The 72089-nt window shown below is 35.7% G+C and overlaps 1 protein-coding gene, 1 long non-coding RNA gene and 3 pseudogenes across 3 annotated transcripts; 3 read left to right on the forward strand and 2 right to left on the reverse strand.

Moving 5' to 3' along the window:
- Positions 1 to 6730: 6730 nt before the first annotated feature.
- On the reverse strand, positions 6731 to 7860 carry LOC132609871 (dehydration-responsive element-binding protein 1D-like). Its single transcript, XM_060324056.1, has one exon. It carries the CDS (start codon positions 7720 to 7722, stop codon positions 6967 to 6969), a length of 756 nt encoding a protein of 251 aa, XP_060180039.1. The 5' UTR covers positions 7723 to 7860; the 3' UTR covers positions 6731 to 6966.
- A 7817-nt stretch (positions 7861 to 15677) lies between these two features.
- Positions 15678 to 17701, forward strand: LOC132612319 (dehydration-responsive element-binding protein 1G-like; annotated as a pseudogene).
- A 4658-nt stretch (positions 17702 to 22359) lies between these two features.
- LOC132608756 (dehydration-responsive element-binding protein 1D-like) lies at positions 22360 to 24162 on the reverse strand (annotated as a pseudogene).
- An 18016-nt stretch (positions 24163 to 42178) lies between these two features.
- On the forward strand, positions 42179 to 46349 carry LOC132608757 (uncharacterized). Of its 2 annotated transcripts, none has more exons than XR_009570516.1 (4): positions 42179 to 42766; positions 43710 to 43760; positions 44765 to 45250; positions 45886 to 46349. It is a non-coding gene; the product is annotated as an uncharacterized LOC132608757 (long non-coding RNA). The 2 variants fall into 2 exon arrangements; XR_009570517.1 differs by having other exon boundaries at positions 42181 to 42766; positions 44765 to 44919.
- Positions 46350 to 48366: 2017 nt separating this feature from the next.
- LOC132612320 (inositol transporter 4-like) lies at positions 48367 to 52403 on the forward strand (annotated as a pseudogene).
- The last annotated feature ends 19686 nt before the right edge of the window (positions 52404 to 72089 follow it).

Raw genomic sequence — 72089 nt, forward strand, 5'->3', positions numbered from 1 at the left:
TGGTCGGTATGATATCCGAAGCCGTGGCTTGAATTTAGCCGGAGATGCGGGCTCGGCCCCCGGGGATAACTCCAGTGGAGCATCATGGGAAGTGGTTTCAGACATCCTGGAAATATGAAAGAAAGAGGATTCGAGAGGGGAATTTAAGAAGAACGAAGGAACTGGTGGCCCGAGGAGTGGCAAAGTATGAAGCAGCAACACTCGAGCAAGAATATTTGACAGAAATGGTGACAACGCTGGTTCTTTTGCACGTAGTATGAAGCAATGAATCAATAAGCAGATCAAATGTGGAGTTAATTGTGTGTGGTCACTACTAAAAAATCAGCGTTTAGTGACGGAATATTAGCGACAGACCATATTCTGTCGCTAATAAACGACGGATTAGCTACGAATTTCTCATTTTGTCGCGAGAAAAACAACTAAAATTTTATCTCATTATATAGTGACGGATTAGTAACGAAAACTGAGTTTCGTCACTAATAATTAGCGCGAATTTTTGGCGCCTTAAATTTCACTACAGATTTAGCAACAGAAGAGGCGCGACAAATTTTATTTTTCATTAGCGACGGATTCAGCAACGAAAAATCCGTCGCTAGGCCTTTAATTTTTCTCGAAAAAAATATATATTTGCAGCAACGGAAAAATTTGTCGCAATATTAATTATTAAAAGAAATCAATATATTATTCAGCGACGGATTTTAGTCTGTCATTAAATGTAAAAAAAAGATATCTCCTAGCTAGGGCACACATTATTTCATTTCAGTTCAAACACAATAGCCAACACAGATAGAGAGAGAGTGTGTGGGAAATTGCTAACATAGAGAGAGAGAGAGAGAGCACAACATAGATCAAAATAATGTGAATCTAGGGTTTCTATTGTGTTTTTCTCTTCTTCTACTGTAACTTTTATCTAAAGGAAAGGTATGTTTTGATTTTTCTATGTTTTATGGGCAGTTTCTTTATTCTTTATCTCCTTCTTTGTGTTTTCTGACATTAAATCTAAAACGAAATTAAGATATATGTGTTTTCTTGCTTATTATCTAAAGGACAGAGTGTCTTTAAGTTTTTTTTTTTGGCTAAAATCAAAGTTGGGTGTCTTGAAAACTGTTGGGTTTATAATTTATTTGAAGGTTAAGTGTTGGGAATCTCTATTTCGGCCAAAATCTGATGAAAATGGAAATTCGACCTTTGTTTGTGCTAAATCTTGTAGGATAATATTATTTGGTGGTTAAAGTTTGTTTTAATTTGTTGCATGTCGAGAAAAAGCTTGAAGAACTCAACATTCTTTATATTCTGTGATTTGAAATCAGTGTTAGTGAACTGGGTTTCTTACTCAATTTTTTTTGTTTCAGTTTCAGTTTGTCATTTTTTTTAACTAAAAGGTGAATGATATTTTCTGTTTCACTAAGTTATTTCAGCTTGTTCTCCCATTTAGAGGTCATTCAGTTGTATTAATGATATGAAGACAGAACTTCTGGCTGCGTTGCCTTTTGCTGCTGCTCTGAGTGTTTCAATGATGCCTTTCTGATCATTCTGTTGCTGTGTTATGTTGGCTGAAACTTGAGTAAGTTTGGTGTTGTTCTTGCACTGAAATGACTGCATTTTGTTAAAACACAGAAGATGATATACTTTTTTTAAATGACATTTATTGAGACTGCAAGATCTGCGTAGTTCCTAGATCTCCTTCCGTCATTTTGTTATTAAAATGTTCATGCTGTATTGTGGAGAACTAGTACGATTACTTGAGATAAGACGATTACTCATGTCAAAATTCAATTATTATTGACAAAACGGTGAGAATGATTTCTGCTGAGTCTATTTGGGGCGTTTCGGCAGTTCTTGCTTTTTTTTTATTGTAGCTATGTGTGCAGGCATAGATTGACATCATGCCAAGTTTATGTTTCTGTGCTTTACTGATTCTACTTGCGGAGTATAATATGCCCTTTGCTATTTGGTGATTTGTAACACTATGAAGTTGTAGTTGCAAGACTATAGCAGCCAACCGATAATTAATGATTCTAGCACTTTCTTGTTGGACAGGTGGTGTGGAGTATTATTTGCTCCCTTGGAATATGGAAACTGAAGCTTCTTTTGGTATTTGTAATTTCTTAAGGCAATTCAGCAGTTCCACTGCTGCTAGAAAAGTTGATTTTACAGACCTTACATAAGAATTGTATCTCATTTCTTGTTTACTGCATGAAAGTATATAGGAACCTTTTTGTTTGTACATATTAAAACATAAAAAAAGTATATCATCTACTGTTGTACTATGATTTTTCTACTGTAATCGATTTCAAATTGCAGTCATCCGCATAAATGGTATCCGCAAATTGCAGTCATATTTATGCATTGGAGGTGATTTTATTTAGCATCACTGTGGTTAGTCTTTGTGTATCTTTTATTATATGGATACTTCCATATTAATGGACTAATTTTTTCGTCCTGTTTCTAATGTCCGTAAGAATATTTTGACCCGATGAATGTTGAAGGAGTTACAAGAGCGAATGTGGCAAGCCATCTCCAGGTATATTTATATATATATTTTCATATGTTTCCTTTAATCTGCTTTATATTTTTACAAATGGTATATATGTATGCTTTTTGTTACTGCTCAGATATATGTATGCTCAGATATATGTATGCTTTTGTTACAAATGGGATATAAAGCTGCATTGCTGTTGATGTTCTATGTTGTTATTGGTGTGCTTTTAGTACAGTATTTTTAGCATTTTTGTACTGCTAATGCTAATGAAATGCAGTGCAAAAATGCTAGTTTTTCAGCATTTCTACACTGCGTTTTCAGGATTTCTGCACAACGTTTCAGCATTTCTGCAATGCGTTTCAGCATTTCTGCACAGTTTTTCAGCATCTCTGCACTGCGTTTCAGCATTTCTGCATAGTTTTTCAGCATTTCTACACTGCGTTTCAGCATTTCTGCACAACGTTTCAGCATTTCTGCACAGTTTTTCAGCATTTTTGCACTGCGTTTTCAGCATTTCTGCACTACGTTTCAGCATTTCTGAAATGCAGTGCAAAAATGCTAAAAATACTGTACTAAAATGCTGAAACTTAGTAGAGAAATGCTGAAAAACCTATGCAGAAATGCGAAAAATGCAGTGCAAAAATACAAATACGCAGTGCAGAAAAAAATCACTGCTGAAGCACAACACTAAAAAAATACTGAAACGTAGTTTAGAAAATCGTGCAGAAATGCTGAAACGCAGTGCAGAAATGCTGAAACGCTGAAACATTGTGCAGAAATGCTGAAACGCTGTGCAGAAATGCTGAAAAATTGTGCAGAAATGCTGAAAAAGCTGTGCAAAAAATGCAGTGCAAAAATACTGAAACTGCAATACAGTGCAGAATAGTTGATGTTGGGCTGGAGATAAAATTGTTATACTTGAGCAAGTTCAAAGGTCAAAAACTACTAGTCTAAGGTTGTTGGAAAGAGCTGCCTCATGTTGATACTCGGATGCTTACTTTAAATATTTTTCTTATTTTGAACATGATATTACATTTGTTGTTTAGGAACTCTAATTGTCTTTGTTTTCATGTTGTGTTACTTGACTATGAGACAGTGTATATGATCATTTAAATCCAAGTTGTATGAAACTCTTTTTCGTTGGTCATCGTGAGACTTCAATTCCAACGAAAAATGGATAAATATCTGCTCCCTTATCTTTGGAATTCATTTCTCTTTTTATTTGGTAGAAATTGAATGATTAGTATTCTTGATGTTTTAATTTCACTACTTATTACAGGAAAGATATCAAGAAGTATTACGGGAAAAATCACAGTCTCACTACTATTGCTAACGTTGATGATGTTGATCCTTTAGTTTCTTATAATGATCGCAGTCCTTCACCCATGCATTAGTTTTTTATGTTATTTGCTTTTTGTTGGAAAGAACAAAATTATGCACTAACAATATTTGATGGATGTGTGGGTTCTTTTGGTAGTTGATAGCTTGGTGTTGTCAGTGTTTTGGACTTAGCGATTAGGATTCCGCTATCTATTTTGAATCTTTTTTATAAATATTATTTTATGTGAATGTCAGTTATTTTTAAGGGTATTTATTACTTTGTATTTAGTATGTTTCAACAGGTGTATTTAAAAAAAAATCGGAAGAAAAATATTTGTGACAGATTTATGACGGATTTTGGTCGTTGCTAGAGGGAAAACAGTAGGCTACAGATTGTCGCTAAATGCAGGCACAAATAATTCAAATATTTTGCGACGGATTAGCAACAATGGTTTTCATCGCTAATTTACTAAAACGACGAAATGAAATATGAAATTAGTCACGGAATTCATAACAATAGCAACAAAATAATCCGTTGTTATAATATGGAACGGATCTCATACGTCGCTACTCTGTCGCTAAGTTTTCTACGGATTTCATTTTTCCGTCGCTAATAGGTTAGCAACGCGCAAAATCGCAACAGACGACATTCCGTCGCTAATCCGTCGCAACACATGTTTAGCAACAGATATATGCTGATTAGTGACGGAATACGTCCGTCACCAAACGCTGTTTTTTTAGTAGTGGGTGCAAGTGGAAAAAACGCAGAAATGGGGTTGGAGTTGAAGAAAAGCAAAACGTGAAAATGGTAAAGTGAAGGGGTAAAAGGCCTTATATAGGCATGGAAGAGGAACGGTCACTGAGGACGACCAATCAGACGGCGCCACATGCCCCCATCATTAATGCGAAGAGGCTCAAAACGACGTGCAAAGGACGGTTGGCAGAAGCAGACCACCCGGGGAGGGACACGTGGCCGATAAAAGGGGAGGCGTTACGTAACCGTTCCCGCCAAAATAAGAAGATAACGATGAGCTGAAAGAGCCACTGATTTTCAAAGGTTATCCACTCCCCGTTACTCCGATAGATCGGAGATCCGGGAAGTGTGGGGCTATCTGTATACGGTAAAAACCGAATACGAGGAAAACCGGTGGAACAAGGAACCGGAGGAAGGAATGAGAATGTGCCGGATACTATTCGCCCTTGACTGGGGTAACGCTTGGGCCGGAGCTAAGCGAGGGCACCGACTGGTCTGCCTTCTGCGTGATTGAAACGGCCAAGCCCGGTGACCCGAGCATTCGTGGCCATTGGTCCGTATAGCTATTGGTCCGAGTAGCCGTTGGACCGTGTGGCCGTTGCAAGCGAGCCACGCGCCAGTAGCGTCGTGTCATGGTCAACTACCCACCATGCGTGTGTCAGATGGCGCCGTCAGTCTAATCCCACCAAATCCGTGGAGAGCTGTCCTTATTACTATTATTTTATTAGTTCACATTGTATGAAACCCATGGAGGTTACACTATAAATAGAGGACCTCCCCCTCCTTTGTAAGGGTTGACTCCTTTACTTACCAAGAACATTCATAATAAAAGAATCGGAAAAGGCTCATAAATATCCTTAACCTATTGAAAAAGGCTCATAAATACCCTATTTCCACCTTTTGGTCTAAAAGTACCCTTAAGGTTTGTTTTTGGCTCAAATATACCCCTTAAACTAACAAAGTTAAAGTTAACTCTTTTAAAAAGCCAAATGGCATTTTGTGATTGGACACATATATTATTTAATTTAAAAACGGATTTAAAAATTAAAAAATATGAACAAAACTGATTTTTTTTGCATTTCGTGAATTAATCAACGAAATATGTTTTTTGTTTTTGCATTTCGTGAATAAAAAAACGAAATAGGAAATTATAATTTTTTTTTGCATTTCGTGTATTAAAAAACGAAATAGGATAAAAAAAATTAATTTTGTTCATATAAAAACGAAAATATTTTTTTTTCCTATTTCGTTTTTTAATACACGAAATGCAAAAAAAAAATTATAATTTCCTATTTCGTTTTTTTATTCACGAAATGGAAAAAAAAACATATTTCGTTGATTAATTCACGAAATTAAAAAAAAAAAACAATTTCGTTCATATTTTTTAATTTTTTAATTTTTAATTCGTTAAAAATTTTTAATTTTTAATTTTTAATTTTTAAGTTTCCACACAATTTGTTTTTTAAAAAATATGTAAATTACGGAATTTTATTATTGGCAATTGTTTTTTAAATCTGGAATTTTAAATTACTGAAAATTTATTATTGGCATTTTTTTTTAAATCTGGATTTTTTTTTAAATTACGGAATTTTATTATTGACCAATTACAAAATGCCATTTGGCTTTTTAAAAGAGTTAATTTGAACTTGTTAGTTTGAGGGGTATATTTGAGCCAAAAACAAACCTTAAGGGTATTTTTAGACCTAAAAGGTGAATGGAAGGGTATTTTTAGACCAAAAGGTGGAAGGAGGGTATTTATGAGCCTTTTTCAATAGGTTAGGGGTATTTATGAGCCTTTTTCATATATACAATCGCTCTCTCAGTATCTGATTCGGCCAAGGCCATTTGTTTCCATTTATATTGTGTTTATTCTATCAAATATTAAGCAAATTATCATTATTAGCCGTTTTCTTACTACATATTCACACACTTATTTTACACTATCAAATATACATCAAGACCCAAGCACATATTCCATACCCGCGTACAAATTCAATTGGTTTCCCAAATTCGGGGTAAACAATACTGTGGTGAAGAAATAAAATAAGAATTGGGAAATTTCATACATGCATTATTATGTGTAGGCTGAAGGATCACCATGAAGGTGTACCAAAGATGCTTATGCTGGATGCATGTACTACAATACAAATGAATTTGAAATGCGTCGAAAAGAACAAAAGAAATTCGAGGAGGTATGTCCTTATTGAATGGTTTTAAAAATAATAACATGAATCTATTTGCAATAAAAAAATAGTTTTATTGTGGACACTTTAACATCAATCTTGTTGAGTATTTCCCCCTTCTTTTTTCCCTTTAACTTTTTTTTTTTCATATAAAAATATAAAGATGCTACTCCTAGCTTGTAACTAACTAGCTAGTGAATCAAAATCCAATTATTCCTATATTAGTATCAAAAACTATAACTCCACAATGACACTTCAACTTCACTTTCCACATCATCCCAACTGAAACAACTGCCTAAACGCGGAGTTGGAGAAAACAAAAGCCCCTCCGACATCTTTTCTCGCCATCCTTCCATCTCCAACATCTCATTATTTTCACCCCAATTACAACATAAAATGTTCTCCATATCTATATTCAATTCCTTAGCCACAAAATCACTACTACGTCCATTAGCCCCGCCAACAACAACCTCTTGGTACTTTACTTCTTCAGTACTGGAATTAACTTTCTCATTCATATAGTCGACTTCAACTAGTTCAGGATCTTGAGAAAAAGCTTGTGCAGCTTTAACTGCCGCCTGGCGTAAGTCTTTGGGGTCCTTTGATACTATCACTGGCAACCGCCAACGAGAGTCAGCGAAATTCAAAGTGGCTAGATTACCTCTAAGTGCTAATGCGGCAACATCATGAGCTCGAGCTGCCATTTCTGGAGTAGGGTATGTTCCTAGCCATATTCTTTTTTGTTGACTAGGCTCACGTACCTCGCAAACCCACTTGTTATTGTTCCTTCTCCTCACTCCCCTATAAATCGGGTGACGAGTTTCCTTGAACTTCTTCCTTCCTGCACGTTTCTTGGGTCGGCTTGAAGCTAATAGGAATGCTCCTTCATCTTGACCTGATGATGATGATGTTTCTTGCAAGTGATCTCTCTCCACATTAGCCACGTTGGAATCTGAAGAGCACGAAATTGAGTTATTGTTCATCACCAAGAAACTACTGATTTTCTTGCGATAGTCGTTACTTTTGTAATAGTCGATAATATTCGATATTTGTAGTGAGCAAAGTGCAAGGACTAAGAGTAAGTTGTTGTATTGGTTACGTTTAGGCTTTTAAGAATTTGGTGAAAGTTTGAAAGTGGCTTTTATAGATTTAGATACAAATGGATTATGAATTAAGTAAGAAGAAAAAGGAGGAGCGCATGGCTACGACATTGACGCGAACACGCAATTTGTTTGTCTGCTAAAGGTCAAATGAACTGGTGAGTTTTCAGTTTTCTTATTCTTTGTGGGGTCTGCTATTATTATTATTATATTATATACTATATATATAAACACATATTTGTTTGTTTGTGAATAGAGAAATGGAGAAAGACACTGGGGATTGTGGGGGTTTCGCAGCACGTGGTTGAAGTAAAGAGCTGGAACAGCTTAAGATACGATGTTTTTATTCTTTTCAAAGTGGAGTATGTTTTTTCTTGTGTTTTTCTTTTCTTTTTCAGTTTGGGTCAAGGGGCCAGAAATTTTGTCTGACTTTGATGAGATATATTGAAGTTGCTGCACACGGGTGCTACACACTTTTAGCCAGTTTCTGGGTGTTCCTAACTCCTAAGTGAGAAATTTGTCCATGGGACATTATCTCATATTTTTAATTAATTAATATTTGTTTGTTTAATTTTTTTTTTCTTCAGGCACATGAAGTGTTTTTCATAGTACGGGAGAGAGAATTTTACGTCGAACTTGTGTCTGCTTTTGTATTAAGTTAAATTGTGTAATCATTTTAACTAAAAGTTTAAACGGATAGTAATAGTTAAAGAGCCAATTTTTCACAAAGAAATAAAACACACATATATGATTTCAATTACACCACTTTCCACATCATCCCAACAAAAACAACTACCCAAATGTGGAGTTGGTGAAAATCAGTGGCAAACCTATATTGAGGTCACTGGGCTAAGCATTCATTATATTTTGGAGCAATTAGCAGAATTGCCTTTCTTTTGGGGTGGTCTTTAAATTTAGGTCCTCATATTTGAAATCTTTAAATTTTACCCTTCGGCGAAATTTTATGGATTTCAGGGTCGAACCCCCACACAGTTAAAATTTAAAAAAAAAAAATCGCAAGGCAGAGTTTAAATTCGCTATGCCCCTACCGGCATACACTTGTTAAGGAATTACCAAAGTTATGCTGGACCCGGCATACTTATGCCTTATGGGAAGACTTGGCATAAGTATGTCGGGTCCGATATAACTTTGGTAATTCCTTCACAAGTTTATTTGAAAAAAATGTAAAACTGATTTTTTTAAAATAAAAAATATGGAAAAATGAATTATTTATTTTAAAAAAAAAAAAACTAAAAACCTATAGTTTTAATTTAAATATCTGTAAAAAATGTAGTTTTTCAGAATAATCCCGGAAAATCCATTTTTTAAATAATCCCGAAAAATTATATAAGTTTTTAAATCTAGAAAAAAAATATCAGTTCTTCACTTTATTCTTAAAAAAATCAGTATCCCGGATTTTAAAAAATTCCAGGTTTTTAATGAAGAATTCAAATTTTCAGATTCTTTTTTAGAAAAATGGGTTTATTTAGTTTTCCAGATTTTTAAAAAGTCCAAGTTTTTTATTAAAAAAATCAATTTACCAGATTTTTTAAAAAAAATAACGGGTTTCTTAGTTTTCAACATTTAAAAAAAATCTGATTTAAAAAAAATATACTCACTTTTTAATGAATTTTCCAAAATTGATTTTTCTTTTTAAAAAAAAAAACTGACGTGGCACCTGTCACGCGCCTGTTGGCGTGTGACTACACTTATTGCGCCATGTGGCAGCTCGGGGATGAATTGAAACCCATTTTACCAAGTTTGGGGGTGTCTTGAAGTGCAGCAATAGTTTGGGGACTAAAGTTGCAATTCGTGCCGAGTTTGGGGGCATTTTAGTCACTTAAGCCAAGTTAAAATTTTTAGATTAAGGATGCACACAACTCAAACAAACTAAGATCTGCGTAGACTTTACCCTCTCCAGACCCCACATTGTGGGATTTCACTGGGTATGTTATTGTTGTTGTAAATTATTTGTTAAGTTCAAAAGGGTTTTCAAATCGAAAGTAACGAATTTTGTGTTTCAAAAAGGGATTTTATTTAGAGAAAAAGAGTCGCCACCTGGCATTGAGTTTTGGTGTGCCAAGTCATCGTAAAATCAATATCCCTTTCAAAACAAGTTTGACTCTAAAAACTGATCAGCGACAGAGATCCCGGTTAAGGAATTCGGTTTTCCGAGGGGAAGGTGTGAGGCATCCTTCGAATCCCGTGGTTTTAGCACGGTCATTTTAATTAACTCGCGTATCGACTTAAATAGAAACTCAATCAAGTAAACTCACATAAAACAAACACACACACGAGAAAAGCTCAAAAATAAAGTCTAAATTATTACAACTCGAAATTAAAAAAAATGCGAGAAAATAAACCTATACTATCTTATGCTAACCTTCTAAGCTAGCCCCGACATCCCAGGGTCTTCTCCACGAACGGCCACTATTTTTTACATTAAATTTTCTTTCGAGACATCCCACCCGAAAAATGAATACATAAAATTTGAAAGTGAGTAAAAGCAAACAAACAATTAAACCGGCCTATTAATTTGCTTACCAACTTGGACCTATATATGACTCTAATGCCTCAAGAGTATCAAACTAAAAACAGTGCAATTACTTAAAGCCAATTTTAGAAAACTCTATGGCCCAATTAATAATTGATTAAGCAAAGTAACATGAGCTAATCACTGTAATCTTAGGGACATGGAACATGGAGCCTGTTTGGATGGGCATAAAATAAACAGCTTATAAATAAATAAAAAATTAGAGTAGGCTAACTTATATTTTTTTTTTTGGCTCATAAGCTGTTTTCAACTTATAAGCTGCTTTAGATAAGCTAAGCCAAAAGGGCCCAATTATTTTTTTGGGCTTATTTTATGCACAAAATGACTTTAAGCTGGTCAGTCAAACAATCAAAAAAGCTAAAAACAGCTTATAGGCAACATATAAGTCAATCCAAACGGGCTCATAAGCAATGGTGAGATGATTCAAGACATTTTAATCATGGTATATGACGGCATTCAATTCAATTATCATGACCCGACAAATTGATCCAGATATGAGTCAATTCCTCAAATGGTCATTGAACTTATAGTTAAGTCCCACTAAAGTAACTTTTAATTTTTTTTTGGACAATAAGGCCATCAAACTATGCTCATGTTTCCAAAAAGATAAAGCAATCCACTTTTGGACATAAGACCTCTTAACTCATTTTTAAATTATAAAATTCATTTGAATATTTCTAATTTATTTTCTAAATAAAATATTAATTTGAAGAAAAATTTCAGAATATTGCAAAATTATATCTAGGTAAACAATAAAAGGATACAGTTGAATGGTGATACAACGAGCATGGAACTATAGATTTTTTAATTGGTTGTAAATCATTTTCTCTGACATATAAAATTTTCAATTATAAAAAAAAAATATCTACTATTTTTATTTTATTGGAGATGAAATTGTAATATTTTGATTTTATTTAAGTTTTTATAAATGATGAATTACAATAATATAAACATTATATATTTTTAGAAATCATATATACAACTAATTATAAAAATGTTTTCATTTTTACAAAGTAGTTATCCAACACGATTTTTTTTATGAGAAAACTTATCCAAATATTCTACCAATAAAGTAAGCTTATTCTAATTCTTGCACACACACACACATATGAACCAAAAATAATAATTACACGCATCATGAATTTATATAACGTCTAATGCGATTCAGTTATGTCTAAACACTTTGATTCAGTAAATTTTTTAACTTAAGATATTGAGCAATAGAGAAATATCAAATTTTTTCAAAAGAAATTGACATGACAAGGAATACCTTATAGCATACTAATGATTATATCATTTTATTCTTATAGCTTTAAATATTAATTATATTTTATTAATAAAATATGAAACATATTAATTTGAACAAGAATTTCGGAGTATCTAAAAATTATGCCTAAATAATGAATTTTATAATTGTATATGGGTTAGGGTGTTTTATATTTAAAAATGAATTGATTTAGTTTGACGATCTTATCGTCCAAAAAAATTCAACAATTATCTTAGTGGGACTTTTTTAAATGTTCAGTGACCATTTGAGGAATTGACTTGCCAAATATTCATCAAAACTGAGATAAAGAAAGAAATGGACCTCAAAAGCAACTTCTCTTAAGTCTTCTTGATCAGAACGCCTCAGACCAAAAAAACTCACCAAGGGTGGTTTGGGGGTGAGGGAGATGGTGGTTTAATGGTGATTAAAAAAAAAAACAATGAAGAAGATGATGATATTTTCCTTTTTCTTTTTCCTCACTGTCTATATCTCTCCCTATATTTTCTTTTTTCGTATCTGTCTCTATCTCTATTCTAAAAATGGAATCCTATGTATATCTAGCCCTAATCAATGAGAGGAGAGGGCCTCACCTATTAAAATATTCTTCCAAAAAAACATGACCCCCTTCCCATTTTGTGATAAAATTTATTATGAAAGCTTGTCATTTTATGATGAGGTAGTATAATTTCATTTGTTCCTTTTTCCCTTCTTGTCATGTTTGTTTTTTAATTACCTTTTATTTAAGTATAAAATGAGAAATACTTAATAACTATTTCTTGATAGAGAAAAATATACTATTTAATAGAAAATAACTAGTTAAACCAAATTAAATCCAAAAACAAAATTATATTTTTATAATTTTTCATTCTTTTGAAACACCCAACTTGCTCTAGAAATAGCAAATAATTTTGTCCTTTTTGATGTATACAAATAAAAACCTACTCAAAACAATATAAAAGTCGAAATATCAAGATTAAACCTAAAAAAAATATTTAACTCTAAAACGGCGTAAAACCTAAGGAAGGGTCAAAAATCACGTGTCTATTGTAATTTTCCCCACACTGTACAAGTGGTTAATGAGAAAGCCCATTTCCAGAATACAATACCTATCCTCGAAATCAAACTCTTTGATTTCTTCTATCACAAAACCTTAACCCAATTGGAATATAGAAATTTGCCGGAGGATGAATATTCATGAAGGAATTGCACTGTTAAGGAGTGAATATCTTTGTGAAGAATAATTTCATTGTCTCTTGTACTCCTCTGTACGTGAAGTAAAGATCATTATATAAAGATAGTTGACAGCAATGTATTACACCTATTCAAAGTGTTAAGTTAATATTTTAAAGGGACACATCCCTTGTGAAGAGACACTTCAAAATGTTCTCTTTTTAAAACTCTGTCAACGGGTATACAAAATTGAAATTAGTTTTTTTTTTCATTATTTAAAAAGTACTAATATTATATTATTATATATAACAATCCCCCACAGACTCGAAAACGCATGAAGAATATTATTGGATATTCGTGTAACACATAACTAAAGGTAGCTAATCAGCCTTGAACCTTTAGAATGAATATGAATATAAAATCAAAATTTGTATTATACATGAGTTCTTGTTCTGCAATGGTGGCGCCGATTAACATGGATCTGGCGCTCAATCCTGTTCAGCAGGTACTCTAGGATTCACCATTAAAATCCCCCGAACGCGATCTCTAATTTTCTTACTTGCATAGGCAATCTCATCAAGGGTGTCCACAACCGCTCTATCACCCCTTCTTAAGCTATGAGACTATCAAGAACAAATTAAAGTTCATCCTTCTCGTTGTGGAAAATCATTGCATATAGTCAAACATGGGCTTTTAAAGGAATATAACTTCATTTGTTTATATTATCACCCCCACTATGCCTTGAGTATATTTATGCACCGGAAATGTAACCTCAACGTTAACATTTCTTGGATAATTCTTTGTAACTTATCCTTGAACTCTTAAATATGAATTTCCAGTTATGACTGACATTCACATGAACGAGTAGACGCCATTTAAGATTATCTCTATTAAAATGGTAATAGGCCAATATTTGCACGATTACACTATCTTCTCACATCATAAAAGTTTAATGAGAAGATTTGTCAATATTTGAAAAGAAAAAAAATGAATAGTAGTAGAAACTATTTTTTAGAAATTGCAAATAGTAGCTTTTTGAAGAAACAAAATTAGATGTTTTTTTTTTCATTTTCCTCTTAACAAATTACTGCTCTAATATTAACAAAAGTGTTTTGTAAATTTGATTAGCCAAATATAAGTACTTGTTTAGTGTGGGTGCAATTAATTAATCACCAGATACGCCCATGGGGTGATGGGTCATGTGAAACTTACTTTGCGGGGGAGATTGTTGCGTACGAAGCGAACAAAGTCTCACAATAATAGCTGAAACGAAATAATTATAAGGCAAGGATATTCTTAATGTTGTATGATTTTTTGGGAAAAACCGTGTAACCTTAGCCTAGAGCTGATGATATTGCAACACGTGAAGAGTAACTTCGAGTTGTTTAGCCCAATAATTTATAGCAGAGACAATGATTCGACAAGACGAGTATGAAAATGACGAAGCGAGAACGTGGAGCTCGAGTTTGTGCTTTTCCCATCTATGAGCCGGTTTGCTACCTTTACATGTAGTTTAATTTTAAAGGTGCATACATAAAAAATAAAAAAATAAAAAAAAAAAAGGAAGCTAGTGAGCTTTGGTGACCATAAATACTTGGTTGATGTGAATGACTAGAGTTAACAAAATGGTTAAAACAAACAAACCATCCAATCCGATCAATTAGACATGAGTTGGATAATTGAGTTTTTAAAAATGGATCAAATGTGGGTATTATTCAATAAAAATGGATATTCATATTATCAATATCCATTTGCCTGCTTGTTATTTTTCATGAGTTCTTTCTTTCTCTGAGTCAACTTATTTTGAATTTTAGCTTGTGTCTTCACATGACTATTGAGCGAAAACCGTGGATATATACATTCATATTATCCGTGATATTCATATTATTCGTCAATTTATCAATTTTTTATGCTTGTTAAATATGAGCGGGGCAATTTTTTATTCATCTTAGTTTAACCTATTTTCGACCCGGCCCGCCCGTTTGGCACTCCTATGAATGACACACAATTTATCTTCAAATTAGCCCATGAATGGTGATAGGTTATGTGATACTTAGTTCAAGGAGGTGATTGTTGGGTGTGTGCGAATAAATTTTCGTATGGAAAGTAGAAAAGAAAAAAAAAGTTACTTAAGATGTTGGATAATCTCAGTGAGTGAGATTTTTTGGAGAAAACCGTGCAGGATTGACTTAAAACAGATAATATCTTATCCTATTAAAATTATATTTGGCTATTTTAGCCCAACAAATACAATTGCTACTCCTTAGAAATATTATTTCACAATAAAATAAAAAAAATACTTTCAAAATGAGTAAAGTTTAAAAGCTTGACAACTATTAATTCGATCAACAAATTCCTCCTTGGAATATTCGTCCTTTGAAGTTTGAAGTGGCACAAGTGCGTAGCACCCGTGTGTGTTAACTATAAAGTTTCTTTCCTCATTGACCAAAATTGGAAAGTGTAATAACCCAATAAAGTTGTGGTCCGTTGACCCAAATAGGAAACTAGAAGAATAATATAACTATTCTATTTTTTTAATTTTTCAATCATATCCTAAACTTTGCCAACTCACTACTTCAACACACGTGGTACGAAACCCCCTTTATTAGTCTTTTTCTCCATTTTTTCTACTGACAAAGTACAATTGTTTTATTTGTCTATATTTATAGAAGTACACCCCCACAAAGAAGTGAGCTGATAATGAATAACTGAATTTCCGTGTTCGTGTCAATATCGTAGCCATGTGTTCCTTCTTTTTCTTCGTACTTAATTCGTAATTCAAATTTATCCAAAATCTGTAAAATCACCTCCACAACTAAAAGTTCAACAACAATGTACTCTAGCAATATTACTTCCTTCACTATAAATATAGGAAGTATCACTACTACTATTCTAGTTAAGTTTCTTTTTTACTAAGTTTGAATCTTGTTGACTCTTACTAACAGTCAAGACTATTTCAAAAAAATCAGTAATTTCCTCTTGTCCGTATGCCGATGAATAATAATTCGATGTTTTGCTCGTCAAATTCCAATCTGGCAAATCTGGAGAGTGATCACTCGCTTGAAATATCATTACCTTCGCGAAGAGCTGCTAATTCCGATGAGGAATTTGTATTATTAGCTTCGAGCTGACCGAAAAGACGTGACGGGAGAAAGAAGTTCAAGGAAACTCGCCACCCAATTTATAAGGGGTAGACACTATATAATCTTGACTTGTTTCATTCATTCACCGAGAGAGAATATATATATGATATAATTTTGAACCCTAATAAAACAAGGAAACTAAGATTCTAGTGAAACAAGGAAACTAACTAATGTATGGTAATTATCTCCCTAAAAATATGCTACCAAATAATATCAAGATATTATACCGCAATAACCCCCCCCCCCCCCCCCCCCTCAAGTTGGAGCATGGGAATAAAAAATGCCCAACTTGGAAAACAAGAAGTCAAACTGAGTTTTGCCGAGAGCTTTGGTAAAAATGTATGTCAATTGTGAAGATGTTGAAACGAGTGACGGAGCAACAAGTACAAGAAATCAGGGGCTCATGATGATCCAATTCTTGTCATAGAGCATGTAATTTTCCATAATATACGGACACTAACATGGTTTTGGTTTGTTCACATTTAGCCATTGAAGAAGGAAGTTGTTGAACTCGTGATCCATTAATCTGCGCGAACCTCCTTTTAAGGTGATCACAAAAGAGTTTTACCTCCCTAAATTTTGACAAGGAAGATTTGACATCAGCATCAATGGTATTTGTGATCCAAGAGATTAACATTGCGTTAATTGTAGTCCAATCGGACTTTGTACAAGGAGGCTGCGGTTCAGTGATAGTGTCGTCCAAGAACTCAAATTTACGTCGTGCCTCTAACGCCGTTTGTATGTCGGCTGCCCATTCATCAAAATTGTCGCCCTTGAAACGAGTAGGCGTGATATAGTCGCCGGGTCGTTCTTGAGGACCGAGAAAATAGGGAGAATTAGACTTAATTTTGGGTGGTGGTGGAGGAGGTACGGCGTCACCAGCCATGGAAATTTACGATGAAGAGAAGAAAAAATCGTGTGGCTCTGATACCATGTAGAAACTATACAATCTTGACTTGTTCCATTCATTCACCAAGAGAGAATATATATAGGATACAATCTTGAACCCTAGTGAAACAAGGAAACTAACTAATATATGGTGATTATCTCTCTACAAATATGCTACCAAATAATATCAAATAATATCAAGATATTATACCGAAATATAGGGGAGTGAGGAGGAGGAATACCAACAAGTGAGTTTGCGAGCTACGTGAGCCTAGTCAGCAGAAAAGAATATGGCTAGGAAGTTTTCTTACACCAAAAATGACAGCTCGAGCGCATGACGTTGCTGCATTAGCACTCAGAGGCATTGCTGCATTAGCACTCAGAGGCAATCTAGCCACTCTGAATTTTGCTGACTTTGGTGGTTGTCTGTGCCGGTATCAAAAGATCTCAAAGAATTGCGCCTGGTTACTTTGAAAGTAGCCGAAGCGTTCCGTCATGATCCTCATGAGGTAGTTGAAATCGACTCTCTGAATGATGAAGTTAAGTCAAGTGAAAAAGTAAGGTACCTAAGAGAATATTGTTGTTGGTGGGGCCACCGGAAGTGACAATGATTTGGTGGCTAAGGAATTGAATGACATACAAAATATGGAGATGGAAAATATTTTATGTTGTAATTGGGTAGACAATAAGGAAATGTTGGAAATAGAGAGATCATTATCATGGCAAGAAAAGATGGGAGAGGGGCTTTTATTTTCACCAACTCCTCTTTTAGGTAGTTGTTTTTGCTGGGATGATGTGGAAAGTGAGGTTAAAGTGTCTTTGTGGAGTTACCGTGATTGATGATAGGAAGTAACATTTTTTTGGAACCTTTTGAATGGCAACGGAATTTAATAAGGAATAAAGACTTTTGAAAGTTAATTATCCAATTAAAATAAATTTTAAATATTTGAGTGTGCATGGCTATAAATCGTTCTATTAAGAAAAAAATGAAAGTTTTAAGGTTTACATTTTGAAACAATTTTAACTTATTTATCATTTTATTACTAATAATTATATATAGTCACACAAATATTTATGAATTATTGCAGATCACAAATTTTAAAAGTATTTCTTTCTAAAATTTTTATATCAATTAAGTCCGGCCACATAAAATGGAATTCGATGAGTATAATATACTAGCCATATCTGGAGTATGTATCAGGTGGTGGCAAGGGGACTCACCTGAATCCCATTCGGCAAAAAATTATATGTTAATGGTTAATTAAAATTATTTTTTATGTACATATATTAGATATTGTTGAACCCCATTAGCTTCTTGTGTGTTTACTTCTTTATAATTTTTTAACCTCTTAATGAAATTCGTAGTTCCGCCACTCGCACGCATTGAAAGAACGGAAAAGGGACAAAAATACCCTCGAACTATCGAAAAAGGTCTAAAAATATCCTTCATTCACCTATTTTGCAAAAAAGATCTCTCTGGTTATCATTTTGGCTCACTTATGCCTTATGACTAAAGGTCAACACTAATTAAAAAAAAGTTTATTTAAATTCCACGTGTCATTTCATTACTTTCCAATTTTAAACTCTGATTCATTTAAATGAAGCACCCGATTTTCTCACTTACCCAGAGCCGCCCGTAAAACATAAAATTTCACCGAAAAAATCATTTTCGGCCATTTTTTCTCTATTTCCTCATATTCTTGAAACTTTCTCAAAAACCTAACAATGATGTTTTCGAAGCCTTCCCATTTGAGTGGCTGCTAAATTATCAAGCTACTTCAATTGACTAATACTCTTTCTCACCGGAACCTTGTAGCGCTTAGAAATATAAATCTTCGTTTACCAGAGAATGAAAACAAGTTACACGAGATTCATGATAGGGAAGCCAGATATGATACTAAGATTCTTCAAAAAACTAACCAATTCAAGTATGTTAAATTTATGTTCTAGTGAGATTATTACAAATTTGGGAAGATTTAAGTAAATAATCTCAAAAACACCATTGTTAGCTTTTGAGAAAGTTTGAAGAAGATGAGGAAGTAGAGCAAAGATGGCCGAAAATGATTTTTCCTGTGAGATTTTATGTTTTTCGGGCGGGTCAGGTAAATGAGAAAATTGGGTGGATGAATTTATTTAATCACTTTTTTAAAGGGAAAATATCACTCTGCCCATATTTTTAATATTACCCAAAATGGCCTTTTAATACATTATTATATACTTTTATACAAGGTTGATACATTATCGTAGTAAGTATATAATATTATATATTGTGTGTATAAACACTATTGCAAAAAAACAGTTGACTATTCGAATGTAAATTAAAAATATGTCTACGTGGATGTAATATTTTATGTTGGATTATTATTGAAATTATTTATTGAAATTATTCTTTTTTTTTAGTTCAGTGTTGACCATTAGTCAAATGACATTATTGAGCCAAAAATGTAATCACAGGGATTTTTTTTAACAAATAGGACAGATCTTTCAATACATCAACCAAGAGTATATATGTTGCCTATCTTGTTTCTTCTCAAGAATCATTTTCCGGGCCTTTATTGCTTTATATGTGGCCCAGCTATTTGGACTACTCTTTGGGCTACTCTTTGGGCTTTCAAGTAGACTATATGGGTCAGCCCAGCTTAACTACATCTTTGGAGATTGGTATCCTTTTTAAGGGTACCATTTAAAGTTTAGTCAAAATTTACTAACTTCATATTGTTTCTCCTCCTCCTCCTCCTTCAGACCATCGGTTATGAAGTTTTGAACTTCCAGAGCTAACTTCCACTTGATTGAAGTTTGAAATGCATTTGGTTTGAGGTGAAGTTACGCTCTAATAATTCAAACTTCTGACCCATTAAGAAGGTGGCTAAATCTTAAACAGTTTGTAAATAACGATTATTCTTAAATAATGGTCCTAAAATGGCTATTTGTGCACTGTATGCGGGAAACCTCTCTTACAAATGCATTAAAGGAAGAAAATTTTGAGAATATTAAACAAAACTAATAATGGTGCAATTTGTAAGTAGGCTTATTTAGTTTAGACAATATTTGACTTGAAGTTGAATCATAAAAAGAGAAAAATACAAGATAGCAAAGTTCAAGGGTTGGATTGGAAGCATCCCCGGTCCGATTAATCGATTATCCACCAAGTTTGAAGCTTAAATAGTGGATTTCTCCTTTAAAAGAAAATCAATTTTTTTTCTTTTTGTTTGAGAGAATGAGAATGAAAGTTTAGGGCTTTATGTTGTATAGAGACTTTGACTTAGGAGGAGTTGATTTTGTGATTTGATCTTTTAATAGTTAAAGAGCTCTTCCTTGTCAGCCTGATATTTGACCCCTAGCATTGTACTACCATACGGAAAGAAAGAAATAAGTACAAAAAAAAAAATATAAAATCTATCATATACTGTTAGTCTATTGCTGAGGGTTTATGTGAAACAATCTCTCTACCTCTACGAGATAGGGATAAGGTCTGCTTACACTCTAATCCCCAGAATCAGGGTCGGCCAGAGGGCCAAGCCACTAAAGCGGGGCTTTAGGCCCCAAAATTTTGGAGGCCCCATTTTTTTTTATTCGGTGTTCGATACCTGTATTGAATTTTCCGATTAATTCGATTTCGAGACATGCAAGGCCGGTTAAAGAGGGAAGCACTCTCTAGCAAGATTTTTTTTGTTCTGAGGCTCGAACCCAAGACCTTTACTTAACGGAGGATGAGGCCTAATTTTTACCTACAATAGATTTATAGATTAATTTTTCTTTTAAAAAATATTGAGCAGAAAAAATAAGGCTCCCCGTTAAAGTTGACTTTAAGCCCCCGGTCTTATTGAGCCGCCCCTGCCCAGAACCCACCCGTGAGATTAAACTGGGAATGTTGTTGTTGTTGTTGTTGTTGTTACTGTTAGTATATTGTGGTATAACAATGACAATGATACCTTAATCCCAATTAGCTTGACGTAGGCTATATGAATCCTTACTTTTCATTTCGCTCCATTTAGTTCCAATATTCAGGTCGGTTATGGTAGCTCATATTTTCCCCTGGTATTTTGGGGTATATGGGCTGCTTTTTATCCTTGTGTATAATTGGAACACATTTGTTGGACTTCTAAAAATACATTGCTATTATGGCCCTCGCGTTCTTTCTCCGCTGGGAGATTGCCTTGTTGGCGAAGTTTTGAGCATATTGTTTAGGTAGACTGATAACGTTTGTTCTCGATCTTGCTAGACATTTGTGTAGCAGCAATACCAGATTTGTGAATATTTCCTTCAACACGCCGGGGAAGTTCGTAAGGATAATAACTTGCAAGGTAGTCAAGGCATTCAATCATTGTGCCGGTAGTTACAGAAAATGGAGATTGGGTGGCCATTGTAGACAAATTCTTTTAAAAAAAAATTCAAAAAAGTCATTCCAGGAGGAGCGTTACACTTTGACATTAGAGAACATGTTCTGAAGTAGCAGAAATTCTACCTTTAATTTGATTACTACAAACACATTTTTAAAGTAGTTGGTTGTTGATAGAGTTTAGGAATGTTACTTGCCCCATGAACTAAGTAGTTTTAGGAGTATTGCTACTTGAATTACTAGAGGCTAAGCTGAGTTGTTTTTGATAATGATATAGGTATGTGTATATATATCTCATTGAGCTCTTAACACCCTTTGTTAGTCAATGTACTGGGACAAAACCCCTTGTTACTGAGTTAAGGAATAGAGCAGGCAATGAGGTTGATTCACCATCACCAATTTTAGATTATCCTGCAAAAAAAATGCATATCCACTTTGAAAGACTAAATTACTGGGAGCATTAAACACTTTCTCCCTCTGACAAAAACAACAAAGTACCTTTTTACACCAAATAACATTCCCAGCAAAGACCTACTTATAATTGCTACTTTGTGACTTCTTTGTCACTCTCACTGTAAGCTCTTTTATCCCTTTCCCCCTTCTCCTGCTTCCTTATCTCTCTGCATGTGTTACAAAGTAGGAAATATCTCTTTGAATCATAACAAAATACCACTTTGGTACTGCCATTATTTCCTTTTTCGAAGACTTCCTAGCTAAAAGTATGTAGGGTGAATAGTACTATCTAGTATTCAAATTCTGTTAGGGGTTCTGTTTGCATATACATATTGCAACCCTCATGTGCCCTGATTGGATGCTTATTCCATTTGCCTGCTATTATTTGAACAGAACTTATCGGACTATCTTGTTTCAAATATTAAAATAATGTCCAGAAGAATTCGAATTTCGTGATGAGGTCAAACTTATATTCAGATACATTTATTACTAGTGTCTAGCAGTAATTCCAACCTACTGTCATCACCTGAATTCATGGGCCAGTTGGTGCAATGGTTGGGAGCTCAGTGGACAATGGGCCGTCCCTCTATTCTTCCCCACTTAAACATCAAGCTTTTTTCTGTTGCAAGATTCGAGCTCGTGAGTCGTGACGTGCGTTTAATCCACACGCGTTGCGCTCTATCACTAGACCAAATCCCTGGGACTCTTCGCATTAATAGGTTAGCATACCCAAAATGGGGAGGACTAGCAAGATTTGCCCTTCTTTTCGCTAAGTAAGCCCGGTGTTGTTTAGTAGTAATAGCTGCGCAAGGTTTCACATGTAATCTTTTGTTGCTTGTGCTACTTTGAGAAATCTAATACGTGCATTATTATTATGTGTAGGCTGAAGGATCTCCATCAGAGGTGTACAAAAGTGATGGATGCGTATGCTGGATGCATGTACTACAATACAAATGAATTTGAAATGTGTCGAAAAGAATAAAAGGAATTCGAGGAGGCATGTCCTTATTGACTGGTACTGCAAATAATGTTTCCCACATATGGAAATAGTAACATGAGCAAATTGTTTTATTATGAACACTTTGACATCAATCTTGTTAAGTATTCCCTTTTTTTTTTTTTTTTTTTGTCTTTTAAAAATGCTACTCCTAGATTGTAACTAACTGGCTGGTGAAGTGAAATCCAATTATTCCTATATCCATATCAAATACTATAACTCCACAAAGACACTTCGACCGTCACTTTCCACATCATCCCAACTGAAACAACTATCTAAACGCAGAGTTGGAGAAAACAAAAGCCCCTCCGCCATCTTTTCTCGCTATCCTTCCATCTCCAACATCTTATTATTTTCTCCCCAATTACAACATAAAATGTTCTCCATATCTATATTCAATTCCTTAGCCACAAAATCACTACTACGTCAATTTGCCTCGCCAACAACAACCTCTTGGTACTTTACTTCTTGAGTACTCGAATTAACATCCTCATTCATATAGTCGACTCCAACTAGTTTAGGATCTTGAGAAAAAGCTTGTGCGGCTTTAACTGCCGCCTGGCATAAGTCTTTGGGGTCCTTTGATACTGTCATTGGCAACCGCCAACGAGAGTCAGCGAAATTCAAAGTGGCTAGATTACCTCCAAGTGCTAATGCAGCAACATCATGAGCTCGAGCCGCCATTTCAGGAGTAGGGTATGTTCCTAACCATATTCTTTTTTGTTGACTAGGCTCACGTACCTCGCAAACCCGCTTGTTATTATTCCTCCTTCTCACTCCGCTATAAATCGGGTGTCGAGTTTCTTTGAACTTCTTTCTCCCCGCACGTTTCTTGGGTCGATTTAAAGCTAGTAGGAATGCTCCTTCATCTTGAGCTGACGATGATGATGTTTCCTGCAAGTGATCTCTCTCTAGGTTTGCCAAATTGGAATCAGAAAAGCATGAAATCGAGTTATTATTCATCTTGAAGAAACTACTGGTTTTCTTGAAATAGTCGCGACTGCTATAATAGCTGATAATATTCGAAGCTAGTAGTGAGTAAAGTGTGGGGTCCATCCCCATAAATTGAGGAAGAAAAATCTTCCCTTTTCATATGTGCAAATCTGCACTTCTTCAAAATGGCAGTAAACGTTGAAGAATTGGCACTGGCCAATTAATGCCAAGAGAAAATTGGCACACTCCATCCCTATAAATAGGGAGCCCTTGATCACTTTACATACACACAAAAAAAAAAAAAAAAACACCAATCTCAAACAAATACATCTGAGTACTTAGAGAGCGGAGTGAGGTATACCATAGACTGTGTAAGAAAACAGTTTGTGAAGAAAAATAGAGTGTGAGGGATATTGTAGTGAGGTGAGAAAAACCAAAAAGAGTGTTATTTCTTTTGAGTGTGCGGTGGTCTTTGGAGTATTTATACTCGTGACTACACAGTGTAAAATTCCTTACTATAGTGATATCAGCTGTTCCTATTGGCCGTGGTTTTTCCCTTATTCAGAAGGGTTTCCACGTAAAATCTTGGTGTCATTATTGCTTCATTTTATTCTTGTTGATTTAACCATAACTTAGTGTTCTGCGTTTATCGCTAATATCGTGAATATTATTTTTGCGTGTCTATTTTAATCCTAACAAGTGGTATCAGAGCCAAGGTTCTATCTGAGTATGCTTTGTGGTTGCAGCATAGTCTGAACTTCCACATCAGAAAAGAATTACATTTATCTCCTAATAAATAGTATTTGTATTTGTGATAAACGATGGAAGCCAACACTAGTAGAATGGTTACTTTGAGTGGTGTAAATTATGCCATTTGGAAGGGCAAAATGGAAGATTTGCTCTATGTCAAGAATTTTCATCAACCTGTCTTTGCCACTAAAAAGTCTGATAATAAATCAGATGAAGAGTGGAATTTGTTGCATCGGTAGGTTTGCGGCTTTATTAGACAGTGGGTTGACGATAATGTGTTGAACCATATTTCTGGGGAGACACATGCTCGGACCCTATGGGAGCATCTTGAAAGTTTGTATGCTCGGAAAACTGGTAACAACAAGATGCTTTTGATAAAGAAAATGCTGGGTTTAAAATACCACGATGGTTCTGCAATGACAGATCATGTGAATATTTTTCAGGGGATCATGAACCAGTTATCTGCTATGGGCATTAACTTTGATGAAGAAATTCAAGGCTTGTTTCTACTTGGTTCCCTACCAGATTCTTGGGAAATTATTAGAACTTCATTATCAAATTCTGCTTCGGATGGTGTGATCTCTATGGATCTTGCCAAGAGCAGTCTTTTAAATGAAGAGATGAGAAGAAAATCTCAAGGTTCCTCCTTATCAGATGTCTTGGTGACTGACACTAAGGGGAGAGGCAAGAATCGTGGTTCACAAAATAGAGAACATCATAGAAGCAAATCCAGAAGCAGACTTAAAGATATTGAGTGCTATCATTGCAGGAAAAAAGGGCACACAAAGAAGTTCTGCCGAATTTTGAAAAAGGAGAATAGAGATAAGGAGGAAAAGAAAGAAGATGGCAATCGTGTGGCCACCGTCACTACAGAAGATCTTATTACTGTCCTTTATGCGGATCTGATAAATATTGCCTGTGATGAGTCAAGCTGGGTTGTGGACAGTGGTGCCGCATCTCATGTGACATCAAGGAAGGAATTTTTCTCATCCTATACTCCAGGCGACTTTGGAACTTTGAGTATGGGTAATGAGACTGTATCTAGGGTGGCTGGTGTTGGAACGATTTTTCTGGAAACTAGTATTGGAACTAAACTAGTTTTAAACAATGTAAAGCATGCACTCGATGTTCATTTGCACTTGATCTCTGTTGGTGTTTTGGATGATGAGGGATATGTCAGTACCAATGGTGTTGGAAAGTGGAAGCTTACTAAAGGTTCCATGATTGTGGCTCGTGGCGAAAAGCATCGTGGTCTATACTGGACTACGGCCTCTACATGTGTTGATATGGTGAATGCAGTTGAGAGCAATAGCTCTACAACATTATGGCATAAGAGGCTTAGCCACATTAGCGAGAAAGGACTAAATGATCTGGCCAAAAAGAAATTATTGTCAAATTTCGAAAGTGCTAAATTAGAAAAGTGTGAGCACTGCTTGGCTGGAAAACAAAAAAGAGTTTCTTTCAAATCTCATCGTCCTTCAAGAAAGACAGAGTTGCTTGAATTGGTGCATTCAGATTTATGTGGTCCAATGAAAACAAAGACCTTGTGTGGTGCATTTTATTTTGTTACTTTTATTGATGATTGCTCAAGGAAATTTTGGGTCTACGTCCTAAAGACTAAAGACCAAGTGTTGGGTGTCTTTAAGCAGTTTCAGGCTTCAGTTGAAAGAGAAACGGTGGTGAATTGTATTCGTACTGATAACGGTGGTGAATACTGTGGACCGTTTGACAAATACTGCAAGCAACAGGATATCATACACCAAAAGACTTCTCCTAAGACTCTTCAGCTTAATGGTTTAGCGGAGAGGATGAACAGGACCTTGATGGAAAGAGTCATATGTTTGCTTTCTGAAGCAAAGTTGCCGAATTCTTTTTGGGGTGAGGCTTTGTTGACCGCCGCACATGTTATTAATCTATACCCTGCGATTGCTTTGCAAAGTGATGTTCCAAACAGAGTTTGGTATGGCAAGGATCTTTCCTATGATCACTTGAAAGTGTTTGGCTGCAAAGCTTTTGTACATGTGCCTAAAGATGAGAGGTCAAAATTAACTGCCAAGACAAGGCAGTGCATCTTCATTGGTTATGGCCTTGATGAGTTTGGTTACAAGCTATATGATCCAATTGAGAAGAAGGTCGTGAGAAGCCGTGATGTTATCTTCGTGGAGGATCAAACTATTGAAGATATTAACAACGCAGAGAAGATAAAATCTTCAAGTTCTGAAGGTTTAGTTAATCTTGATCAAGTCCCTCATACAAATGTTGATGAAGTTGGTGGGATCGATGACGATGGTAATCCCTAGAATCATGTTCCAGATCAGTATGTTGATGATGATAACGATGCTGCTATTGATGAGGTAGATGCTTCTACTCATGAATTCGTGGATGAGTCAGATATTCCACTTAGAAGGTCTACTAGACAGCATGTTCCTTCTTCCCGTTATTCACCTAATGAGTATGTAATACTCACTGATGGGGGAGAACCTAAATGTTATGAGGAGGCCATGGAAGATGAGCACAAGGATCAATGGATTGAAGCTGTGCAAGATGAGATGAAATCTCTGCATGAGAATCATACTTTTGAGTTGGTGAAATTGCCTAAGGGCATGGGAGCTTTGAAGAACAAGTGGGTGTTCAAAGTTAAAGCCGAAGAACTTAGCTTGAAGCCCAGATACAAAGGTAGATTGGTTGTTAAGGGATTTGGTCAAAGGAAAGGTATTGACTTTGACGAAATATTTTCTCCTGTCGTGAAAATGTCCTCCATTCGGACAATTTTTGGTTTGACTTCTAGTTTTGATTTGGAGATTGAGCATATGGATGTAAAGACTGCTTTTCTTCACGGTGACTTAGAAGAGGAGATTTATATGAAACAACCTGAGGGCTTCAAGGCAAAAGGTAAAGAAAATCTTGTATGCAAACTTAAGAAGAGTTTATATGGATTGAAGCAAGCTCCCAGACAGTGGTACAAGAAGTTTGAATCTGTTATGGGAGAGCAAGGCTATAAGAAGACTTCTTCAGATCACTGTGTGTTTGCACAAAAATTTTCTGATGATGACTTTATCATCCTCCTGCTATATGTGGATGATATGTTGATTGTAAGTAGGAATGCTTTCAAGATTGACAAGTTGAAGAAACAGTTGAGTAAGTCTTTTGCAATGAAAGACTTGGGTCATGCTAAGCAGATTTTGGGCATGAGAATTACTCGTTCAAGAGATGAAAAGAAGCTTTATTTGTCGCAGAAAAAGTACATAGAATGTGTACTGGAGCGCTTCAACTTGAAGAGTGCTAAGTGGGTTAACACACCTCTTCCTGGTCATCTGAAACTAAGCAAAGAGATGTGTCCTACAACAACGGAGGAAAAAGAGAGAATGGCCGCCTAACTGTTTGTTTGATCAAGTAATTACACAGTTAGGCGGGAATTGAGTGTAATTGAGAGGGTGTAATTACACTCTCCAATTCTCAAGGGGGGGGGGGGGGGGGAGGGGAGGCTGAGAATTGCATGTAATTATACCCTGTAATTACAGAGTTACTTTTTAGTTTATTTCTTTTTTATTTTATTTTAATTTCTTTTCTTTTTTTATATTTATTTATTTATATTATTTAATTTCTTTTTAATTTTATCTAATTTCTTTGCTTTTGTAATTTATTTTTTATTTCTATTAATTAATTTATTTTTTATTTTTACTTTTAATTATTTTATTTTTTTAAATATATTTTTCTTTTTATATTATTTTGTATTTCATTTCCTTTCTTCCCATTCCCAACCTTTACTTCTTGTGGTTCCATGTAATTTCTCATATTTTTTATTTTATTTTATTCATTTAGCATAACCGTGTTATTATTCTAACTTTTGAAACTACATCTCTTAATATTAGAAAGAATGAGTCATTAACAAACTTGACATATAATGAATGACGTTATTAAAGTAGAATGTCGTTGTGAATGCCATTATATACTTATTAATTTCCCTTTCTTTTGAATTATAAGAGTACTAGGAAATTTGTCCGCGCTTCGCGCGGTCATAAACTACTCATTTCTTAAAACTTATGGAAGATCCTTTTCCAATATTTGAATATTAAAGTAACAAAATGATGGAGTTTGACACCAAAAGAAAGTAAAAGATCGAAACTTTCTTCGACACTATCCATAAAGCATAAAAAAAAATAGTCTCTTACAAATGGAACTTGATAATATCAATTCGCAATGACATAAGCTGCACTAAAGCAAATGCTCAAAAAAAAGTAGCTTGCATTCTTGAGATTCTCTGCGGGTGTAGAAGGAACAACAATTACTTCATCAATTTAGCACTACATATCATTCTATTCATTCTTTCATTTTGTCTTCCTTTACTTCTAACAGCAAATTCCCTCGCGTTTCATTTTCCTCAAAGCTTCATCTATTGGTCTAAAAACACAGGGGAAAGACCTCTTGGCATCCGTATATAGCTATAACCAAAAACATACATCCCCTCAATCAAGCATTAAGCCACAATCCTTTTATCTTCCATATTCATCCATTATTTGACAAATTATAAACATTAATTGCAGTAAAATAAGTTACAATATATTTGGTGAAACTGCTGCTATTTGGGCTTGCTCGGAGAAAGTGAACAGACAGCTTTAAAAGTTTGTTAATACAGAATTTGGTTGGCTTTTAACATAATTAAGAAATGGAAAAAAATGAAAGAGAGTAAAAAAAGTAGTTTACTTGGCCAAGCTAATTACATCTCCGATGTATCGGAGAAGACAAGAAATGGCAGCCTGTGTTTTGCAGAGAAAGGGAATAAAGTATAGCATTCAATTCTAATGCTGTGCACGTTAACATATCACATAGTCAGTCCTCTCAAATTAAAATTAGTAGTGCTGTGTAGTGCTAGTGCTGACACGTTAAAAGATGCTCTCAATTCAATAAAAGAATTACTAGTGCTGTGTAGTGCTAGTGCTGTGCAAAAAGATGCTCCCAATTAAATAAAGAGTTAGTAGTGTTGTGTAGTGCTGTAAAGATCATATAGTTAGCTGTTTCAATGATTCATTTTTATTGTTATATAAACATCTACTGTGCAGATGAAAATGACACAGAAAATTCATTTCAATCTCTTTCTTCGTCATTTTTATTTCTATCATGGTATCAGAGCTTTCGATCTAAATCTGCTCTCATTTCATTCTTTTTGCGTTTTTTTTTTTGTTTTTATTACTGGTTTTTTTTTTACTTTTACAAATCTATTACAATGGCAGATGATAGTAGTGTTACTTCTGGGACCCAAGTTCCCACTACAGTGACCAATACTAATCAAAATGAATTTAACAATACCTCTCATCCTTACTTCATCTCACCATCAGACTCTCCTGGCACACTGCTAACCAATGCAGTGTTTGATGGTAGAAGTTTTGGTGGATGGAAGAGAGGTATATGGATAGCCTTGACAGCAAAAAATAAATCTGGCTTTGTTGATGGTTCATCCCCAGAACCAAGTGCAGGAACTGATAAGCACAAAGCTTGGTCTAGGGCCAACAACATGGTTATTTCTTGGCTTTTAAATTCTCTATCTAGAGAAATTTCAGAAAGTGTTCTATATTACTCTACTGCTAAAGATATCTGGACAGATCTGGAAGCGAGATTTGGACAAAGCTCAGGTGCTAGGCTCTTTCAACTCCAAAAGGAGCTTAGTGACTTAACCCAAGGTGCTTCTGATATTGCTTCCTATTTCACTAAGATGAAACGACTCTGGGATGAGTTGGATACCTTGGACTCTTTTTCACCATGCCTTTGTGTTTGTTCCTGTGGAGCAAAAGAAAAAAATATCAAGTTCAAACAAAATGAAAGATTGCTTAAGTTTTTGATGGGTTTGAATGATACTTATTGTGGTGCAAGAGGAAATATTCTCATGATTTCACCTCTGCCCACTGTATCAAATGCCTATGCACTACTAATTCAGGAGGAAAAACTAAGAGAGGTCTAAAACACACCTAGATTCCCAGGGGAATCATCCTCTTTTGTTGCTGCAAATGCAAATAATGGAAACAGGACTTTTACTACTGATTTTAGGACACAAAGGCAAACTTATGAGAATAAGAAATCTGGGATGGTTTGTAAATATTGCAAGAAAACAGGACATCTGATTGATAAGTGTTATAAACTACATGGTTTTCCCTCTAATTTCAAGTTTACTAAGCAAAGGAATTTTCAGAATAATGTACAAGGAAATGTTGTCTCATCAAATGATTATTCTGGGGAAATTTTTGCTAACAACACAGATGAAGGAGTTCAGGGAAAACTCTTATCTACTGAACAACTTGCTTAGGTTATGCAGATGCTGCAACACATGAACAAAGTTGATCAGGGTTCTACCTCTGAAGTCACTGCATCTGCCAACTGCACTGGTATAAAATTCACTCCTAGTCCATTTTATTTAAATTCCAAAATGTATTCCAAGGTCAATCATAGATTATTCACAAAACATAGTTGGATCATAGACTCGGGTGCAACAGAACACATGAGTTATAACAAAGAATATTTCTTTAATCTTATGCCTCTGCCTAAGTCCATTACTGTTAGTTTACCCAATTCTCAAAAGGTTAAGGTTTCTTCCTCAGGATCCATCAAGCTTTTCTCTAATTTTATCATACACAATGTTCTATTTGTCCCTAGTTTTCATTTTAATCTTCTATCTGTCCATAAGTTGTGCAAACAGTTTTCCAAGTTTTTATTATTCACCACTTCTCATTGTTTTATGCAGGGCCCTTCAATGAAGAGCCCAATAATGCAGCTTGGTGAAGAACAAAATGACCTCTATGTCCTCAAAGATAGAATTTCAGCTGTTCCAGCTTCTAGCAGTCTTATTTCTAGTCTTTCTAGTTCTAAATTTTATTCAAAGAAGGATATATCATCCACTCTATCTTGCAGTTCAATTTCTGATGTTCAAAGCCAATTATGGCACGTAAGGTTGGGCCATATGCCCCTTTTAAATATGAAAAATATCAGTGATGTTCCTTTTAATGTGTGTTCAAAATTTTCTGTTCCATGTCCTGTTTGTCCATTAGCAAAACAACACAAGCTCTCTTTTCCTAACAGTACCATTTCCACTAAACAACCTTTTGATCTAATACATATTGATACATGGGGACCTTATCAAACTCCTACCTATGATGGTTATAAATATTTTCTTACTATAGTTGATGATTTTACTAGGAGAACCTGGACTACCTTATTGGCCACTAAAAGCAATGCTTTCCCAATTCTCAAAAGTTTCTTAGCCATGACACAAAGACAATTCAACAAAAAGGTTAAGGCTATCAGATCTGTTAATGCTTGGGAGTTAGGGTCAAGTTCAGAAAATTCCAGTTTCTTATCTTCTCAAGGCATTTTACACCAAACATCTTGTGTGGCAACACCACAACAAAATGGTGTTGTTGAAAGAAAGCATAAACACATTTTGGAAATTTGTAGGGCCCTACTTTTTCATTCTAATCTTCCACATAAGTTTTGGGGCGATGCACTCATGACTGCAACCTACATCATTAATAGATCTCCTACAAAATTGTTATCTTTTAAAACACCTTATGAAAAGTTATATGGGACCAGTCCCTCATATTCTCATTTAAGGAGTTTTGGATGTATTGCTTTCACCTCTACACTGTCACAAGGTAGATCAAAATTGGACCCTAGAGCCGAGCCATGTGTTTTTCTTGGGTACCCATTTAACAAAAAAAGATATAAGTTGTTTAGTCTCAAAACCAACATGTTTCTTATTTCCAGAAATGTTATCTTTTATGAAAATGTTTTTCCATTTGCTTCCGCTACTCCTACTGTGCCTCTGTTTCCTTTGGTTCCTCATATTCCTCCTATAGATTATGCAAATGATATTCCTATCACTATTCCTGCTCAATAAAATGTCAATGTCCTACCTTCTGCTAGTCATCCTTCTAAAACTACTTCTTCCTCAATTTCTCCTAGTTGTTCATCTTCTCCTATCTCTACTCTCCCCACTGATGTTTTAGAACCTGATAACCCTTCTATTCCTACCATTCCCACTGCTCTCAGAAAATCCATCAGGTCAGTTCACACTCCTGCATACTTGGAAGATTATGTTTGCAACAGTATCCAACTCTCTAATGTATCAGATTTCTGTTTTATTCCACCTGAAAAATCTCCTATTGCTTTTGCTGCCCTATCTAATCCTAACCAATGTTACATAAATTCTTTATCACACATTCAAAAACCCACAACCTTTTCCCAAGCAATCTTATATCCAGGATGGAAGGATGCTATGACTAAAGAGTTAGAAGCTTTAATCACTAATGACACTTGGGAAATGGTCACTTTGCCTCCTGGCAAGAAAGCATTGCCTACAAAATGGGTCTACAAGGTGAAATTAAACTCCAATGGCAATGTGGAGAGACTCAAGGCTCGTTTAGTTGTTAGGGGAGATATACAGATAGAGGGTACTGATTTTACAGAGACTTTTAGCCCTGTTGTTAAAATAACCACTATCAGATGTGTCTTAGCGTTGGCAATAAAGAAAGGTTGGGGTTTATATCAGTTAGATGTAAACAATGCGTTTTTACATGGAGAGTTAGAAGAAGAAGTTTATATGAAGTTTCCTGCTGGTTTACAAGTTACTGATCCAACTCAGGTATGTCGACTTAAGAAATCATTATACGATTTAAAGCAAGCATCGCGACAGTGGTATTCGAGATTAACGACTGCTTTAAAGTTCAAAGGGTTTACTCATTCGTTGAATGATTATTCATTATTTTACAAGACTCATAATTCTTCTATTTCCATTTTAGCCATTTATGTCGACGACATACTTCTTACAGGGAACAACAAAGAGGAATTAGATGCCTTAAAGTCATTTTTAGACTCAGAATTCAAAATCAAAGACCTGGGGGACTTACATTATTTTTTAGGAATTGAGATTATCCGTGAGCCTCAGGGATTGATTCTAAATCAACGCAAGTTTCTTCTTGAGCTGTTTTCTGAGTATGATACACTTGGTTTGAAACCAGCTTCTTCACCTCTAGACCCTTATCACAAACTCCAGGCTGACATGGGTGATCCTCTCTCCGATGCTACTGCTTACCGGAGGCTCATCGATCAACTCAATTTTCTTACCCACACACGCCCCGACATCTCTTTCTCCGTTCAACACTTAAGCCAATATATGCAATCACCCCACAAAGCACATATTGCAGCAGCACATCATGTACTCCGTTACCTTCTCAATGATCCCGGTCTTGGCATTTTCCTTAATTCCTCTCCTTCTCTTTCTTTACTTGCTTTTTGTGACTCCGACTGGGCCACTTGCCCGGATTCCCGACGATCCATCAGTGGGTTCTATATAACCCTTGGCGGCAGTCCTATTTCTTGGAAATCTAAAAAACAAGCCTCTCTCTCCCTTTCCTCCGCCGAGGCCGAATACCGCTCCATGAGACGTGTTGTCGCAGAGCTTACTTAGCTTGTTCGCCTCTTTTCCGATCTAGATCTACCCACTTCCCTTCCTATTTCACTGTTTTCCGACAGTCAGGCGGCGATTAACATTGCTAAAAATCCCGTTTTTCATGAACGGACGAAGCATGTTGACTTGGATTGTCACTTCGTCCGTCAACAATACTTAGATGGCCTTATTTCCCTCTCATTTCTTCCTTCCTCTTCACAACCAGCCGATCTCTTTACTAAACCTCTTCCAGCATCTTCTCATCGTTTTTTGTTGAGCAAATTGGGTGTCCGTTCCTCCCCCTCCAATTTGAGGGGGGGGGGGGGTGTTGGAATTAATTACATCTCCGATGTATCGGAGAAGACAAGAAATGGCAGCCTGTGTTTTGCAGAGAAAGGGAATAAAGTATAGCATTCAATTCTAATGCTGTGCACGTTAACATATCACATAGTCAGTCCTCTCAAATTAAAATTAGTAGTGCTGTGTAGTGCTAGTGCTGACACGTTAAAAGATGCTCTCAATTCAATAAAAGAATTACTAGTGCTGTGTAGTGCTAGTGTTGTGCAAAAAGATGCTCCCAATTAAATAAAGAGTTAGTAGTGTTGTGTAGTGCTGTAAAGATCATATAGTTAGCTGTTTCAATGATTCATTTTTATTGTTATATAAACATCTACTGTGCAGATGAAAATGACACAGAAAATTCATTTCAATCTCTTTCTTCGTCATTTTTATTTCTATCAGATATCAACATAACTTTATACCATCATAACTTGCCTCAAAACTGCTAATCAGTACATATATCTTTTCTGCAGCCAAGAAGCCAACCAATATAGTTAACTATCACTATTTTCAAACCACAAGTTGACATCGAGCAAAAGTATACAAAAAATAAGAAAGTAGAAAACCTAGAGGCTTGGAAAACTTGACATAGAGCCCCTTTATGGAGAAGAAAACAAATCACATATGCTCTGCAGTGGAAGGGGAACACAAAGTTATAAGATATCAGAATTAATTAATGTATGATGTTCAAACGTAACTTGTTCCAACAAAGATAATTTTACCACCTTTCAAGATAGTTTCCCTTATTAACATAATCAAAAGAGAACAAAAGAAAAGCAGTCAATTTGATCAAAGTGACGCCGTAAACCAACCACCATCAATGAGAAATGAAATTTCAACATAACCAGAAGCAACAATTGTTGCGACTAATGGATTTCCATCTGGCGCAAATGAACTTGAATTTTTACTAATATAGCTCTGGGTCTTTTAAAGAGGATTTAAGCTTGAAGCAAAACGGGGGAAAAAAGTGAAAAGGAAGACCATCAAGGTACTTACAATGTGGAGAGCCGGGATTTAAAAGTATGCTCTTTCTTTGATAAGAACATTTTAGAATTTTTTTTGGTTGGAATGATTCGAGTTGTTTGTTTAGATTTTGGTGCGCCATGGTCCATGCTCCAGCGAAGCAAAATCAATTTTTAATAGTCATACCACTAACATCTTCTCAAGGAGACATGTTTAATGGCCTAGTTGATAGAAAGTGGCGTTAAAATCTCTAGGAAGAAAGATGAAGTAAACAGATAGATCAAATTTGAGTGCCGATATAGCATTATTCATAAATTTGAGTTCCAAAACAGCACAATTATTGCGGTAATATCTTTATATTACCATATATTAGTTAGTTTCCTTGTTTCACTAATTACCATATATTAGCTAGATTCCTTGTTTCACTAGGGTTCAAGATTGTATCCTATATATATTCTCTCTTGGTGAATGAATGGAAGAAGTCAAGATTGTGTAGTTTCTACATGGTATCAGGCCACACGTTTTTTTTCTTCTCTTCATCGTAAATTTCCATGGCCGGTGACGCCGTACCTCCTCCACCACCACCCAAAATTGAGTCTAATTCTCCCTATTTTCTCGGTCCTCAAGACCGACCCGGGGACTATATCACGCCTACTCGTTTCAAGGGCGCATCAAATAACGCTGCCGTCGGTCAACACTTTACTTCCGATCAATGGAAGGCTATTACGGGATTTTTTGGTAATGCTACAATTCTCGAAAATCGCTTGAATGGTAAGTTTGATGTTTTTTCTTAGATTATTGACACTGGTGCTACTCATCATGTTACCGGTGATAAATCTTGATTGTTTGATGTCCATACTGTTGATTGTCCTATTGGTTTGCCTAATGGTGAAAAGGTGCTTGCTTCTTTGGAAGGTTCTGTTCGACTGTCAGATAAAATCACATTACATCATGTCCTTTATGTGCCTTATTTACGTTGCAACTTACTCTCCGTCCCCCAACTTACTGATACTTTACATACTATTGTCTCTTTTAATTCTTATATGCGTGCTATTCATGACCCACTGAAGGAGCTGATTGGAACGGGAGTTAGGACGGACGGACTATACTATTTTAGCAAACCGGACGTGGTGCAACATGTGTCTACTGTCGTGGCAACGTCCGCATTGGAATTGTGGCACCGACAATTGAGGCATCCTTCCGAGAGAGTAGTTAAGTTGCTTCCTCATGTCAATAGTGCTAAGAGTAGTTTAGCAAAGGATTGTGAAGTGTGTTTACGTGATAAGCATCCTAGAGACAAATTTCCTTTAAGTGATAATAATGCATCTAGAATATTTGAGAAAATACATTGTGATTTGTGGGGCCCATATCGCCATGTTTCGTCGTGTGGAGCTCGTTATTTTTTAACAATTGTTGATGATTTTTCCCGAGCTGTTTGGATTTACTTGTTGTTGATAAAACAGAGGTGTTTCCGATGTTTATGGCTTTTGTTGCTATGGTTGATCGACAATTTAATCAAACAATTAAAGTTGTACAAAGTGATAATGGTACAGAATTTAATTGTTTGATCGATTATTTTTCCACCACTGGTATTTTGTTTCAAACCTCTTGTGTGGGTACTCCGCAACAGAATGGGAGGGTAGAGAGGAAGCATAAACATGTGTTGAATGTTGCGAGGACTCTCAGATTTCAGGCCAATTTGCCTATTTTTTTCTGGGGTGAATGTGTTCTTGCTGCATCTCATCTCATAAATCGTACCCCCACACCCAAATTGGAAAATAAAACACCTTTTGAATTTTTATTAAATAAACCTCCTTCTTTTGATGCTATTCGTACTTTTGGGTGTTTGTGCTTTGCTCATAATCAAAAAACTCAGGGTGACAAATTTGCTAGTCGGAGCAGAAAGTTTTTGTTTGTGGGATATCCATTTGGTAAGAAGGGGTGACGGTTGTTTGATCTTGATACGAAGGAAGTTTTTGTCTATCGTGATGTAAAGTTTGTGGAGGATGTGTTTCCTTTTGCTTGTCCGGAAGATGTTAATATTTCGTCTAGTTTTTTTGATGAGGATGCTGAAATTGATCGTGATTTTATGGTGTACGGAGATGAATTAGGGGGCGAAGTTGATAGTTCGGAGGCTGCCGAGCAGCAGCCGCAAACCACTGCCTAACCAGCGCCTGATTGCAGCCAGGCCGAGCTGCAGCCAGCGGCCACTGTCCAGCCCGCTGGGAACCCAGCGCCAGCTGGCAGCGAGGCTGAGCGGCTGCCAACAGCCACTGCACAGCCCGCTGGGAACCTAGTGCCCGCTGGCAGCGGGGGGGGGGGGGGGGGGGGGCAGCAACATCATACCCCAGTCACGAATGTGGAAGGTGGCTTGGGGCGTGATTTTCGGGAGAAATTTCCCTATGTTGTGCTTTGTGATTATGTGACACACTCAGTTTTTGCTAATAGTTCGTCCCCTACAACTCCTGTTAACAATCAATCCTCAGGTACTCCCTATCCTTTGGCACACTATATTAATTGTGACAATTTTTCTGTAAATTATCGTAAGTTTCTTGCAGCTATTATTTCGGGTAAGGATCCTAAGACCTTCAAAGAAGCCATGAAACACGAAGGTTGGAGACATTCAATGAAAGAAGAGATACGTGCATTGGAAGAAAATGGTACATGGACTTTGGAACATCTTCCTCCGGGTAAGAAAGCACTTGGTAATCAGTGGGTGTACAAGACCAAGTTTTTGTCAAATGGAGATGTGGAACGGCTCAAATCGCGCTTGTTTGTGTTGGGAAATCATCAACAAGCGGGGATTGACTACAATGAAACTTTTGCTCCGGTCGCCAAGATGACTACTGTTCGAGCCTTCCTAGCCATTGCAGCATCCAAAAATTGGGAACTTCACCAAATGGATGTTCATAATGCCTTTTTACATGGTGACCTTGATGAGGAGGTGTATATGAAGCTCCCTCCCGGGTTTGAAAGTCCAGATCCTACGTTGGTGTGTCGTTTGCGCAAATCGCTGTATGGGTTGAAACAGGCCCCTAGATGGTGGTTTGCAAAATTGTTGACTGCTTTGAAAGGGTACGGTTTCCTTCAATCTTATTCTGATTATTCTCTTTTTACATTTACTAGAGGGAATATTCAGATTAATATCTTGGTTTATGTTGATGATCTTATTATTTCTGGGAATGATTCCGCTGCACTTGCAACTTTCAAAGCCTATTTGAGTGATTGTTTCAAAATGAAAGACCTTGGGTCTCTCAAATATTTTTTGGGTATTGAAGTAGCTCGTAGTTCATCAGGGTTGTTTTTGTGTCAACACAAGTATACTCTTGATATTATCTCTAAAGCAGGATTGTTAGGTGCAAAGCCAAGTGGGTTCCCTATTGAGAAAAATCATAAACTTGGCCTTGCAAATGGAGATTTGTTGTCGGATCTGGATGTCTACCGTAGATTAGTCGGGCGTTTGATTTATTTGGGTGTCACTCGACCGGACTTGGCATATTCTGTTCATATTTTGTCTCAATTCATGCAAGAACCCCAGATTGAACATTGGGAAGCGGCCTTACGAGTGGTCCGTTATTTGAAAGGCACACCAGGACAGGGTATTTTGTTACGTGCCGACAGTGAGTTGACTTTGCAGGGATGGTGTGATTCTGATTGGGCGGCTTGTCCGCTTACTCGTCGTTCGTTGACAGGTTGGCTAGTATTTCTAGGTCAATCTCCCATCTCTTGGAAGACAAAGAAGCAGCACACAGTTTCTAGATCTTCTGCAGAGGCTGAATATAGGTCCATGGCTGCGGTCATTTGTGAGTTGAAGTGGCTGATAGGTCTTTTGTTGAGTTTAGGTATACAACATCCCAAGGCGATCAAATTGTTTTGTGATAGTCAGTCCGCTTTGCACATCGCAAAAAATCCGGTTTTCCATGAACGAACAAAGCACATTGAGGTAGATTGTCACTTTGTACGTGATGCAATTAATGAAGGTTTGATTTCTCCGTCACATGTTTCAACATCTTCACAATTGGCAGACATTTTTACCAAAGCTCTTGGAAAAACTCAATTTGACTTCTTGCTTTCCAAGTTGGGCATTTTTGATCCTATGCTCCAACTTGAGGGGGGTATTGCGGTAATATCTTTATATTGCCATATATTAGTTAGTTTCCTTGTTTCACTAATTACCATATATTAGTTAGTTTTCTTGTTTCACTAGGATCTTAGTTTCCTTGTTTCACTAGGGTTCAAGATTGTATCCTATATATATTCTCTCTTGGTGAATGAATGGAAGAAGTCAAGATTGTGTAGTTTCTACAACAATTCATCTGTAATTAATCGAAGCAAATGATCAACTGATCAATTCAGAAAAAGGAGGAAGGAGGCCTGCAAGACATAACATCACATCCGCTGAAGTTTCTTGAAGGACAAGAAACTTTTGAGAGAGAGAGAGTAGTTATAGTAACGATGCAAAAAGTTTTAAACCGCTCGAATTAGCGAAACGGTGTTTTGTGGGCCGAATAGGTGTTTTTTTTTCTCTTTTTCCCCTCTCTTTTCTGATGCTGAAAATCAATAAAAGTGGCAAAAAACTGTCAAAATAGATAAATAGAAATCCTGGATGTACTTGCGCCACGTCAGCGGCCTTTTGCCTGCTTTTATATATATATATATATATATATATGATTTACTTATGTTACGTTGGAACTTACTTATGTGATGGTGGAATTTGATAAAAGAGTATTATGTCAAATTTTTCTCTTTTGGATTTTGAATTTAGGTTATATTTTCAACTTTAATTTATTTGCTTTAGTACTATTGACTTGTTATTTCACATTACTTGCTGTTTATTTTTCACTTACAATTGATAGAATTTTTGTTAAACATTTGAATAATATTGTGGCATTATATTTATAAATATTCTTATTTTTTGTCAAACATCCAATCCTATGATGTTCTCACAAAAAAAAAATGCATTTAAGTTTTATAATCAATTAAAATTAAAATATTATTAATTTGAAATTATATATCAACAACTTTTTACAATATTTAGATACAAATATATGATTATTAATTAACATATTTTCAAGAAACAATATGCTTTTAAGTTTTATAATCAATTAAAATTAAAATATTATTAATTTGAAATTATATATCAACAATTTTTTTACAATATTTAGATACAAATATATAATTATTAATTAACATATTTTCAAGAAACAATGTGTTATTAAATAGCTAATTTAATATCATTTATAAAGGCACATATTTTTTAAATATTAATTTTAAATTTTTTGTAATTAAGTTTTATTTTTCAATTAAACTAACTGTGTAATTATACTTGTGCAACCAAACAACACGCTTGTAATTACACTGTAATTACATCATGACAAACAAACAGGTCGTTATAATTATAATACTGTGTAATTACTAGACTGTGTAATTACTAGAGTAGTAATTACACTAATTCCAATTACCGGGTGGCTTTCCAAACAGACCCTTAGTCATAACACTTTATTCCTCACACAAAGTGCTATGACTAAGAGTAAGTTGTTTGTTGTTGTTGATGTGTTGGTTATGTTGAGGCTTTTGAGACTTGGGTGAATGTTTGAATGTGGTTTTTATAGATATGGATATAATTAGATTGTGAATTAAGTAGAAAAAGGAGGAGCACATGGCTACGATATTGACGCGAACACGGAAAGTCAAATGAACTGGTGACTGGTGAGTTTTCAGTTTTCTTATTCTTTGTGGGGTCTGCTTTTATTATACCTCATTTAACCAAATGTTTTTGTGAATAGGAAAATGGAGAAAGTGACTGGGATTGTGGGGTTTTATAGCACGTGGCTGAAGAAGAGAGCTGCAAAGTTTAAGATATGGTTTTTTAGTTGTTTAAAATGGAGTATGTTTTTACTAGCTAGGTGTTCCTAATTCCTAAGTGAGAAATTTGTCTATGGAATGGAAGTGTAACATCATCTCATATAATTTGTAATCAACTAATTACTGTTATTTTTTACACGTTCTAAGTGCCGGCTTAATTTTTTTATGGGTCAAGTACGCTAATATTTTTTATAATGAGTGGTAGTGAGAATTTAACATAAAATTTCTGTCTGTTTTGGTATAAGTTAAAGTGTGTGAGCATTAATGGAACACAAAATTTTTTACTAAAGAGAGTCGAAATATAATGAAATAAACATACAAAGACACCTCTTAATTAACGGTGACTCTGCCACCAGCTGTCAAAGCATGTTTATTTATCTAATTACTATCTTCAACATATAACGATACTTTAAAATTTCTTATTACTAGATTAAGTTAAACTACAACTAATGCTATCTTTTTATATAAGCATAATATGGTAACTACTAACTAAGAATCTCACATTTTTGGGTTCACAAGTTTTGGTGTACTTTCTATGATATAAAAAAAAAAAAAACTCACACAAATATTAGTTGTTTGAATTACAAAATAGCCCTCTATCTCTAACATCTTTTCTTACCATGATTATCCCTCTATCTCTAACATCTCAATATTGCCTACCCGTTTACAAGTTGGCTACGATGTTGACACGCACAAAAGAAACGAAGAACACTACTAAAAAAAGGGGCATTTTCGACCTAAAAATTCGACCACACTTTTGGTCGGAAAAAAATCGACCACGGGCGGTCGAAATTTGAAGAATTTAATTTTTATGTAATTCTTTATAGAATTTCGACCACACCGGATCGATTTTTTAATAGGAAAAATGCATTTCAACCACATGTGGTCGAAATTAATTTTTATATAAATAATAAATGGGAAAAAATATTTTATACATAATTAAATTATATATATATAAAAAAATTAATTAAAAAATAAAAATAAAAATGTAATTTCGACTACATGTGGTCGAATAATTAAGTCAAAGTCAGTCAAATCTGACTTAATTATTTTCGACGACATGTGATCGAAAATTTCAAAAGATTTAGACCAGATCTGGATCTAGTCTCTTTAATTTTCTTTTCATTTTCTCCCTTCTCTTTCACTCTCTTCTCTCTCCCTCTCCTCTCTCTACCATCTCCCCACCCGACTGCGCCACCCCCTCCTTAGACGATCAACGCCGCAGCCACCGCGGTTTTCGACCAGCAAGAGTCGCCACCAGTGTTATATCCCGTGTTTTCGCACATTTGGAAAATTTGAAATAATTTTGACTTGTAAGAAATGAGGTCATAATTGATTTTATTTAGCACATGAGTTGTTTATGAAAGAATATTAATGTGGAAGTGTTGAAGAAGGCCAAGGGCAAAATTGAAATTTCGAAAATTAGTTTCGGGAATTATAAAACAAGATTTATAACCAATTGAGCTCAAAAATAAAAAATAAAATAAAAAAGAAAAACAAGGCCCAAATTTGGCATGGGGTGGCCGGCCATGGTAGGCCCAAACCCATGGAAATTTTCCATGTGTTAATTAATAAAAGGGTGACTAGGTCATTGAAGCTTCAAGACATTTCAAGAAAGGGAATACAAAGCCAAGGAAAGCAAGAAAAAAACAAGGCCATTCGGCCATTGCTCAAATTTTTGCCCCTCAAAAATCTTGTTCCAAAAATTGTTTTCTTGTGGTATTTCTACTAATTCAAGGACCCTCTACAACGTGGTGTAGTTATTTCGGAAGATAGAGCTCTTGGTTCATCCATTTAACAAGTGGGTTTAGTGAAGAAGTTTGGAAGAAAAAGGTAAGATTTTGCTCCTTTTACTTTGGAATATATATATATATATATATATATATATATATATATATATATATATATATATATATATATATATATGTTGTAGCATGTAGAAATAAGTAGAAATTATGAAAATATGAAAGTTTGCAAAGTGGGTGTATATGGGTGTAGGTGGCCGTGTGTATATGTTGCTATATAGGCAAAATAAGTTGAATTTTTTTATAGTATTCTAGTTGTGGTTATTGTGGACTTGATATAAAAAATGAAAGTAGAATGAATTTGGTTGAGGTTGGAAATGTTGGGTTTGGCCGTGTGGTATGGAAATGGGAATGGGATTGAATTAATCTTGTTTAATATGTTAATTGTGTTGTTGTGATCTTTATAATGTAAATGAAGGTTAAATGGGTTAAGTTGGCATTGAAATTGATCGTAGAAGGTTATGTCATTTTAGTATGATTTTATGATAATATGAAAATGAAGTGTTAAGGTGTAAATCATGATTATTGTTAATGAAATGAGGTGACAAAAATGTGTTAGGAATGTTTATGTTGAAAGTTTGAAGTTTGGAAGGAATTATGGTTTTATGGAAATTTTGGTATATTTTGTAAATATTGTGTTAAATGAGAGGAAATGCTCCCGAATGGAATTGGAGTGATCTTGATTGTTAATGTATATGGAAATGTTGGCATTGATTTGAAAATGTAAGTTAGATTGGAAGTTGTTGCATTATCGGAAAAGAAGACTATTTATGTTAGAATGCGTTTCTAGTCGATTATTGATGTTGTTGGTATTGTTGTTGGTTTGGTTGTTGATGTTTGGGGCCGAGTTAAATCTCGGGGATGCTATATGTATAGGGGAGATGCTGCCCAAATTTCTGTAGACAAGTATGAATTAAGATTGAATTCTTAAAGGCTTGAAATTGATATTTGGTAATTGTGACCAATTGTAGATTTTGAAGAAAACGGGAATTGAATTTGGGCTGGCGTAAATGACGAAAAAGGTATGTAAAGCTATCCCTTTCTTTCTCTTGGCATGTCCTAGGTGTACTAGGATTGGATTTGGACGTCGGGGAGTATTCGGTTCATAGAAACCCACGTTTAAAAATGTCCCTTTTCATTCAATAGAATTGAATCCTATATGTACGTTTTGTTGAAAGAATTGTGCAAGTTTCCATAAATTGCCTAAAAAGTTAGGGAATTTCTTTAGGACCTCCATGGGTGACTCTATAGACTTAATATACGTAATTTGCGTCCATCGCTTCAGTTGACCCGAGGTGGGCCCACTATTCCCGACTTGTCTCTTATTGTACTAATGTCTTATTTTCAAGCCATGTAAAATGAAACGTTTTAACTATCCTTCTAGCTACTAATGGACAATTGTTTTAATAGTTCCCGTGAGTCTTGTAAACTATTTTGGAATATGGAAGCGACCTCAGAAAGATTATTTCTCCGTAACTTATCCGAAATACACTTACTATGATTCTGTCCGATTTCATTATTCCGATTTGTCATTCGATATGTCTTACTGAGTCTCTGGAAATATATGGTATTTTATGTTGCATTTAGTTTCTCACTACTCCATTCGTGGATGCCTCAATGTTTCCCCCACTGAGCCCGGGCCAGGATATGTTGTCAAGCGTATTCCACTGCATTGTTCGCCGTGCCTCGATGTGAGAGGGCAGGTTTACTTGTACATGGGTTGTGGAGTATGCTGTGCCATGTACACATATTCTGATATGACATAATATGATATGATATGGCCATCTGATATGATATGTTATGTTACTGGGTTATTCCCTGTTCTGAAGCATGATGTGTTGTGGCGCCAGTGTTAGGGTGGCGACCACGTTTTGTTCACCGTGTCCCTTGACGGGGGCCGGATATGTTATGACATATGTTTCTGTATACGTTCTTTATGTTTTGGAAATATGCATTTGATAATCTGGATATTACACTCATTTTCTGTACGTTTTGTTCCGGTCATGATTTTGTTTCTGTGCTTCAGGCTTTACATATTCAGTACAAATTTCGTACTGACCCCCTTTCTTTGGGGGCTGCGTTTTCATGCCGGGCAGGTTCAGAAGACATATTTGCCGATCCGCCTGCTTAGGACTATATTCTGCTATCTTGGAGTGCTCTATTGTTCGGAGCCTACGTTTGGTACAGTCTTTTGCCATTGTACATATGTATGCTATTCAGGGGTACGACGGGGCCCTGTCCCGTCTTATGATTCTGATGTGTTCTGTAGAGGTCTGTAGACATACATGTGGGTTTTGTATATATTTTGGGTTGATATGATCCGTGATAGCCTTATCGGCTTCCACGTGCTATATCTGTTCATCTGTGATAGTTAGTGACGCCATTGGACTTTTATATTTATATATTCTGCTAATATGCCGGTTTGGGTTATGGGGTACGTCCGGGTGTCCAGCACGGACACTAGTTGCGGCCTACGGGGTTGGGTCGTGACAACCAGATGCCGCCAGCTCAGGTATTTTTTTTCCTTCCTCAATCTCATGAACACAACCCCCAAATTGAACTAGTGCTCAAACTTGGATTTCAATACCATGTTATTAGTTACATTACCTTCTATATTTAGTAGATTTGATAACTTTATTTAGTGTTCAATAGTTGTTTTGGGGTTTATATTATGTTATCTTTTTTAGGGATTTGAATTGAAATAGAATGAAATATTGAAATTGAATGTTGTTGTTGTTGCTGCATTTGGCATCACTTTGGGGTTTCTGCACTCTATGTTAATCAATGAATCTTTTAGTTATGGTTTGTTGTTTTGGTCTCTTTTTAGTTATAGTTTGTTGTTTTGGTGTCTTTCTATGTTAATCAACATCCCTTCCTTTCTTTATGTATAGGTTTCACCAGATTCCACTTTATGTTTTCTTTTAAGCTATCTAACTTAATTCTAGGTTTTATTGCCTTCTTTTTGTGTTTTTCTTTTTCTAACACAAGTATTTGTTTGAACCCCAACTGTCCTACTAGCCTGAGATTTCTATCTTTTTTTGTATTTGAATATTAGAACTCAGAATCCAACCTTATGTTCTAGTACTTAAATTTGCTTATTTGTATTCCAATTATTTGATTTTAAGTTTGTGTTGTTGGGTTTGTTAGGTGACTGAAGGCCTTGATCGTTGAAAAGAAATGGAGGGATGTGGGGATTTTGTGCAATGTCTTTTACCAGACATGTCTATAAAGATCCTAATGTTAACTATAGAAGTTCTCTGTGAGTAGAGGGATGCGGGGATTTTGTGCAATGGCTTTTACCAAACTGATGGGTTGAGCCAAGGGCTGAGCGAAATTGGCTGACATAGATCATGCTTTTGGATTCTAATTCCGCTATGTTTAAATGGATATGTATATTATGTTTAAGAGGTTGAATGTAGTTTTAATTCGAATTAGAAGTACTTTTAACTTTAAGATGTTTAAGTGTTTGAATGTAGTTTATGATGTTTAAGTGTGTGAATGTAGTTTATCATGTTTAAGTGTTTGAATGTAGTTTTAATTTTAAGTACTTTGAGGTTGAATTTGATTGTTTATAAGTGTTTGAATGGACAATGTTTAAGTGTTCAAGTGTTTGAACATTGTTTATGGTTGTTATATTGCATTGTTGATGAATTAGATGGTTGTTTTGGTTGATGAATTTGGTTGTTAAATTAGCAGGTGTGTTGCTAAAAGCAGGCAAATGCTGGAGAAAATATTCCAGATTTTTGACCACAGGTGGTCGCAAATCAACCCTGAGATTTCACAATTTCGACCACATGTGGTCGAATATGTACCCAGAAAAATACGGTTTCGACCACATGTGGTCGAAATTGTGAAAATAATTTTTTTTATATTTAAATATAAATAATGTTGTTGACCACTTGTAGTCGAAAAAATTAAATATAATTTAATATCAAAATAATATTTTCGACCACATGTGGTCGAAAACATCTTTTTTTCTTAATTTAGGTAGAATTTGATTTCGACCAAAAAATTTCGACCTACCTGTTAGCGAGCTACCGGTGTGGTCGAAAAATTGGTCGAAAAAAGAGCATTTCCGATCTCGTGTGGTCGAAATTTTTGGTCGAAAATCCTGAATTTTTTAGTAGTGGAAACGAAAGAATAAAAAAACAAAATAAAGAAAGAAAGATGACAATAGGTCACTTACGTTATGCATCTTATGTCATGGATTATAGAATGGGAATGAAGAGATTTGTACTCAGCCACACATTTTTTGGAGCTTAATTAGAGGTCGTATAGTTGACTGATGATATCCACCACGAGTTCTAATTAATGTTGTTCATGGAAAAAATCCAACTTCAAAACAGAAGAACACCATACACATGTTCAACACCTATACACTAGCATAGTCTAATAAATGATCAAGTAAACTGGAATACAAGAAGGTATTATGTCAAAAGTTCAGACCCACTCTTATGTATCAAGTACAGATAACACAAACACTTTAAGAGGAAAGGGAATAAGGAGGATCATGGTGCAAACAGCCATTTCTCATCTACACTTAAGCTATATTGACACTTTCAACATTCGGACTTATAATCCATACGGAGAGGAGGTGTATTTAGAGGCATTCTGAAACTGTATGATTAATCTGTAATGCAGTAAAAGAAACTCAAACAACACTCTTCACACAAGTAAATTGCATAAATTATACTTGTCATTTCTAATCCTTTAAAACACAGTTGCTTTGTTGTTTTATAAGACAGTCCCAAGATAAGGTTGATCTTTTAAAGAGTAAATGAACACCATATAAAGGAACAGAAACCAATAACTAAACATATTGACCTCTTATACGAATGCCTACTCTTGATGTGGCCTTCCAATATGATAGTAAAGAGAAACATTTAGTTCAGACACTCCTATTCTTACATAAGATAGTGACATTCCACAAAGCCATACTAAAACACTCTAAAATATTGCAACCAACACGGGGTCATAGCCACTGGACAGCATTTGCAGAATGGAAAATGAACCCAACAACATTTGAACTAAATCAGGAATGGCGGCGAATTCACGAATTTAACTAGTTACCACAGCAAAGTTAAAAATGTGCATTTGTAAAACCATGCTTAAGAACTTTAAGCATTTAATTTATGACCATGTTTGTATTAACCAAACTGATTAGAGCTAAGTCATGTTAACAGCTAACAAATCAGTTTATAGTTTAAACACATACATTAATCCTCCAAACTCACAAAAATACATCCTTCGTATATTAAGCTACTTAGTCTTAAACCGAACTAACCGAACATATTAAACGACACGGTAGAAAAGCCTCTATAACATTACATAAGTTCGGAGCTTCAAAGAAACAAAAAAAAAAAAAAAAAAAAAAAAGAAACGCAATATGAAACAAGAAAAAAAAACAGAAAAGAGATGCTAAACTGGTAGGGTATTACCTCTTGTGGGTGCAGTGAACGGGACGATGATCTAGATCTACTTCCCGACTCACGAACAGATCCCAATCTCGGATAGAAAGTCACCAGAAAGTTTATTTATATTTTTTTTAAGCAATAATGTTGATAATGAAAATGTGTTTTTTTTCTCCCCCTAACCCAAACTCGACACAAGCATTTATACCGGTAGAAAATGGCTAGGGTTTTTGTTAGGCGGGAATTTGAAATCGATTCAAAGTTGAGTCAAACCTCCGTGCAGATCCGAACGTTGGGGGTTTCATTCACGTGATTTTCTTCGGATTTATGCCCGAAGTGGACCAATTTTTTCTGGTCTTTGTGGATCTGTTGCGTTTGAAGCGGGAAAAGGGAATGCCTTTCCCTGTCAACGACAGAAGGCTCAGATGAAACAGGCGCAACGACAGTTTTTGGTGGGGAAATGGAAAGACAGGACTGTGCTTGGTTAAAGGAGATTAGGGTTTTTTCTAGAAATGGAGAGGGAGAGAGATGAAGAAGAGAGAGGAGATATGCGGCGCTGTTGAAGAGATTAGGTTTAAGGGCTGAAATGTATTATGCATTGGGCCGGGTCGGGTAGTTTTTTTTTAGGCGGCTAGTGGGCTGGATTAGGTGGAAAACGGGTGTGGGCTGGATCGGGTGGAAGGTAATGGGCTGGTTTGGGCTCAGTTGGTCCGAAAGCGTGGGCTGGTGGAGTTAATGAATTTAAAGTGTGGGCTGGTGGGGTCCGAATTCGACCCTTTTCCTCTTTAATTAATTTATTTGGACATCTTCATCTTAATAATTTGGACTAGGATTAACCACTTTCAAATATATAATACAACTTCTTATTAAAATAAATAACCGTGCAATAAGTATTTGAAAGTATTAATATAGTGCTTTGTTAAGTAAATTTGAAATAACTCGTCCGAATTATTAACGATCAAGAAACGCAGATAAATTAATTGAAGGAAAAGTGGGACAAAATTGCGTGTCAACAACAAAATTAGCTGTTTTTTTTTTTTACATTTTCCTCTTAACAAATTACTGCTATAATATTAACAAAAGTGTTTTGTAAAATTGATTAGCCAAATATAAGTACTCGTTTAGTGTGGGTGCAATTAATTAATCTCCAGATAAGCCCATGAGGTGATGGATCACGTGAAACTTACTTTGCGGGGGATATTGTTGCGTACTAAGCGAACAAAGTCTCACAAGACGAGTATGAAGATGACGGAGCGAGAACGTGGAGCTTGGGTTTGTGCCTTTGCCCATCTACGGGCCGATTTGCTACCTTTACATGTAGTTTTAAAGGTGCATGCACAAAAAGGAAGCTAGTGGGCTTTGGTGACCATAAATACTTGGTTGATGTGAATGACTAGAGTTGACAAAATGGTTAAAACAAACAAACCATCCAATCCGACCAATTAGACACTACAAGAAAAACTATATTTGGCAACACAAAATATATTTTGTTGCATGAACTTTTCCTAATGGCTGTTATTGCAACAACGTGCAACAACTTTTTTTTTGTTGCCAAAAGTACTTTTTGCAATAATAATCAATACTATGGCAACAAAATTAAATTCTTTGGCAACAAAAAAATCATTTGCCAATAATAAAACTAAATTGTTGTCAAATATAAAAAAATTTGTTGCGATTTCTATACTTTCTTGTAGTGAGACATGAGTTAGATAACTGAGTTTTTAAAAATGGATCAAATGTGGGTATTATCCACTAAAAATGGATACTCATATTATCAATATCCATTTGTCTGCTTGTTATTTTTCATGAGTTCTTTCTTTCTGGGAGTCAACTTATTTTGAATTTTAGTTTGTGTCCTCACATGACTATTGAGCGAAAACCGTGAATATAGATATTCATATTATCCGTGATATCCATATTATCCGTCAGGTGACTAATTTTTTATGCTTGTTAAATATGGGCGGGTCAAATTTTTAGTTATCTCTGTTTAACTTGTTTTCGATCCGGCCCGCCCGTTTGCCACTCCTATGAATGACACACAATTTATCTTCAAATTAGCCCATGAATGGTGATAGGTCATGTGATACTTAGTTCAAAGGGGGTGATTGTTAGGTGTGTGCGAACAAAATTTCGCATGGAAAGTATAAAAAAAAGTTACTTAAGATGTTAAATAATCTTAGTGAGTGAGGTCTTTTGAAGAAAATCGTGCGGAATTGACTTAAAATTGATAATGTCATATCATATTAAAATTATGTGTGGCTATTTTAGCCCAACAAATACAATTGCTACTCCTTAAAAATAGTATTTCAAAAATTAACAAAAAATACTTTCAAAATGAGTAAATTTTAAAAGCTAGACAACTATTAATTCGATCAACAAATTCTTCCTTGGAATATTCGTCCTTTGAAGTTTGAAGTGGCACAAGTGCGTAGCACCCGTGTGTGTGAACTACAAAGTTTCTGTCCTCATTAACCAAATTTGGAAAGTGCAATAACCCGACAAAGTTGTGGTCCGGTGACCCAAATTGGAAACTAGAAAAATAATATAACTACTCTATTTTTTTTTATTTTTTCAATCACATCCTAAATCTGTCAACTCACTAATTCAACACACGTGGTACGAAACCTCCTTTATTAGTCTTTTTCTCCAATTTTTCTATTCACAAAGTACATTTATTTTATTTGTCTATGTTTATAGAAGTACACCCCACAAAGAAGTGAGTTGATAAGGAAAAGCTGAATTTCCGTGTTCGCGTCCATATCGTAGCCATGTGTTCCTTCTTTTTCTTCGTACTTAATTCATAATTCAAATTTATCCAAAGTATATAAAATCACCTTCACAAATAAAAGTTGAACAACAACGTACTCTAGCAATATTACTTACACTCACTACAAATATAGGAAGTATCAACACTTCTAATTAATTCTAGTTGAGTATCTTTTCTACTAAGTTTGATCTTGTTGACTATAATTACAACATTCACGACTATTTCAAGAAAATCAGTAGTTTCCTCTTATCCGTATATAGATGCTAATAACTCGATGTCTTGCTCGTCAGATCCCAATTTGGAAAATCTGGCGAGAGATCACTCGCTTTGGGGGTTGTTAGGCAATGTAAGAAATTTTAAATCATTAATCTAATTTAATAAGGAAATTTTACTTGTCATAGCTACTTCTAAGACCTATTTATGAATAGTAACTACCTTTTATTTTATTTATTGTTCATAACTAAAATATTTTCTTAAATTACATATCATAACTAGTGTCCTGTATTTCACAAGTTTCTCTTTTAAATTAGTTTTCTCTCATCTCTCAAATCTATTTCTCCCTTACCCTTCTCTTTCTCTCTCCGTTCCCTCTCCTGCCCCCAGATCTAGATCTATGGGATCTACTTCCCTTGCCTGGACTTCTATTTTTGTTTTTTAATGCAGACTTCTAAATGTTTGCATATCTGAATTCTGTAAAGCATCAAATTACATCTTTATTTTGTAGTTGAAGCAACCAAGAAGTCACTTTTCCCCAAACAAAACAAGATTGTGAATGCAAATAAGAAAACAAAGTGGTAGAGGGAGGAATAAGCAAAGCAGATAAAACAGAGTTCACAAATTGCTGGAGTGAAGTATGGGAAACTCCATATATTAGAGGCTGGCTTTATCAGCTGGCATTGGAGGATTTCTTTTTGGGTTTGACACCGGTGTCATTTCTGGGGCGCTTCTTTACATAAAGGAAGATTTTAAAGAAGTCGATGAGAAAACGTGGCTTCAAGAAACTATTGTTAGTATGGCTGTTGCTGGTGCAATTTTTGGTGCTGCCTTTGGTGGTTGGCTTAATGACAAGTTTGGAAGGAAATTTTCCATTCTCACAGCCGATGTTCTCTTCTTTATTGGTTCAGTCGTTATGGCTTTTGCTCCGGTTCCTTGGGTGATTATCCTTGGAAGGATATTCGTCGGTTTAGGAGTTGGTTCAGTCGTGATTTCACAAGTTTCTCATTACTGTAGGACAGTTCCTTGCATATCTAATCAATCTGGCCTTCACTAATGTAATTACTCCACCTCCGATGAGAGTTGTGGAGCTTCATGCTCACCAAGTGTTTGATAAAACGTTTCAGTATATTTTAGTGTACTGTTTCAGTATATTTCGTTGTATTTCAATGTATTTCTAATTTATGAAACAGTTTCTGATATATTTCATTGTATTCCATTGCATATACACATACTGCAATTTTATATTTCTTAAACAATCAACCATACTTCATTGTATTCCAGTGTATATTTTTCTGTAGTTGGAAGTATTTCTAAAAGTTTGGAATGGAGTAATTTGGAGAGAGAAACGTGGGTTGTTATGGAACTTCAACAGTTATGCGTGATACATGGTTAATTTAATTTGACTTACCATTTAAAATGAAAGAAGAGAATCTGTTCCATAAATACAGCCTATTTTGACTCTGCCAGATTTTGTATTTCAGTGTATTTTAAAAATGCGAACTCTGCCGGATTTTGTATTTCCGTGTATTTCCCTGTATTTCAAAAACGCGAAATACAATGGAATACAACAAAAACTAGCTACGATTTGTAAATATAGAAAAAGTAGTTATAAATTGTTAGAAACTATTAAAAGGTAGCTGTTTATGTAAGTTTACCATTTAATAATGTACTATGAACGAAGAATGATATATTTTGGAAACACTTGGGCCTTTATTGGCTTATATGTGGCCCAGCTTTGGAGAAGCTGGACCTCTGTTTGGAGTACTCTTTTGACTTTTTGGGCTTTCAAGTAGCTTATATCGGTCAGCTCAGCTTAACTACATGCATAACCCCCCTCCCCCCCACCTCCCCACCCCCTTCCCCCCAAACACATATCCCACACATTTTTTTTTTAATTTCACTTAATAGTGTTATAGGATAATAAAATGGTTACAAAACCTTTTATTGTTTCAACGTATCCAATGAGAGGTATTAAGCTTTTTATCATTACATCAATTTATTTTTCCGCAAGACTCAGTAGAGTTTAACCACTAAAATCGAGATAGATTGGTTTGATTTCTTTTGCAATTAGAATACCAGGATATCGTACCATGAACCAAGAAAGGCATAAGAGAAAAACATATTTGCTAGTAATCGTGAGGCACGTTCTCTCTTTATATACTCATGTATAGAGCTGGGCCTTGCGAGAAGTTTTAACAAAACTGCCATAATTTGTTAACTAATAAAGAGCTGGGCCTTTTTGGAGTGAACGAGCCCACCCATTTGCTTGGGCTGTATACTTATATGTAAGGGCAACTTACATAAATGATTACATTTTGAGGGATTTCTTTTTAGGCATAGCTACACTTTAGCTAATTACATTTCGTAACTACAGTAGATTGTATTCACGCGCTACAGTAGATTGTATTCAAAATTCGGCTGAGTCAGATTTCACTGTATTCAAGTTCAGATTTCGCTGTATTCAACTCGGATGTATTCAACTAAGTTGTATTCAAGTCAAATGTATTCAACTCAGTATTTATTTGTAGCTACTTTTACACTGTATTCACTTTATTATATTTAAAATTGGTTGTATATAAGAAAATATCCTTCAAAATACACCCCCAGACACTGAATTTTGCACTAAAAAAATTAACGAATACACTGAAATACTGAATACAAGAAATAAAATTCACTATATTCATTTGTATGCACTTCAAAATGTATTCATTTGTATACAAAAAGATCTCCTTCGAAATACAGGCGAAAAACACTGTATACACTGTATGTATACAACAATACAGTGATTTTTTCGGTCAGATCTGAAAACAGTGTATTTTTCGGTCAGATATGGACAATAAAGTGTATTAAAAAAAAAAATACAAAATACACTAAATCCGGCTAGATCTGATTGTTTCCATCTAGGTTTAACACCGACGCCACCAGATCTACGAAATCACCGCCGTCACCAGCAACCACCGCTATATCCTTTATCGTCACCTTCATCTCTGGCGATACAACGATGATGACCATCATCGTCATTGTCATCAACAAATCCGCCACCGGGAGAAAGAGAGAGAGAGACTGCGACGGGAAAGAGAAAGCCGCCGCCATCGATAAAGACAGCAGGAGTCGACGGTGGCTAGGAGAAGGGAACGGAGGGAGCTGTTGTGGTTGGTGGCAAGGAGAAGGGAACGAAGGGAGTAGAAGGAGAAGGGAACGGAGGTAGCAGTGGTGTGTTGTTGTTGGTTGGTGGCCGGAGCTCGTTCGCTGGAGCTCCGGCAGCCGAGAGTAGAAGCAGTCAAGATAATTTTTTTATAAATAATAAAAATAAAGTATTCTACTTTAAATATATATGTAGCTATAAATTGTATATAATATATTACTCTTAGTTATAGGATAAAATTAATCTAAACTATAGCTACTAAATATAATTACCTAGTAGTGTTTGCCACACCATGTATATTTCCCTATATGCAAACACAATCAATTTCTATTATAATTTTTTTTTTAACAAAACGATGTTGACGCGTAAGCAAAAATAAACACTAAAGAATCTAGGGGTGGATCCACAGTTTAGGTTACAAGTTTTGTCCAGACTCTATATATGTTCAGAAACTTCCTAAATATCTATAAGTAACTTTTACAGTAAATGCAATTATTAATGTATATATTAACTTGAAGTCACTGTAGAAACCTATAAGCTTCAAATTCTGGATCCACCTGAAAAAGTACTCTCGAGTTCAACTATGTTTGGTTCGATATTCTGAGTTTGATAGTTGATTTGGTGGAGGCTATGATGATGATTCCCCCAAGAATAAGCTCCTTACTATCACAAGATTATTCACCAGGACACTCTGACGCTAAATGTCTCTGGAGATATTGAAAAACGGAGACGACTTTAGAATCTAAAGTTAATAAGTCTAGAAAGTGAGACTTTATTGTACGCATACCATAATATCTTTTTCATATGTATAAATAAGTCGAACCGAAAGTATACTAATGAGTTCAATTGAATTTTTTATTTTTTTATTTAAGCCAGATTCATCTCAGGTTAGTACACTTGATGATGCTGGGGGGTTTGGCATAGACCCCTACCATGTAGATTAAAATCCAAAACGTAAATACATGAAGGAGGGGGACATGACACCTTATCTCCCCAGGATCTATGTTAGGATTTGACAAACCAAATCCTGTACAAAAGTTATGCTTGCAAAAGACATATCCTGTATCATACTTACAGTTATGTTGGTTAGGTCCTATGATTATACAGAGTTCAATTGAATTAACAATGGAACGACCAGAGTTGTGTAACGAACATCTTCTGGCATAGTAACATCATATAAGCTTATACGCCAATTTCATATATTAGTTTATACACTTACACTAAAAGAGGGTAATTGGTGTTACTCATCTAAAAGTTTGCTTAAACTCATGAATTATTATGCTGAGTCTGGTTTACTAGATGTTCCTGTTGCGTAACTGAGTGAAAGTAAAAATTATGATTCACACGCTTGTGTGATTTAAATTAAGTCTTCCACTAAAATAAGGTAATATTTATTCATATCAGGTGTTTACACAAAATCATGTAAATTTGTTGTAGTTAAATGATTTGATAAGGTGAAAATACATATTAATTACCTATGATTAAGTGTTAAAATCCACATGCAAGCACATATGATACATTTAATGGCTTTGTATAAATATCGAATGCGGATAAATTTTTACCGATAATTAGCCACGTTCAGTCACATTAATTATGATCCTAATTAAGAGCTTACCCCAAGTCCATCACCATAACAATCATGACCTACACTCCTATGGGATTCAGGCTAACTCTTCCACTAAAACAATTAGTGTCACACCCCTTTTTGGGGTTTTCCAATTGAAGTGACAGTTTTAAATAGAGATTATTTTATTTAACAGAATCGCCACTTGGAATTGAGTTTTGGTGTTCCAAGTCACCTTATGAATCCCTAATCAAAAGGAAATGACTCTTTTATTATTGGTCCGCGAAAACAAAAGACTGGGTAAGGAATTCTTTTGACCGGGGAGAAGGTGTTAGGCATTCCCCGAGTCCCGCGGTTCTAGCATAGTCACTTTATCAACTTATACTTAGCTTAACCAATTTTGGATATATTATATATCTTAGCCTTGATTTGCTCATAGTTTTTATGGTTGAACTTTTATTAGTCTTAACCCGGATCCAAATTCTACCTTGCGTTTTTATTTTATTTTTAAATTTTTGATTGAGCGGGGGTTTGAACCTGAAATCGAGGGATTTTTAGCGAAGGGTAAAAGTTAAAGACCACCAATTTGAGGGGCAAAAATTAAAGAACACCCCCAGCGAAGGGCAATCCTGCAAATTTTCCTCCATATAAGAACTCGTTAGACCCAATAACAACTCATTTCAAAAATGTTTTTCTTAAAATTTGAGCCACCCCAACCTCCACCACTCACCCCACCACCTACCCCCTCCCCTCGCCCCGAGTTTTCTATTTCACATATTTTATTTTACTTTTGTAAAAAGTGAAAAAAAATTCTTACGTCCCACCCCGATCCTTACCCCACCAGCACCCGCGTGCCCCCAAATTTTCTATTTCATATTAATTTATTTTACCTTTTTAAAAAAATAAAAAAAGTGAGAAATTTTTTCTTCGCACCACCCCTCCCCCCTTCCCCACCCACCCCCACCAAATTTTATGTTTCATATATTTTACTTCTACAAAAAATTTATAAGAAAATGAGAATTTTTTCTTAACCGCACACCGCCCCCCCCCCCCCCCCCCCAAAACCCCCGCACACATTTTTTATTTCATAATATATTTTATTCTACTTTTATAAAATTTTATAAAAGTGAGAAATTTTTTCTTACTCCACACCCCACCCCCTCCATGACCCCCCTGCCCCCCTCACCGTACTCCACCGCCGCCGCTGAAATTTCTATTTCATAATATTAAATTATAAATAAATGAAAAAATTAATTTAATTTGACAAAAGAAAGAATTTATAAACATTACACTTGAAATAATAATGTACTTGTATAATATGGGCTAACAGATAACCAGCCCACCCATTTATCACCCTACCAATATTTTACCCACATGAAATATGGGCGGGTTGAAACCCAACCCGTTTTTATTCAAACCATTTTCAACCTACCCAAATCCAACCAAACCCACCCCATTTGCCACCTCTATTCATCACTAATCTATTGCTAACTAGAATTAGCGATGAATTTGTTATTTAGTGCAAAATTTATAGGTCGTTAATTTATATTTTTATAGTAACGCATTTACAGTCAGACCTCTCTCTATATCAACATTCTTATATAAATACACCTCACTATAACATTCAATTATTTATCGAAACCGATTTTTTATTGTGCCTTTTTATAACTTTTTTTTTTAACCAATAAAAGCAACAATCATTTTTATAACAGTACATTCTTTGTAAAATTACCCCTGTATATCAGCTATCTTCCTTTTTAGTAATATAATAATTAATCTTTTTCATAGAAATATAATCTTTAAGATTAACAGTAATTGATCTAGAGATTTTGATCAAATATTTTGGTAATTTAATATATTATTTATGATAAAGATTATTATATGAACATATATTTTCATCATTGAAGATTTCCCTTCTTTATACAAAGTATGATTAAGCTTACAATTTGCCATTAGTTCACACGTCCATATTTTTTCACTTTGTACAAAGTGTGAGGAAGCACAACGTTTTCTTAGAATGTGCGCTTTAGAGCTTAAATATTTATAAATTTATTGAAATTGTATTAACTTTAATTGTGATACCTCATTTTAAACTGGTCAAATCGGAGAACGACATATTGGTGTTCCTATTTGTTTATTTTTTGAGGAGTCGCCACCTAATTGATTTTAAAGGTGAATTAGGACACCTAGTTATTAACTAAGGTAAAGCTAAACTAAACCTCTGTAATTGATCCGCTTAACTAATGTAATTCTAGGTAAAGGTTCTTGATTATCCTAAAGGGAAGGGGTTAGGCATCCTTTAGAATCCGTTAATTACGGTCACCGACCAAACATAGGTTATTTAATTAAGACTAAAAAATATACAAATATAACATTTTGCATGTTTAGGAAAATAGTTTGTAAATGTTGTCAAGATTTCAAAAATGGAGAATATAAGGCATTTTGCTAAAAATAATATTTTTATATTTTATGGGTAATATAAGAAAAAATATTTCATCTTAAGTGATTAAGTGATTAAATAATTAAAAATATTTGCCTTTGATAACATAATGGGGTTATTACCTAATATTAGTCGAATTTAATGATAAAGATATAAGTGGACATCATAATTAAACAAAGGGATTGACTAATTAAGTCTCAAATGAAATGAATGAGGCATTATAGGTAATTTTATCTTATGCGTTTAGGAAAATTATTTTTTATTTTTTTAAACAAAACAAAGAGTAAGTACGCCATTTTTTAAGTATTCTAAATTTAAATATCATAAATTGTTTTAAAAAAAAACGTTAAGTACGGTATTGTTTTAAATTATGTTATAGAATAAGTACGTTATCTAAATTTAACTACATTATTTCTAAAGCAACTCGCACTCTAACTACCCGTTATCATAACTATTCCCATGTTTCATCTAAACTAAGAAAACAAAAATAAGATAAAATGTTAATCAAGCAATCAAACACACGAAAAATAGAATAGCGGAAACAAATATGTTTAAATGGGCTTGGCCCATTTTAATGCTGCTGCCATATATTCTGTCGTATGGGCTTAGGCCCAAAATCACTTTTTTGCACGGCTGATAGAGGATGACCCGAGAGGAATATTGCGTTGGGCTTTAGCCCAACACCGAATACGGAGGAAGACGAGAGTGACACAGTAAAAATGGGCTGCGGGTTGAGTCTCTAAACGAGACTTCTTGTAACCACGAAAGTCTTTTACGAAGACCCCAATTTGCTCCCAAAGTGCACATGCGGAAAAAAAAAAACAAAGATAAAGAATTAGAAATATACGTAACCATTAAATAAGGCAAGACATATATGACGTAAATTCAAAACAGATCAGTGGGTTATGTAGATATTACGTATATTCGAGTATACTTCACGTATTCACATTCATAAGGATACTTAGAGGGTTAATATTGGAAAGCAAATATGGGTTACAGGTCAGTCAAAAACATAGGGGATATACCTCATATGTACTAAGTATACAAACTCGCATACACCGAAGGTGTGTAGAGTTTCCGAATTTACTTAGTGTTGACACCCAATTTTGTCCCTCCTTTATTTAATTTACCCGGGTTTTTAAATTTACTAACGAGCTAAATACTTTATTTTTCGCGATATTTTATTGCTACTACTATTAATATCACTACTTTTATTTTCAATATTATGAGCATTACTTTATCACAAATTTTTAAAAACAGTTAGTCATTGTTTCGTTTTCGGGTTCCGATTCGTTAAATTAATTACAAGACAACACTTTGCAAAATATTTATTTTTTACATATTAATTATTTATTGTCTTTACATAATATATATTTTACCAGTTACTAAATTAGAAGCCCGAAGATAATTAAATAGCGGAGGAAGGACCAACAAATTAATGGCCCAAAATACCAATACAATATTATTCCCTATCCAAATAAATAACCTACATTTTTATACCCAACCCACATTTTAAACCCCACATTTTCAGACCATGTTTAAATTAATGGGCCAGCCCAAACGGACCAGCCCATTACCCGCGACCCGACCCAGTCCAATTCTCTTTTCTTTACCCTAATCCCATTTCTCCTTCTTTCTTTCGACTTCCGCCTCCTTCATCGTCTTCTCCCTTTTCTCTTTTCTCTCCGCCTCATCTCTCCCTTAATCTCTCTCATACGCTCCTCTCTTTCTTGAATACAAATGAAATCTATAAATACAAGGCAAGTGAATCGTTTAAAGGGGGGATTTTCTCAGGTTTCGGAGGAGACACAAGTTTCCTGTCCTTAAGTCTTGAGCTTCATTTCTACTCTAGTCTTGATTTTCTTTAAAATCAGAAAAAAAAACCTTTTTGTTGAAAATATAAGGATCTGGAACCCAAAATTCCCTACAACACAAGTTTTAATCGATAAAAAGCAGCCAACAATTTACTCCATTTTTTATTTTGGAATTTAGTTACTTTAATCGAGTTCGAATCGATTCATAACGAAAGAGTAGATTCGACGACCTCGACATCCCAGTTCATTGCGCACAAAACAGGTAAACTTCGATACATTTATTACTTCGAGTCTTTAATTTCTGCTTTGGTTAAATTTTTAGCTGGTTCTGCTATTTTTATGTTATGTAGTTTCTTTGTCGTCATATTATTTTATGATGTTTTGGGAGCTGTTAGGATAAAACGTTAATCGCCAAAATGAATTTGAAAGAGGTATACTGTAATTTGGATGTTTAGATTGAATTCCCAAAACTTAGAACCCACTTAGAGCCAAATATACATATGGTATACAATGAGCTATCAAGATAAGGCGAAGGTATATATTCGATATACGTCTGATATACACACTATGGTGTGTATATCTTAGGTATATCATGTATACGATTTAAAACAGGCCAGCACTGTCTCTCTCTTACTCTATTTGTTCAACAATATACCCTGTCACGAATGTAATTTACTTGGTTAGATACGATAAAATGATTATATGGTATGTCGATGTTGGTTACTGATTTGATTTGGTCTATGGTTTATGTTCTATGCTCAGTTCTATTAGTACCTTTGGTTCATAGACACAGAAAGTTCTATGTTAGTCATTTGTTGATAGTCTGTGAATTCAAATTCTGCTCAGTGAGTGTATTGTTAAAATCTGCTGGCATATCTTGGTTACAGAGATTTATTTTCTTAAATAACTCTATTGAACCTGCTTAATTGAAGTTGTCTGTCCTATATATATAATGAAGCATGTTTGGGTCAGATGTTGTACAACTTTGAATCTGTTCAGTTTTATTGTGACCTAGCATGTGTTTGCTTAGAGTATCCTAATGGTAGCATCACATTATGTCTGCTTGTTTATTTTCTAGGCCTAATTTCATTATGTGACAGTTTTATACAAATTGAGCCTTCAGTTACCACATTAGTCCATTTCAACTAGTTTCATGCTCCTCTTGAACTTACAACCATGGATGCAATGTCATTATTGGTGTTAACTCCTTGATAAGCCCCCACTGTGCTCTTAAATAAGACTAAAACATAAAACTGCCTTAAAATGCAAATGACTAGTCTATATCTATGCATGCATCTGATCCTTTCTTGGTGATTTATGGTCTGGCTTGTGCCTAAATGTTGTTCGAACTGTTTTACACTTGTTTTGATTTTTTTTTCTCTTCAGTAGCTTACTTAGGACTAAACATCTGAGTCTCATATGCTAAGTGCTTGCCCTGTTTTAGGTCAGAAATTGTAGTTTAGTTTGAGTGCTGTTCAACCATGTGCTTATAGATGTTGTCCATGTATTTACAGTTTGAATCTTGCTTAACTGTTGTACTACATGTTTAATGAAATGATTATATGGTTCCTCATTTGGTGGTTCATTAGTATGTGTAGTATGATCAACGATTCAAGTATGAGTATATGGTTACTAGACTTACGAAACAGATAATGATAGAAAAATCTGTGTTGGTTCATCATATGGGAATTATGTCCATTTTGCACTTCATGTTAATGGAACTATGTCCACTTTGTGCTTCATGTTAATGTTTGAAAATGGTAACAAGGCATAAACCACCTAGCCTTTGTCTTGTCCAGATGATGGAATTAAAATTGAGTTAAAACATGTATGTTATCATGCTTATAAACTGGGAGAACCAGAATACTTTATCACTAAGTTCAATATGAAACACGAATTCATTTAGCATTTCTTTCACTTTTCTTGCTTGTCCCCTCCCTATTCTCCTGCTGATTTTCCAGATAACTTAGGATGCATGGCATTCAGCTAAGGTAGTTTCATCATAAACTCTTGAGTGGCTGTCATTTAGTTACAAGTCATGGGAAGGTCAAAGCTGTTTGGCATCAGTTATGTGTGGTTCTGCGTATAGTTTGTCTTCTTAAAGCTGTCATGGACGTACTGTTAGTTTCATTTTAACTACTATTGTGTGTCGGCATTGTCGAAAATAAGTATCCAGCATCACCCTACTTGACCATTGATTTAAATCGTCATTCTATGTTCATTGCTTTAGTTCAAATCACACGTTGAAGTTTTGGCCTCTGTCCTGTCTTCTAGTTTGAATCGTTATAGTAAATAAATCAATCAGATATTAGTTTGGCATCTACGGCCTTGCAAATTTCTGAAGCCTTCTTTCCAAAACTTGAAAGATAAGTATCGTCCTATCTACTCTTCCCGATTTATTTTCCTAATATGTGCTTTCAATACAGTTGCATATGTTAATTGTGGTAAGTACCATTGGCTGAAACTACTGCCTTTTAGTTTAACTGGACCGCTGCAAATTTGCAGCAAGTATTTGTTATAATTAGCTGGATTGATTCTTTGTTTTGATGCCAATTTTAAGAAAAGATTGTTGTTCATGGTTGGTACACTGTTACTGTTATATTGTGCCATAAAATTGTGGGTTGAATTTTGGAAAGTTCAAATGCTAGACTAGTAAAACGTGGCTGTGCAATTGCATTCCTTTAACTTGAGTACATGTGGATTGGTGTTGCCTTCTCTATGCTGCAAATATCTGATTTCCTTGTTCTGTATTCAGATCTTTTTTAGAACCAGTTGCAGGAAACTACTCTTTTTTTTTTATTTTGTTTCTTTGATCGTTTGGATAAGATTTTGGCCTGTCTCGAATTTACATTGTACGTTTAATTTTATTTATCGGTTATATACTAATCCTGTTCTTTCCACTTTTTTTCTTTTTTTTTTTGCATGAACACCGCATACGAGTCCGAGGTGACTCGTCTCCTTCCGTGTTTGGCGGTGGACTAAAGAGCCCAACGTAACTCCTCCTATGTCAGCCCAATCTGCAGCCAAACAAGAAAAAATAAAATTTGGGTTGAAGCCCAACAGTAGCGGATATCAATCTTCCTAAATGGGCTGACATTACATCTATTCCTCTATTTTATTTCGTGCGCATTTAATGTGTATTGTGTGGCCAACATTTTGTTTGTTAATTTAGATGAACTTTAGCAAATTAGTGAAGTTTAGTTTAATAATGGGTAGTTAATTCAAAGAGAAAATTAACAATTAGCTTCATTAGTTTATGTCGAAATTATTTATTATCCATAATATTTATCTTTTAGAATAATTGGTTTTCAAAGTATTATGGCTATATATTTTTTGACTAAGGAAACCAAATTATACTTACTATTTTAGAAGTTTTACACTAACTTAGCTTGTTCTAAGAAATAAAAAGATAAATTAGTTTCAACGGATAACTTTCCACTTTAATTCCTTCCAACACTTGAAATACATATTTGTCTAAGATAACCTTTAAAATTTTATTAAATAACTCTTTTAAATTTTAGTCGTTTCCTTCACATATAAACATTACATGTCCCGCTTTCTTTTAGTTTATTTTGACTAAAACTCTTTTATGCAATTATTACTTTTCCACAAGTATTATACTTTCGTTTAAAATTTTAATAACATTTATAAGTCGTATTTCAAAATAGCATTAAAAGTACTCTTTTATACATATTATTATTATTTTACAAGTTCTATTTTAAATAGCATTCTTACATATTTATCTATAACTTTAGCCATACTTACAAAATTACTTTCCTTTTTCCTATAATATTATATTTACATTTAGCCTAATTAATTTTAAGTCCGGTCGGTTAACCATTGTTAATGGGTCTTAAAGGGTGCCTAATACCTTCCCTTTAGACTAATTGAATCCTTACCTAGAATCTTAAGTTTCGCAGACTTGAACAGAATTAACTTTAAACATAACTTTAATAAACTTTGGGTGTCCTAATTCACCATAAATAATTAGGTGGCGACTCCTTAAAACAAATCAAACAAACAAAAACTGGGAATTTCCAATACGTCATACTTCTGATTTTAATCTCCGCGGTTAAAATGGGGTGTGACAGCTTGGCGACTCTGCTGGGGAATCACTTAGGTTCTAACCATAACAGACTTAGTTTAAATAGGCTTTGTGTGTTTATTTGGAATCACTTTATTTATTTGTTAACTATTTTTTACATGCTATTAATTGTTGGTTTGATATAAACTGTTTCTTTTGATATAAACTGTTTATGTGTTACTGCTTCGATAAATTGTCATTCCGTTCATATTTCCTCCACTTTTGGAAATCTCACACTATCACACGTACACGCGAGGTGTGCTTAGCGCACCCGCAAATTTCTTCGTAGAATCCAAATCTTAGGAGAGTTGGCGCGTGCGCGGGGGTGCCCGAGTAACGGGGACCGCGTAGCCTTCTCACTCGAGTTGTCCGCTCGGGAACCTTGCGTCTAGTGAACCCACTCCTAGTCAACCTAGGATAGAGCTAAACCAACACCTTTATTTAAGAGCATACATTTCATATCCTAGGAGGTTTAATGCCCTTGGTGTATTAAGCCCATTAGACGACTTTACCCAAACGTCCAAGCGGGTTCACGACCCCGAGCGACACACCAATCATACTTTATGCGCATGTTTGAAGGATAACTGTGCCTAAATATTGACTATTTGCTCTAATTAATTAAACTTTAGAAAGGAGGGGGTGACTAACATTTCTATGACAGGTATGCATCGGAATATAACAAATGACGAAGATCAAGGGTATCACAAATGGAGCTAGAAGTTAGACATAGAAATTTTATTTACTTTATTTAGATTAGGAAATACTTTATGTTGTATTCATTTGACATGTAATAAATATTACATTATCTTGTACTTTATTTTGGGAAATAGGATTCGTTTAATCAAAGCAACGGGATGACGTATTATGGTACACTTTACCCTTCAAACAAACGTTAGGCCTACCTCTGGCACAAAGAGGTCACATGCATGTTAGGACACGTTGTTGCTTGATATGCTTGTTTGACAACTTGTTTGACTCTATTTGATGAATTATTTGCTACATGACTTACTTGACTTTACGTGATAATGACTTTACCTAAATATGTTCATGAGATTAACATCGTTTATACTGTATGTCTATTTTATCTTATTCCCGAACAGAGAGTTGATTCGTGTTGACGCTCGATGGCCGACCATCCTTACATCACGAGGTCAAAGACGTCATCGTTACCTGAACGTAGTTGGGCTGTCCAAGGAAATGAAATTACTATGTCTGATCCGGCCGCATCTGTTCCAACTGGTGTAGAAAACCTCGTGATCGCTAGCGATCCGCCTGAAACTTCTGAACATGGAACTGCTATTCAACGGGATGAACATATCGCCCGCCTGACTCAAGAAATTGAGAATCTACGTGGAGAACTAAATCGGGTTAGGGACTTGACCAATTTATCCATCACGCTCCAAAATTCACCTTCTGAACCTAGCAATACTGCACCAGAACCACCTCGTTTCCCATCACTCGAATCCCCAGTTCCTGAGCATTTTCCTCCCCAAAACAATGCACCTACCAACAACAACTTACCTCCGATCACCCCCGCAAATCCACAAAATCCAACATCCGTCTATACTCCCCCACAAAGTCAACCAACCACTTACACTAGCTATACTCCTCCACAAAATCAACCACCCACCTACACTACCTATGCTACTCATAATCCACCACCCGTCAACCCACCAAGTCAATCGCTAGTTCATACTCCCTATGTTCCTTTACCCACCAACACTAATCCACTACCCACGACCACTCCTCTAAACCCACCAAATCAACCACCTATAAACACCAATTATAACACACCACCTCTTGTCCAAAACACCCCCATCGTCCAAACTTATCCAACCCAGCATATACACGGGGCACACTTTGTCACCCCTAATGCACAATGCGTTCCTCCGGTATATGCCGCAGAAACACAAGCCTTTACCAATCCAATAACGGTCAGGTTCCAACCCGAGGTAGATCAATACGAGGAAATGGAAAAGGATGCAAAGGCAGGGGCAGATAACATATTGCTAAAAGAGATCCACAGTCTCAAAGAAGCAATGAGAAACCTTCAAGTTTCTAGGGGAACCAAGAGTGTAGAATACGAAGATCTCTGTGTTCAACCTGACGTTGATTTACCCGTGGGCTACAAACCGCCGAAATTTGATACATTCAATGGAACAGGCGACCCTCATACACACTTAAGGGCTTATTGTGACAAACTGGTTGGAGTGGGCAGAGACCAGAGCATAAGGATGAAGCTCTTCATAAGAAGCTTATCTGGCGAAGCACTTACTTGGTATACACAACAGGATGTCCGTAAATGGCGTGGTTGGAGTGACATGGCGCAAGACTTTATGGACAGGTTCAGTTTTAACACCGATATCACACCGGATAGAGTTTACATGACTAAGTTAACCAGGAAGTCAACTGAGACGTTCCGCGAATATGCGTTACGTTGGAGGTCAGAAGCAGCCAGGGTTCAACCTCCGATGAATGATAGGGAAATGACTGCTACCTTCATTGAATGCCAGGCTGGCATATTTTACGAGAAAATGATAGGTATGATGGGACAAAAATTCACAGAAGTTGTTCGAATGGGAGAAGCCTTGGAAGAAGGAATCAAATCGGGGAAAATTCAGGATCTTATTGCTTTACAAGCAATGAACAAAGCTATACAATCCGGTTCTATCAACGGGATTAAAAAGAAGAAGGAAGATGTCGCTGCAGTCATGAACGCTCAAGGACATGAGCCGAGCCAAGCCATTCCATACTTTAACCACCCACAACATACTTTCTACCCTTACCACTACCCTGAACCCTACCAAGCTCCACTACCTCCTTACCCCGTTTACAACACCCAAGCAAACTACTACCAACCCCGAGCGCCTCCGCATCAAAACCCACGCCCGTATCAACCCAACCAAGCTCCAACTTACCAAAATCGACCACATACTATACCTAGAGCCCGTCCAAACCCTGACACCAAAAACACCCGTAATTACACTCAGATCGCTGAACCCTTGGCTCAATTGTTCGAAAGAATGAAAGCAGCAGGCATAATACAATCGATTGAAGGAAAAATTCCCGAGCCTATCCCAAAATGGTTTGATGGTTCCAAAAGTTGCGCATACCACTCGGGAGTTGTTGGGCACGCCACTGAAGATTGCTATGGGCTTAAAAATAAAATCGAAGCCCTGATTAAGGAAGGAGTAATTCAGCTCGCTGAAGCTAAGCCCAATGTGGTCAATAATCCTTTGCCTGCTCACGGAAATGCCAAGATTTAGAGGAGTCCAGTGCGGAAAGGGTCAGATCAACAACTTTGTCGCTCTCGTGGGAACAATCCAATACAACTACTCGCAACACCAAGGCACTGACAATATGGGGCGCCTAACCAGGAAAGACTCCGAAGAATTGGACTTGTACTCCGTCCTCGATCCGTCAGGAGCCTTGGTAGCATGAACATGTAGTGAACTTGTTTTCTTTCATTGATGCTTGAACCGTACTCAAAATTTTGTTTGTTTTGCTTCACCTTGTGGAAGCTTGAATTGCAAAACTATGAATGCATTTCTGATTTTCCTTAATCATCTATTTTCTACTTTATTTATCAAAACTGTCAACGCTACGATTGTGACATAAAATGTACGAATAGACAACATACATCCCGAGAGAGTGACAAACAAACTAGGGGACAAGACAAGATTCCACTCAAAAGAATTGAAATAGCCGATAGGTGATAACATAAGCCTGAAAGCTAGCAATCCAAAAAGAGATCAAACGACGACATTAGTTTGCAACCTTTCCTTTAACAACCAGTACGAACTACATTTGACCTGATTCCTCGGCGGATATGTAGGCAGCCCACATAGGGACTCGGTCATACTAGGTTAGAATTTTCCTATTTTGCACGCGTGCGAACTACGCTTGACCTGATTCCTCGGTGGATACGTAGGCAGCCTACATAAGGACTCGGTCATACTAGGTTAGAATTTTTGCCATTTACATGCGTACGAACTACGTTCTGACCTGATTCTCATGGTGAGATACGTAGGCAGCCCACATAGGGTTCGGTTGTGCTATAACAGAAAATCAAAAAAAAATCCTTATACAAGGAGAACTATGCTTAGCCTGATTCCCTCGGTGGGATTCGTAGACTATTATCATACAGATCCGCCACACCTAGATATAAAATCCAACAAATCTTTTACCATTTATATAATAGAACTACGCTGACCTGATTCCCTTGGTGGGATACGTAGGCAATCCATATCGGGTTCGGTCCCTTTATTAGAAAACTCAGACCACTTTATGTATTTTACGAACTACGTTCTGACCTGATTCCTTGGCGCATACGTAGGCAACCTATATAAGGTTCGGTCACACCACAACATAAATTTAGCACACCCTTCTGAACCCAAAACTGGGGCATGTTTTGGAAAAGATATAGACAAAAGAACGGTTGGACATCGACAAGATTAAGGCTATCAGACATGAAGTATTATAGACCAATTAGAAGCGTCACAATCTAAAGTTGGCAGAATATTTTACAACTTACATATGTATACGTTTACATATATATCTTTCCTTACATACATACATTTACATATACATATTTCACAACCTATATACATATAGTCACATTTCCTTATACATATACCTACATATCTACCTTTCAAATCAAATACTTTCTTGCAATTGATTCACTACTGTTCACCTACCGAGGCTTAAACAGAGGCCACAAGATCCACACAAACAGGATGAATGGAGCGCCAACAAAGCCAAGCTTGGAGTCAACACGAATCAACTTCCCCCTCCCGAACTAAGAATTTTTCTTTGAGTGCAGGAATTAAAAGACCGCGAGATCAACAGCCAAGTCTATCACGACCGAAAAGCATCATCTGGCTCAATATGGCCTCGTCTCAAAAGCCAAACGGCTTTATTTCTAAACTCTATTTTTAATTTTATTTTATCAGAACAACTTTATGACTTCATTAACGAATATACCTGTTTTGTAGGTTAAAGACGAATCAAATCAGGATTACGCGTCATTAATTCAGCCTGTTGCGATAGCGTCGACTTCATCAGCCAAACGGCTATGCTATCACTTTACTACATACTCTATTACCTTCTTTATCTGCTTTAACCATTTTGCCTGAACTTTACAGGAATCAACATTGAGTCTCCGAAGACAACCGGAGGGATTTACCATCAAATCTCCGAAGACAACCGGAGACATCACATGGCTATACGGCCTCATACGCACAAGCCGGACGGCTACACTATGACTTTACCCTCTATTTTATCATTTACTCTACCAACTTTAACAACTTTACCCTGAACTTTACAGGAATTATCATTGGGTCCCCGAAGACAACCGGAGACACAACATCAAGTCCCCGAAGACAACCGGAGACACAACATCAAGTCCCCGAAGACAACTGGAGACATAGCATCAAGTCCCCGAAGACAACCGGGGGCATCATTCGGCTATACAGCCTTACATGCATAAGCCAGACGGCTACACTATGACTTTACTCTCTACTTTATCATTCACTTTACCAACTTTAACGATTTTACCCTGAACTTTACAGGAATTATCATTGGAGCCTCCGAAGACAACCGGAGACATCATCCACTTTACAACTTTATCCTGGACTTTACGGGAATCATCATCAAATCTCTGAAGACAACCAGAGACATCGCATGGCCACACGGCCTCATACGCATAAGCCAGACGGCTACACTTTGACTTTACTCTCTACTTTATCATTTACTTTACCAACTTTAACAATTTTACCCTGAACTTTACAGGAATTATCATTGAGCCTCCGAAGACAACCGGAGACATCGTTTGGCTATACAGCCTCATCAGCATATCATTGAGTCCCGACAACCATCGGAGACATCACCCGGCTATACGGCCTCACCCGCATAAGCCAAACGGCTACACACTTATTTTACTCCTTACTTCATTCCTTTATTTCATCATCTACCTTACCACTTTAATGAATTTACCTTAAAATTCGCAGATATCATTTAACATCGAGTCCCGGAAGACAGCCGGAGACCTTATCACTATCATCTGCAAATGCAACTGGAAATATTATCACATCCTCAGCATACGCATCACGCATTCATTCAAGTCCCTGAAGACAATCAGAGACAACATTAGCCACACGGCTTCACTTTCATTCCCACACTCATATTTACTATCATTTTACACTCTTTACAGTTTTACACTTTCAACTCTATTACTAATTTTGACATGAATTTCAGTTTTGGCAGAAAACACAGCCTGCAGGGACGCAACACAACGTGGAACTTTATCTTACGCAGTGAACTGGGGCAAATTTGCTGAAGAGGAATATCAAACTCATAAGCAAGGGTCACGAATCTACTCTCGAACTCAATTCCGCCTATGTCCACAAACACGTGATACGTAGGTTAATTTCTCTTTCACATCTCCTGCTAAAACTCTACTAAATCTACTCTTTTCACATTCTCATATTCCTTTCTACACCCCCAGCGTTTCCATAACTCAACACTGGGGCATCTTTGAAGAATTTACGCCGTGTCTAGTAGAGTCCTGCTTATGGGCGTATTGCACGCCACGTTTATAATTAAGATACTATAAGCCTATGTTCCGTTCTCGTCACCTGTGCACTACCCTTACAAAGTTATAAATCCATTCTCTCTACAGGTTTGGCCACGATTCTTTCCATACCATCATATTTTCCATCAATTTTCCTAAACCGTACTTTCTTACAAACTCATATTCGTCAGTCCAAACAAAATTGGCTACTACGTCAACTTCTTCGCCCGAAGACTCTTACATCATCTCCGGTCGAAGAGGGGCATCTGTTGACACCCAATTTTGTCCCTCCTTTATTTAATTTACCCGGGTTTTTAAATTTACTAACGAGCTAAATACTTTATTTTTCGCGATATTTTATTGCTACTACTATTAATATCACTACTTTTATTTTCAATATTATGAGCATTACTTTATCACAAATTTTTAAAAAACAGTTAGTCATTGTTTCGTTTTCGGGTTCCGATTCGTTAAATTAATTACAAGACAACACTTTGCAAAATATTTATTTTTTACATATTAATTATTTATTGTCTTTACATAATATATATTTTACCAGTTACTAAATTAGAAGCCCGAAGATAATTAAATAGCGGAGGAAGGACCAACAAATTAATGGCCCAAAATACCAATACAATATTATTCCCTATCCAAATAAATAACCTACATTTTTATACCCAACCCACATTTTAAACCCCACATTTTCAGACCATGTTTAAATTAATGGGCCAGCCCAAACGGACCAGCCCATTACCCGCGACCCGACCCAGTCCAATTCTCTTTTCTTTACCCTAATCCCATTTCTCCTTCTTTCTTTCGACTTCCGCCTCCTTCATCGTCTTCTCCCTTTTCTCTTTTCTCTCCGCCTCATCTCTCCCTTAATCTCTCTCATACGCTCCTCTCTTTCTTGAATACAAATGAAATCTATAAATACAAGGCAAGTGAATCGTTTAAAGGGGGGATTTTCTCAGGTTTCGGAGGAGACAAAAGTTTCCTGTCCTTAAGTCTTGAGCTTCATTTCTACTCTAGTCTTGATTTTCTTTAAAATCAGAAAAAAAAACCTTTTTGTTGAAAATATAAGGATCTGGAACCCAAAATTCCCTACAACACAAGTTTTAATCGATAAAAAGCAGCCAACAATTTACTCCATTTTTTATTTTGGAATTTTAGTTACTTTAATCGAGTTCGAATCGATTCATAACGAAAGAGTAGATTCGACGACCTCGACATCCCAGTTCATTGCGCACAAAACAGGTAAACTTCGATACATTTATTACTTCGAGTCTTTAATTTCTGCTTTGGTTAAATTTTTAGCTGGTTCTGCTATTTTTATGTTATG

The sequence above is a fragment of the Lycium barbarum genome, chromosome 9 (genome assembly GCF_019175385.1).
Source record: "Lycium barbarum isolate Lr01 chromosome 9, ASM1917538v2, whole genome shotgun sequence".
Lineage (NCBI taxonomy): Eukaryota > Viridiplantae > Streptophyta > Magnoliopsida > Solanales > Solanaceae > Lycium > Lycium barbarum.

Excerpts from the sequence above, each read along its gene's own strand:
- LOC132609871 (XM_060324056.1), bottom strand. The coding sequence starts at position 7,722 with ATGAACAATAACTCAATTTCGTGCTCTTCAGATTCCAACGTGGCTAAT.